The sequence below is a fragment of the Acyrthosiphon pisum genome, chromosome A1 (genome assembly GCF_005508785.2).
Source record: "Acyrthosiphon pisum isolate AL4f chromosome A1, pea_aphid_22Mar2018_4r6ur, whole genome shotgun sequence".
NCBI lineage: Eukaryota > Metazoa > Arthropoda > Insecta > Hemiptera > Aphididae > Acyrthosiphon > Acyrthosiphon pisum.
The window spans coordinates 90610836-90679409 of record NC_042494.1 but is presented as its reverse complement, the minus strand read 5'-3'; the positions used below and the strand labels follow the sequence as shown (position 1 = coordinate 90679409).

The 68574-nt window shown below is 30.5% G+C and overlaps 1 protein-coding gene across 1 annotated transcript; it reads left to right on the top strand.

The window, feature by feature from the left end:
• Positions 1 to 19384: 19384 nt before the first annotated feature.
• LOC100572452 (dopamine N-acetyltransferase-like) lies at positions 19385 to 40283 on the top strand (the record flags this gene model as incomplete). The annotated part of the gene is given in 7 exon segments (NM_001326676.1): positions 19385 to 19630; positions 20922 to 21196; positions 24732 to 24743; positions 31015 to 31029; positions 31031 to 31033; positions 33655 to 33665; positions 40272 to 40283. Coding segments are annotated over 7 exon segments (521 nt in total), but the record flags the coding sequence as incomplete, so codon positions are not given.
• Positions 40284 to 68574: the final 28291 nt, after the last annotated feature.

Genomic DNA, 68574 nt, shown 5'->3' with positions numbered 1-68574 from the left:
CATATATATACTCGCGGTGGCGGTGGCGATGTCGCGAGATCATACTTTTTTCCTCACTCGCAAATTCTTTCTTATACGGGGTGCCCAACGTGCCTAAAGAAGTTTTCACTTCAAAAAAAAAAATGTCTTTAAAAAGTCAAAATAAACTAAATAAATAAGTAGCGATTTTATTATTTTGTTGTAATTCAAAAACGAATAATGGTACACACTTAAGATTATTATATCATATGTTTAATTTATCAATTCCTATACTTGATAAAATTTTCAAAATATTTCGACTTGTTTTAAGCTGTTTACGGACAATTTATTTAGTTAATTAATTAATTTAAATTTTATTAATTGGGCGTCAAAATTTAATACAAGACTCCTGATATATTGCTTAAATATAGTAGTTGAAAAATATTAAAAATACATTAGCAAATATTTTTTTATAAGCATTTAAAGTTCGATTTTTGACAACATTTAGCAAATTTAAAATTTAAAAACAATTTTGTTGGTATCTAGTTAAAAATTTATAAAATGTTTTACTTTTACAGCTAAGGATTGAAAACTTACAAGGTTCCACGTAAGTAGATTATTCTAAAACCAAAAAATCTTAAAAAGATAAAAACATAGTTTTTTTTTTAGTTATTTCGTGTTTAAATTTGGAGGGAATTATATACCTACTAAATAACCAAGAATAACAATTTTAGTTATTTTATTGTAATTTTATAATATTAATTCAACTTACCGGCAACTGTATTAATAATAAGTAAGTACCTAATAACAATATAAAAATATAAAATATCCACACTGACAAACCGTCACCGCTCTGCAGAATCGTTTTTCGTATACAATGATATTATTATAAATCATTGAAAACAAATTTAATACCAACCATTATACAGTGACCCACTGTAACCTACTGTACAGCAGAGTGACATCCACAAACCCACATTTTTTATATTATATCAATAGGCTATAGGTAATACCTATGGGACTCAGACAGTCAGACCAGTAAACTTGGTAATTTTTTTAGTGCATTTTCGCTATTTTTAGAGCATTTTTGGATAGTTTTTAGGGCATTTAAATCCAGACCCTTGGTATAAACACATAGACATTAAATACTAATACAAAGTTTTATTTAATATATCGAAGCATTCCAAAATAATTTTCTGCTTTAGAATACGAAAAAATTTGTTTCAACTTGAAAATATGTATTTAAAAAAAATGGCTGTAGGCTGTAGCAAATGACCCGATGCAATCATCATTAAGATCGGTCACTTCAAGTATACAACTTTCAACTAAATTAATAGCTACAAATAAGTTAACTATGAGTTACTCACCTATGCAATTAATTATTCCTTAAATTATTGTGTTTCGTGTAAATTAAAATGATCCATCTATCTACTACATTTATACTCCAAATTTATCTATGATTTATGATTTTTTTTATTTATTTAAACTTACAATGTGTCAACATATTACATGTTATTACAAGATATTATTTATATAATAATGATACGGTTAACAGAAAATAATAGTGATGTTGTTGTGGAATGAAAACAATGGGAGATAAGATATTATATAAATATAAATTATTAATTTTAATTTTAATGTGAATTGTCTGGTTGATAAGATTGTGGGATGCTATTAGCTGTAAGACATTTAAGACTGATGAAAGAAGGGAGATAAGGGGACTAATTAGTAAGTTTAAATTTGAAATAAAACTTGAGAGAGTGTCGGTGATTTTGAGTTCCGTCTGTAAATTTTTATGATTTTTGGTGGCTTCAGCGTAAGATTTGGTTTTTTGATAGGTGTTGGAATCAGAGCCTTTACCTGGATGGATGGTTTTTTTGAAGGCAGCTTTGTAGACTGGGCATCCTTCGAAGTTAGCGGTATGTTCCTTAGTGCAAAGTGCACATTTGGCGGGACCATGTCGGTCTTTAGATTTTAGAACATTCTTTTGTAAGGTGGTTCTTAACGCATTTAGGTTCATGACAGCAGTTATTTCGCGTGTGTCCGTAGGATTGAAAGCTGTGGCATTGTGGTGGGCCACGTCTCTTTTTGTGTGGTTTCCCAATCAATACTTTAGTATTGAGTAGAAACTTGATGTCTAGGATGTCTTTGTTATTGTCTTGTGTTAAGATATCCACAAAGAATAAAGGTAGGGAACATTTGTTTTTATTTTTTACGTTCTATATGTATTTGACTGAGTGTTCCGATTTATGACTTACAGTACAATAAAAATAACAAACAAATTAATATTACTTCTAATACATTTTAATTTTAAAACATTCATCACCTGTTGATTATGGTGATTGGTAAGTAGGTAACTAGGTGTCCGGGTTGTAATATAAAATCTAGAGAGCTTAGATAATAATATAGAGGCTATATATATATAATACATAGTCTTTATACATAAAGGCTCTCTAATAGTATCTACCTATATAGAGCTGATTTTTTTAAAAATTAAATTTTAAAACAGTGGACAACATACTAAATGGAAAGTAAAATTTATTAGTGAAAAATCAATTGAACCTTCACTTTCAACTTGAACACAAAGACACAAAAGACCAAACAATAACATAAGTCTCAAACGCCCGTTACTTAGGCCATGCTCAGTATAGTTGGGTTTCGTTAGGTTTAGTGAGGTTTAATTTAACCTAACGCCGCTAACGGCATTGACCGGTATAATATTATATAGATTGCATTAGATTCAATAACGGCAGCGCCATCTAGTTCCGTCAAATCATTAACTCTAACGACGATGTGAAGAACTGTTCTTCACGGTTGCATAATTTTTTAGCTATAAAGCGCTGTCGTATACGATTTACAACACGGGCTGTAAGGAACCTCATCCTAACCTACTGTTCTGTGTCCTAACAGAAGTTAATAAAATATAATCATGATAACGAAAACCTATCGAAAAGTCTGTTAGAAAAACAAAAACCGTGCGTCCGGTCGAAAAACATTAAAAATATAAGTCACAATAATATTTTAATCACATTATAGAAGGCAAAAGCTTATTTAGATTTAAAAATTATAAACAATAAACAATATTACCTATTCAACTGTTTTTTGTCTAAGGTTTTAAATTTTGTGCACAAGGAAGTTTCAACAAAAATAACGCTTTTTTGGCTTTTTAATACGTATTAAATCTTTTTGAATTTAGATAGATGATTGTTTAAACCTGTTCACACTTCATGCTGTGTAGTATAACTATTGATAGCCATTTTTAATAATTGAATAAAAAAATTTTTAAATAGAGGCAATTTAAATTAAAAACTCCAAAATCTTTATATAGTTTAATAGTGGAGTCTAATCTGTCATTTTTATTAAAAATTTACCGTTACTTCTAAATTGTATAGGTAAGTAAGATGTATAAGCCTCGTTCACTCATTCGTTCACCCCGTTACCCATACCTACAACAATTCCATAAGATAATATGATGAACTGTGTTAATGTATGATAGGTAGGTACACCGTAAACAGTTTTTAAAGTATTAATATTTGAATATATTTTAAAGATTTAAATTAAAAAACAAATCCCTTATAATTTATAAGGGAAGAAATGTAATCATATTGATTATTCCGTGATCATCAGTCATCAGTCATCACTAAGAACACTAAAAATATTAAACTAGAGGTCTTAAGAAATAACATACAGTTTTTATGCTTTATTACCTATAGGGTTACAACATTCATTAGTAATTAGTATAGATTATGTTTATTTCGTCTTTACTAGCATTTTTATTTATACTATAAGAAATAAATTTAGATTTTTGTAAATTCAGCATTAAATCAGAACTATCTATAACCATAGTTTAACTTTTTAACACATATCAATAACATGCCTATAAACATAAAACAACAATTATATTATGCCCATCAACTGAAAATGTCATCAGGCTTAATAAATCACCAGGTAATAAAGCATTGAGAACTCAATTCATCCCAGCTTAATTTATCATAACACATAAATTAGTAATTACAGAATTTATATTATCATAGAAATATTACTACCAACATTTGCGAAAAAATCATTAAGAACTTCCGGAACATTAAGATGTATGATATGCACTTTTACACATGGGTATGGTGTATCGATTTATATATGCGTGGATCACAATGAAACGCTTCCAAAAGCACAGGCATCATATTCAGTCTACATCGTTACCGTAGAATGTAGAATGTAGATACTCCCAATCCACTAAGAAATTTGATAGTGAAAACATAACATCTTATGATATAATATTATCTTAGCCGAAAGTGTCAAATACCTCGGCGTAACGTTAGACAAAAGACTGGCTGGAAATCCGTAAATTGACTTAAGTAAAAACGACAAACTCAGATTCTTAAGAGTTAAATTATACATTTACGTAACTATAAATAGCACGGCCGCGAGGGGTCCAGGGTCTACCGCAGCACAGGTAGATTGCCTACCAGATAAAATATACTGCTGCGAATTTCACGGACAACGCCGGTCGAGAGATGGCTATTAATATATTAAAATATAATATCATTTACACTTAAAAATAGATTACTTCCACAGTGTGTTACACCCAAAAGGAGTTGAACAATCAGAATTTTTTTTCCGGGCAACGCCGGTAATTTAGCTAGTATAATAATGTACTTGCTTAAAAAGTTTCAAGTATAGGTACCCACGAAAAATTAAAGTAACAAAATGGAATTTTTACACAAAATCTGTTTTTGAAAAAATCGATTTTGGTTTTTGGTGCAACTCTTAAACAAATGACCGTAGATACATACAATTTTGGCTGAATGTTTATATTAGCATTTTCTATACACCATAACATTTTTACCTACTTATTTTGAGCTCTTTACAGACATTTTTAGTTTCTATTTTTTTTTTAGTTTCTTTTCTAAAAATACCAATAAAATGTTATTTGTTGGTTAAAAAAGCTTGAAAATTTAATAGAAGGCTCCTAGTATATTGTTTCAGAGGCAGATGAAAAATATTAAAAATCCTTAGTCACAGTTTTTTTTACAAGCATTTAAAGTCCAAAAATTTACAAAATATGGAAAAATCACAAAAATTATCAAATTATTTTGAGTTAAGAATTAGTAAAAAAATTTTTTTTTTAAATCTTAAATTTTAAAATGTAATACAAGATTACTTATAAGATTATCTACCTTTATCAAAACAAAAAAATGTGTATAAGAAAGTCAAATTAAATTTTTATGAGCGTTTGAAATTCAAATTTTTACAACATTGGATATTCACTCGATTTCTCATGTAGCGATTTCCTTATTTTGTTGTAGGTAATTCAAAAACGAATAACTGTAGATACATTAACTAGTTAATACTCTATGAACAAATAACCACAAGTAAGGTATATTTATTTTATGTGACAATAATTGTAATTCTATAGATAATATAAAATTAGTCCTTTTTAATATAATAATGTTGTTATTAACGAACTTTGCAGAAATACAGGTATAACATGTATTTCCATACAATTATACAATATACATAATAACTATGTTTCATATTAAACGCATTTTATATTCTATGATAATAATATTGTACTAAGTAGTAAATATAGTAGGCGTGTATAAATGTCCCATCACAAGCCACACATAAAAAGTCGTTAGAAAGCTAAATTTGTCGTTAGGCTTTCTCGTAAGTTGAATTCGTTTTTGAATATCGTATATTTCGATTGGTCTATAAATAAACAAAGTATACAAGTAGGTTAAATTTAATAGACTTGTCCGTATAGTTGGACTCAAAACATAGTTGGACACGAAAAGCTCGCCGACTAGATAACGTGCAAATCAAACGTAGCGGTAAACGCTCAAACGCCGCAACAGAACATGCGACGGACGATTCGCTTCGTCCGTTCCCAAAGTGTGGTGCGCTTTTTAGATTTGGCCGCGGGGTCGTCCACAGCAGCCACCGCCCGGCTTGCGTCGCCGTCACCGGGGCCGCTGTCGCCGGTATCCGGTTCCAGTTCTGCCCGCCCGTAACGCGCCGCGGGAACGGTTGGCAGTTCTGGCACGGTCTCGTCTGGTCTTGTCCGGTCATCTGACGGCGGCGGGACTTCCGGAGCCTCGACAATGTTGCCCGGGATGAGCACGAGCGGACGGTCGACGGACACTGACGGGCCAGCGCGGTGTGGTGCCAGCAGGACTTTCCGGTAAATAGGGGCGGCCGGCTGTAGGCCAACCAGACCGAGGCCCATCGACTCGGCGTCACGGCTGCTATCTGCCTGCGGCTGTTCCACCGTGGCGGTGTCGTCTGCATATTTTGGTTCTCGGCAAAGCACGGCGACGTTTGCAGGCGTGGACTGCAGGGGGCTAATCGCGGGCGGTCCGGTCACGTTTGGCTCGGACTGGTGTCGGCGGCTAATCGCGACTGGTCCGGTGACGTTTTCCAATGACCGGTATCGGCAGCTAATCGAAGACGGTCCGGTGACGTACCGACTAAACTGCAGCAGCGTCCGTTCAGGTCCCCTGGACCGTGGAACGTGGAAACTTGCCGCACGCAATTCGGCAAATACGCTTTGCATCACTTCCGTCTCGGTCGAGTGCAAGTTAACGGATTGTTTTTCTGCACAATTCATCACGATCGTACGAGAATATAATATAATATTTAGCTATAATAGTCAAACACGACAACTGGTATTATAATATAACACGATACGCACGATGTATTGATTTGGTTCGCTGATAAAGAAGTATTGAACTGACAGACAATAAAACATTATTATAGTACAGTAGGTACTATTACAATCTATAGCAACAAGCTTTTTGTTGATTTTTAATAGGCTTGAATAAAATATATTATAAGATACCTACTCTATTCCATATTATTAAATGCATGAATTTGAAATTTTTGGAAATGCATGAAAATTAAAGTTATAAAATTACGAAATTATATAATACGTTGTAGATAGGTATTATGAATATTCCTTATTCTAGCCCCAATAAAACTGGTAATTGCTAATTGTGTAAGGAATCCAACTTACCATAGGTATTAAAGTATAATATATATGAGCTCAAAATAATTAAAAACTACTGATTCTTTTAAAACGATGAAACATTTTGATGGCCTATGCCTAATAATATTATATTATAATACTGTGTACCTGTGTACCCATTTAGCCATGTAGATATACTAAATAATAGTAATGTAGTTAGGAGAGAAAAATCCGGACCCGGGAGTAATACCTTGGGGTCCCCACTGTTTTGACCTCATATCATTAATTTTGTCAGGTAACTGTCAGAAGTTATTTTTGTTCCACTATGTTTGTCAAATTCTTATTTTTAATTATTGCTTTAGTTATACTCAATTATACTACAATTGATGCCTGATGGTTTGCTTAGTCAGTGACACGGTCGGCGGGAATAGCTATTTTATGAGTCAGCGACCATGTATACCATACACTTGATAAAAATAAGAAGGTTTATAAATAAATGTAGCATCACAAAATATGTGTCATGTGTGGATTATAATTGCACAAAAAGTTAATATATATTATGTACCTATTTGTGTATTAATATAATATTAAGTATTATTGTGCAAATGTGAAAGCGTTCAGCAATAATTAGTAAATTTTCCGTCAGCGAGTTAACGTGTGCCGCAGTGGTTATAAATTATACAAATTTGAAATTGGTTATAACCATAGATATTAAAAGAATATTTTCTTGGTTATAACCACAATTGCTGTAGACAAATTGCTATGGTTATCGTTTTAGATTATAGATGGAATGACAGATAAAATAATTTTACCGTCGAGCAGCGCTACAGCTGCGTGCTGAACCACCGTATAAATCTGTTATCATTTCATTTTTATAAAATAAATTAAATATTTTGTTCACTGTGACCGTGGTAAATAACTCAATTTTAATATTGAGTGCCGAATACTTTCTTTTCATTATTGCATTTTACATATTTTTTAAATTGTCACCACATAAAAAAGAGAACTTTACTTGTGAAATATAATTTTTATTTTTTCAATATCGGAACTATAGAAAAAGTTATTGAAGTTTGAAAAAAAAAAAAAATAATGGATTTTGAAATAACAAGAACTTTTTTTCGTATAAGTCATACCAAAAAAAATAATGATATTCCACATATAATAATGTTCTGAACTATATTGTTTATCAATTTGGAGTCTTTATTTTCACTACAGCCTGAGTAGTAGTTCTATCCCGCGCAAAACAGTTTTTTCTGTGTTGTATACATATTTTATAAGACACATGTGCAGGGTGGTAGAGTCCTTTTAATATTTGAGCTTATTATAACATATTAACTAGGTACCTATATTATTAGCTTCTAAATTAATGGAATTGTCATTAATATATAGATTAGATGATCCGGACAAGATGATGTTGGCCTAGTGCAATGCCACGATTTATGGCGTATCCATTGAAATTATTGGTGACTTTTTCACACTGGGTAGGTAATCGGATAAACGGCGACGTGATCGTTACTTCGCCGCCATCATGGGGTGAACCAAAATATACAAAAATGTCGGTCATAAGGCTGTCGGCTGTATTTGTGGATAAAGTCCTGGAAGTGGGAATGACAATAGCCCCTAAAATGCTATTACATCTAAACCGTAATAAAAACAAGAAATAATTTTTAAAAATGCAACGGAATTGGCCTACAAATCTGAATGTGTTTTCATGAACAAATAGCTTCTCAAAGTAATATGATCGGTCCAATAATAACATTCCGTACATCACCACGATATGCGACCGCTGCTCACAACCGTATATCGACATCCATCAGATATAACTTCGGTAAGTTTGCAAACTTTACCGCTCATCCTCGCGGAATGCTAAAGAAAATGAATTTATTGGATAAATATTATACTATAATAATTTTTAAATATAGACGTTTTCAACTTACAGTTATGCAGATGGATGTCGATTAGATTGGGAGCGACGTCTTTTACGGCATTGTTCTATTGAATTCAAACATAAATAATACATTATTATAATATTGTTATGTATAGGTACAAGTTAGGTATATTAAATTAATTCAGTAGGTACTATATTAATATAGTCTATTAATTATTTTTTTACCATGCTTTTATTGTATTAAATACACAATGACTTATAATTTACATTATTGGATCGGACATATTATAGCAACGTCGAGTTGAGCTATACCTGTCCATAAACACATTTTCTATAGCATAATAAAACACCATCATTGCCACCAACTCACCAATCACCATTTACATGTGGTAGATCGCGGACCCCATGCTGTTTGTACGTAAGTGTATGATTTAACTCTAAAGTATCAAAGTTTTACCAAGTTTGTCGTATTCCATCTATAGTGGATTGATATAATCAATTAGTACAAAATCCTAACTTAACCTAACCGTACTAAAATCCGATGAGTAAAAAAACCAAATTTAACCCTTTTTAAATTAGCTTATCTTCTTCCCAGTGGTCTAATCTACACACAAACATTCAAAAAATAATAATACAAATCAACAAACATGCCCGATTAACCAATAGCAACCAATATATAATACACTGTTAGGCTACTGTTGTATTTTTTACATCTAGATTTCCTACTTTTCCAGTGGATTTTTAAAAATTTTTTTTTCGTAAAAACCTTCTCTTGGTAATTTCGAACATCTTAAAAAAAAATTAGAGCCAAATCGGACCAGCCGTTCTAGATTGATTAGGTAACGTACATTTTTCACACGCCATTTTTATATTTATAGATATATAATATGAAACGAACTCCAACCATTTAGATCGACAAAACAAAAATTTCTTTTTTCGTATGCTATGCTAAAAAAAATCATGTGTGACCTACCCTTTGTCTATTTACAGTCTATATGAGTTGAAAAATCAAGCCGAATACACCCTCCAATTTTCATTTGCTATATTTCTCCTATAATCAATTGCAACCATATTTACATACAAAAATGTCTATCGTAAATTTCAAAATACCCGTTTGAGCACCTCTCCGGGATGAACCAACTGGGTCTAATTGTAAATCTAAACCATTCAGATAAACAATTTCAGGAAAATTATTATACATTAAAACCTTCCCCGTGACTTGACCGAAAAAAAACACATCAAAATCCGTTGCGTAGTTTTAAAGATCTAAGCATACAGAGAGAAAAGGGGACTTTGTTTTATAATATGTTAAGATGAGACATAATATATATAATATATATTATATACATAAATAGTATATGCGCTTAGATTTTATTTCTGGTACCTACGGTAATTTTTGATTTATTGAGACGGTAAAATCCCAATATTCCGTGTGGTTTTTAAATAAAAATTAAGACGAGGAACCTGAATTGCCGTAAGTGTGATGGTGTTGGTGGCGAAAGGTTGTAAAAATGTAAAATTGACGCAACCCCACTGCAGGCCACTATATATTATATATAATTATAATAATAATCTACTTTGCGGTTCGTCTGTCCATCATGTATTATACTATATATATATATATATATATATATGCAACACTCATATGCTATACAGATCTCGCGGTTTATCTCCTACATCAGGCTACAGTGCTACACATTTATTATATAATCTGTATATATACATTATACTTAACAAATTGTACGTAGAGCAGTGCCATACGTATTAAAATATATATATATATAGATGTAATATAGTAATTACACAAAGTTACCCTCCACGCGCACCGCACTCGTCATTATATAATATCGTACGCATTAGATATAGAGATTTAGGATAGAGCTTTGGCGGAGAGGTGTCATATTATATACACACAGAGACCGCACATGTGTGTGTGGTTAGAGAGGGAAAAGGTTTTTTTCTCCCGATAAGATATACCACAACGTCCACAACATTGACAGTTCGGTTGTCAGAGGGTTCCAGTTCAATTACTGGGCCCATCAATATATATATACACGCGGTGTAGTTATAGAGCTCGTAGTTGCTCGTAGTGTGTACACACATATACACAACCTACCCCGAGGGTATACGGCGTGGATTCTGTGTGAAGTTTCGACATTTTACCCCACCGTCGTAAATACATAAACATAATATACAATAATAAATATTATTATCACGGGCTTCGCGTACGTGCAGCGATCGACTGCCAACGCTACACGACGAAACGGGAAGAATCTTAATAAAATATAATAACATGAAAAAAAAAAATGTAAAAATGCATAGTATTTCTCGTGTTGAACAAAAAAAAAAAAACAATTTCGAAAAAATCTAATTCGAAATGAGAACAACGTTTAAATTGACGTATAGAAATAAATAAAACATAAAAATGTATATTAGATTTAAATCATTAATACTGCTGTACCGCCGCGCCGCACTGAATATATTATTATATTGTATAGATCATTGACAATTGATAAAAACAAAATGTGTCAACACAATATCATTATACTAATAAAATATTAACTGGTTTTGGGATTTAGGGTAGGCATTGGAAAAAAAACAAGAAAATATTAACATAAATCTGTTTCAAAAAAAAACAAGTTTTTATAAAGTTATAGGTTGCAATAATAGAAATCAAATGAGAAATTAAGAAAGATACTAAAAAAATATCAATGAAAACCATTTTAAAAATATAAAATAGACACTGAGTATAGGTGTCTACAGATAATTATGATACGTTTATTCAAGTTACAGTGTTGTAGTATGTAGATATAAATGTATTGGGCGTAACACTTGACAAATCTTTTATGTCAAATGTATTTGTTTGAGAATGGCGTTTTCACCTTACGTGAATTTCGTCAAATTTATACTTAGCCATAAAATATAGAGAAATAAAAATAATTTAATGATATGTAAATATTTGATAAATTATAGTTGACACTCGACATCAATTGTAAATTGGAATTTGTTTAGAATTTAAAAATCAAATGTATGGACATTTTGATACTAATACAGAAACGATTGTGTAACTATTGTGAATAGTTATGATATAATAATTGCAAAGCTATAATATGTAACTACCATCTACATAGATTTTAGTACCTTGCATATCTTCATCTGAGATACTTAGATAGTTGTATACAAATAATATGCATAATGAAAAAAATAAACAGAATACATTCAAGTGCATTTCAAGAATATGTCAGTTGTATAAATAAAAAAATGTAAATTTTCCAGGCACATCAAATGACGTTACACTAACGACTGTTTGCTTTTAACAGTTGTATCGATATCTAAATCCATTGCATAGGGTGCAATTTGGAAAGAGGGGGTGCTTAGCTCTCCACCACAGGCATTAAGGTAATAAGCATTAAGTAAAAAAAGTCTGTTATGAAAAATGTACACCTACATGAAGATTGAAGAAACTTATATATTATATTCTGCAGTATATATTCTGTATCGAGATACTTGTTACTTGTTTAAACTTCAAAGTATTTTATTACGACACTGAAATATTGTATAACAGTTTTATTCAAATTCATTGTCGTGACATATATTTAATCTTGATAAAAATAATCGTTGCTTTGTGGCATGGCGTTCTTCGTTCGTGTTTCGTGCATACTTCATTCTAGTAAGATAATATTATGGGTACACGAATTATAATTATTAATTTAACAGGCACGACGAGGTCAGTAAGTTATACTAATAATTTGGTGGTAATGACGGCAGTGTAGTATTGCGGGGTAACTCACCTGGCCCGACGTCGTGCCCGAGAAGTCGACCATCTTACGTTGTCCTCCCGAATTCATATTTGGTGATTCCCCTTAGTAAGTCATTCGTAAGTATTTGTAAGCACAAAATCAGAATTTGTAAGTACACTCCACTTTGACAATCCACAAAACATTAAACCCAGGCCAACTTAGCTCTTTCTCTATCTGTCTAGTCGGCAGAATCCTATAATTTGTATGGCGGCGGAATGACCGCGGGAGCGTATATACCGATCAATCGTACAAGTGCGAAGTCTATATTATACGTATTTTATTTTTCGGAACTTATTATTATGTAATGTATCATATAGACGGTGGAAAAACTCGACGATAAAAATCGCATCCGAACGATAAAAACACAACTCATCTATAAGCTGTAATATACATGCATATAATAATATATGGGTAGGTATACATTCACAAAGGACCAATTTCCAATGTCAACTGAGCTTTAACTAAACACCGTATTACACAGAGCACGTGACTAACGGCGGCGTTTGTTTGAAGTATAAGTAAGTGTATGTACATACATATATATACATGAACCTATATATATATAAGAGTACTATAAGACATACTATATAGAGTGCGTGTTTTATATATCATATAGACATTTACTCACATATATATAATATTATATATGTGTGGATAATGGATGCCTTTGAACCGAAGTAGATTCGTTTCGATATAGATATTATACACTATATATATATTATATATGCGATGCAAATACAAATCGACCATCGCGTGGCGTGTGCCGATTTCGAGTGGCGGTGGCGACCTCGCGACATAAAACGGTGTCTCGTTCGCCACGCTGCCGACGATTTTCCAAACACAACATTTTCATCATATTATAATACATCGAGCGCGTGCGCCGTGCCAATATATTAACACGTCATGCAGAAACGACCGATAAGATCTATATAATAATAATAATAATAATAATAATAGTAATAATGATAATAATAATAATGTACAGCGGCTCACCCACCCCGTCCGACCAACTCCTCACCCCTTTTATTATTGCGTCCAGGGGTCCGACGGTTCTGCAGTTATATATATTATTGCTGCATCGGTTTAGAAGACACGGACGACACGTGACCACCGCGTACTTAAATATAGCACGCGAGTGTGTGTCCAATACTCGTACATAGTTGTTTTTTAACCCTCGCCGCCGTTATAATATCGTTATTTTTTTTTGGTTCCCGTCATCACGATTTCACGGATACGATATTATTATTATTAAAAAAAAAATGCACATCATCGCGAGAAACTGTTGATCGGAGTGGGCGCGTGCTCGTAGCGATTCCACGACGAGCACCGTGAATAATATAATATATAATATCTAATATAAGTATATTAGACGCCTGTAGTCATCATCGTATTGTTATTGTATACAACATAATAATGTCATATAATATATATTCTTATCCGCACGAGGATCGAAAACTCAAAGTTAAAACGTATTATTATTATGTATTGCTGCTGCTCGTTCGCTTGTATACGCCGTGTATAGGCGCAGGTATACTGTATACCAAGACACGAGTTCTATAATATAATATGCATATATTATAAAAAATACGTATATAATATGTACCTACATATTACATGCGTATTTTCAGATATTGTCGTTATTCGTTTTTACATCATATATTAATATAATAACGCGTCATTCCGCATTCGTCACCCTCATACGGACTCAACACCGCGTCTACACACACTATAATATTATAATATAATTATGTGTTAAACGACGTCTGTTGCTCCTGCTGCTGAAGTAGTTACCCATCGTAATAATATTATACAATTATTATATACAATAACTTTTTGCAGTATATAACAGACAACGGTGCATATAATGGGTAGGTATGCACTATATGTACTATGCAGGTGTACCTTTGTATTTTCTCCACTATACATATTTCTTTTAATGCTTTCACCTAACCTCCAGCACATATCGCATCCTGCAAGTTTTAAATACAACCGTTATATGTATATAGGTACATATTATTTTATGTAATATGTATAGTGTTATACGCTTATAACATTTTTACGTGACAATAAAACGGCTTCAGTTGTCTTTTAAATCTCTCTCTATACAAGTATTATATACGATGTACAGATAGACGATTGTTAAGGTAGGTGCAGTAGACAGAGGTCGACTACGGAAAATTGGAAACTGCTTACTGCGCTGCTATGCGTAGTTCGATACGTCCGGAGGTGGTACATAATATATATTGTACGCAGTATTTTCTTCTCTTTGATTTAGAATTATTTTTTCGTCAAACGTAATAAAACACTTGACTGAAAACACATAATATAATATTATTATAGAGGTACCTATGTATAAAGAGAGGGATGTTGAATTTAAAATAAAATGGGAGAATCCCAATTTTTAAATTATACATTGTAATGTTTTCACAGCGTTAAAAAAGTATATGAACAGAGAAAAGTATTTTTTGGAAAATCTTCGACGATTATTTATTTTTTTTTTTCGTCGCTTCCGAACAAAAAACCGACCGGAAGACGGGGAACGAAAAAAAAAATTGTATTTGCACGATTGTTCGGCCCTTTCTTTGCTGATAATAATAATAATAATAATAATAATAATAATACGATAAAAAAAAATTCAGAGCTAATACGAAATTATAAAGTCCCCTTTTCGCGCGCCGCCCGCGACGTGTGTGCTCACTGGACCATTATTTCCGTGTGTAATCCGCCGTGAAAACAGACACGGCGCTTTCCTTCCTGCTGCCACCTACCACCCCCATACACCCTTACCACTTGTCCGTCCGCCATCCGTCGTTCGGCCATACGAAATATTATAATACACACACATAATGCTATATTATATTATTATATCCTCTAAGGTGCCTATATAATAATATTCCTCGTCGGTGTACCTACACTGCAACAGCGTCGTATACACTGCCTGTTCGGTAAGGGTGCCGGGTGTGGTGGTGGTGGGGGAGGGCAGTCGCATGTATATCATTATTTTATAATATTATATATAGATGTATAATTCTGCAGCGCGAGCTGAACATAAGGGAAAGTAAAAAAAAAAAAAAAAGAAACAAGAAAAGAAAAGAAAAAAGGTCTGTTTACCGGTTCCGGAGCGTCGCGCGATGAGGTACAAATGAAATCTGTTTCGGCATTAAAATATTATATTATTCATTGTGCCGTAGACTCTAACGAACGGTAAATATCGCAGCCAAATCAAATTAGGCTGTATATACGTGGTGACGGAGCGAGGGAATGGAAATGTACATCGTATATGGAAATCATATTTGTATTTTACAGCGTCTCGTGTACATATATACATAATATTATATACTACCTACCTATGTTCATGCACATAGCACATATGTATATATATATATATATGTATTTACTCACCGCAACCACGACGATAACACCTGCTCACAAATTACACCGAGTAGTCATCCGAAAAACATCGCTTGTACTGCTGCAGCGTAAAGATCCAATATCCGCTGAAATAAATTATATAGGTCTCCAACGCGAAAAAATGTATTTAAGTGTGAACATAATATTGTGTATGATAAACGAGTATCTGCAATAAACCACTTATAATTTATTCGGAATCTAAATTTTCTTCATACCTTTATGTATATATAGAATACTGCGCAGTGCTGTTTTCAGAATTATAGAGGCAATAGAGAATATTTACATTGCAATAGGTAGGTGCATGCTTTTGAGAAATTTAAAATTTGTTGCGCTTTTGTCTTGGCACTAAGAAAATACCAAAACTTTTTTAAAATGTATCAAAAATCGACACCAATTTTTAATTATCTATTTTATCGAGTTTTGGATAATGGTATGCATATAATCTATCTTCTACACCTATATATTATACAAGCCAAATACCACCCACTGCCTCACTCATTCATCGCTACATCTCAAAAACTCTAAAACGTACGAACATGAAATTTGTAATAGCGGTTCTTTTAATAATCTAGATGCGCAATAAGAAAGGATTTTCCGATATTCATATTATAAAGAAGTGGTCAAGCAGAGATCTTGAGATTTACTGTGGACATTTAAACTTTTTTTGTTGTACACAAATGGTTGCAAATCGTTACTACGACTGCATCAAATTATCGCGCTTATGGCTTCGTATAAAGAAACTACATAACCGATGTGATGTTTCAATAATCCTATTTATTTTCAATGTTCTAATATACCTACGGCCGGTCCACCCCGGTACATTTTGTTTCAATAACACGATTATATCTGTATCAATTATCCGTGTTCCTATAATACGCGGCTTCCGCTGTAGGATATCTTAAAACCAAATGTATGTGTGTAGCTTACATGGGTACTCAAAGACTATTAAATTGAATTTGATAAAAATCTCAGAGATTGTTTTTAGAAATCTCCACTTTAAGAGAGTAAATAGTTTAAGCCACGTTAAAACATATGTACCAATAGTGCTAAATCCAATCCGCTACTTATGGTTGCCCATCTAGGTCGAATTATTTATAAGACTAGGTACACTGAGGCCGATTTGTCCGTGAACTGAGGTACACTGGCGTACACTAAGATAAAACTGAGATACACGCTCTAACCGAGATACACCTATATAGCGTATATTATACTATAGTAGTATAATCTATAATATAGGATTTGCCACAAAAAAAACTGTACATGGACGAAGTCAGGATATTCAGTTTTTTTTTTTACAAACGTTGAGCAGACTACATTTTCAATTTTTATTACGTGTTTTAATTTTATTTATTTCAGCGTAATTCAATTATAATACAATAATAACTATAATATTATTAAGAGCTGATGATACGTATACGGTACTTATACAAACTTAGCTAAGCTTGTATCTGGTATATGGAAAATATTGTCCCCAATGCGGGCAAATAGTTTCCAACTTTGATGCCCGTAAATCGTAATCCAAGTTTATGGGAATTTTAAATTGTGAAGTTATCAACGATTATGTACATTACTTTAAAATTTTACACATAAATCCCGATACCCGAATCGTACTCGGACTCAATTATTTAAAGTCACTATAGCCGTAGATATTTAGTGTAAACTTTTAGCTTTGGATACACCGCGTATGCCGAATACCGATACCATAATGTAATATCTGCTGTATAAACAATAAAGTTAGTCTTGATATTATAAAGTATAAACGCTTTCAAACTAAATATTATTATATTAGGAAATAAAATATTATCGATTAACCTCAATAACTAAACAATATGTTATAATATGTTTGGGTTGTCTGAAAAGTCTTGAGTGACTTTACCAGGTTAATTTCAAAACTCCTTGATTTCAGCGACGTTCTCGTTATGACAATAGGCGTACTATCCCTTCTGTATACCAGTTTGTAGTTTGTACGACAAACTACTTCGGTAACCGACCAATTTATAGGATGACGCGTATATTGCCACCAAGGATCCAACTTTTATTTATTAATTCAGTACCTATTTCATTCGTTTTATATAGGTGCCTATTTCTATTGTATTAATTCTTGTTAGTTGTTGGTATATTAAATTTGTAAACTGTTATCTGTACATTTGACTATCTTAAACTGAAGTACCTATTACCAATAATATATTGTTACCTGTTGTTAATTTGAATTTGTTATAATTTCTTATTAATAATTCTTTGCTCCCGGGTTTTTTTCACAAAAAAATTTTTCCCGCAGATGTAAAGCTTGATTTTTGCTGATTTTTTTGGTACATTTGGCATAAGCCAGTGACGAATATTACTCATATAATTGAAGAAATAAATAGGGCATATCTAAACATAACCATTTCTACGTTTGGTAGAAAAGGCATATGATGACTTATGCCTGGCCCAAAAGACATAAGTCAAAATAAGTGAAATCAAAAGGGCATAAGTCGTGGATAAAAACGGCATAAGTCAGAACAAGTGAAATCAAAAGGGCATAACTACAGTTCTCTCGTTAAATATTCATAGTAACAAGAATTTTAATGGTTACATGCATTAAGAATGTAATACATATAATACAAAAATACCTTAAATATGTATGAATATAATTAGGGCTCGGAAGTTGTAAGAATTGCATATTTTTCTGTATGATCACAATTTATAGCAGACCTAGCTAGAAATTTGAAGTAGGTATACAATTGCGAGTTGAAAAATTGAAAATTGAAAATGCATATTTTGCATATATATTTACCAATTTTAGCTAAAAAAGTGCATATTTCATTGATTTTATATGCATATTATGCTTATTTTATATTTTTCTAAAAAAATTGATTTTTTTCTTTCTTAACCTGTATATTTCAACTAATATTGAATATAAAACTTAAAATTATCAACGAAGGTATTTATTGTCATCGCCATAGTCAATGACGGAGTTAATAACAGTGATATTGTGACACGCATTTAGTCTATCATGCTAGTATGCCGAAATACTTATTATTTGTAGGGCTCGGAAGTTGTAGGAATTGCATATTGTTCTGTATGATCTCAATTTATAGCAGACCTAGCTAATTAGATAAAAATAGAAATTTGAAGTAGGTATACAATTGCGAGTTAAAACAATTGAAAATGCATATTTCACAAATTTTAGCTAAAAAAGTTCATATTTCATTGATTTTATACGCATATTTAACATTTTTAATGCATATTTTGCAATTTTTCGTGCATATTTGCGTGCATATTTTACATTTTTTAGCTCCTACAACTTCCGAGCCCTACTTATAAGCTACTAATCCTAAATTCGATGTTTATGTATCGAAATATGAATTTTAAAAGTGGTTCGTATCTATACATTGTAAACCAAATATTATTTTTTTCAGATATTGAAAAATAATATGAATGATATCAAAAACAACAAAGTTTCTTTTAACATAGTCCCCATTACAGATAATGATAAACAAATTATGCGGAATTCGTTAAGGCAGTATTTTTTCCGCGATGAACCTTTATGTGCAAGCTTAGGATTAATAAAAGAAAAAGAATCATTAATACAATTTGAACATTTTTGCACTGATTTAATAAAATATGGTGAGTTAATAGATATTAATTAATATCTAATGGCTAATATACATGTATTTATTTTTTATTTTATTATAGCTTTTAAAGGAAAGTTATTATTTTTATAAAATATATATATTATTATCCACTTTGTAGTAAGTTTACCTTAGTGTGAATGTATGATATTAATATGAGCGGGTCCATTTTATTCATCTAAAAATGAGATACCATTTTCTCCAATTAGGAATTAAGAATAAAAATTATGTTTATTTTTACAAATATAATAGTTATTAAAATAGTTATAAGTTTTAACAAATGAACATTTAAAAAAAAATTTACCTTTGAATTATTAATAATTATTATGTACCTATATTTTTTTTATAATTTTACAATATTTCGGCAACGCCTGTTTAAAGAAAAAAAATTTAATATTAGACGGATGAATTATTTTAATTTTGTGTTACTTAGAGATTTCTTCGTTTTCAAATTTAATAATTACATTATAAATTTATATTGATTGATCGTCATTTGTTTTCTCGATACCTATAATATAGTCTTTACATTTTTTTGGAATATGAATACTTCTTATTTTACAATAAATATTTGTTTGAATTTGTTTAACAATATTGAGCCACATATTTTAATATTTAGAGGAAAATGGACATAATTTTAGTACAAAAAATTTTTTTTAGGAAAACTGTGTCTCATTTTTGGAGGAAAATGGACACGCCCACGTTAATGGCTATGGCCATTATTGTATGTACCTATACTTAGTTATACACTTATACCTACAATAGTCAATAATATAATGTCATTGTCATATAATGTGTTAAAGTGTTTTGGTGTTGGGAGATGAAAAATTTAAATAAATGAAAATAGTTCGTCATATAATTATAAATTATAATGTCGGTTTTATACGAGTTATTATGTACCAAATTCGGAATTATGTTCCTCGTTTTATTTCCCAAAGACCGATGGATTTTTTTGGATTACCTATACAACGCTTATGTAACCCAAAAATATGATCACAGAAAAAAATACTTTGTAACAAAAATATATAAACATTATAAACACAGATATATTTAAAGACAATTTAAGTAAAAATTTGGATGGAATTAAATAATATTTTAGATTTTAGTTATTTTTATTGTAATTTAAAAGTGATATCAAAATTCAAAGATGTTTTGAATTTGGCGCAAATAATATGAATACAGTTAGGTAAAAAGTAGCCGAATAATAAGAATTGTGTGTCTATTTTAAATTGAAGTTGATATCATTCATAAGCAATAATACGATTTTTTCTATTTATATATTTATATAGGAGTATCGTTTATGGCAATATCTGCAGAGACAGGTGAAATGATGGGTGCCGCGTTGAATAGCACAGTGTGCAGGAGTAACGAAATAAAACAATACGGTGACGAGAACAAAAGTTCGAAATATAATGATATTATGGTTATCTTAGACAAAGCTGGACGAGAAACTGATGTTTTTGGGCAGTATCCAAACATAGATCGTATGATGGAGTTAAAGATTATTATAGTTAATGAGGAATATAGAGGACTTGGGATTTGCAAAGCCCTCATCAATAAGTCTAAGTACATCAAAAATAATTTGTTCATATAAACATAATAATAATAATTGCAGGACAATATTGATAAACGATTTTAGACATCAATAATATTATTGTTGACTATAAGTACCAATTTTTCATCTATAGATACTTCTCTTTCGCAATGTTTTATTTGTGTTAGTTAAAATTGTTAGTATTATTAATACAATAGTATAAAAACATCATTATGTTATATATTATGTATTCTCAGAGTGCAGTTTAAGTTAGATTATGTATAGGCGATAACTCGTCATTACTTTCAAACTTTTGACAATTAATAAATATCAGTAGGTAGGTAGGTACTCAATAGCTCTTGTCTAGATGAGCAAAGTCTGACAAATTTTTTTAAGCCCCAGTCACCATTATCTTGTTAGTGCCGTTATGATTTCTATCGATTTTAGTTATCAATGTTTCAAAACCCTAAAAATTTTTCACTCAAAATTTTTAGACTCTGAGTGGAACGATGAATGTATTGATTTTACAATGATGTGTGTCTTTTTTTTTTTTTATTTATTTTTTTTTTTTTTTTTTTTTGTGTCTGTGTACACGATAAGTAGTCGAAATAATGCTTCGATTTTCAACTTCAGTATCTTGTTCGATTGGAAAGTGAATATCGTTAGTGCATTGAGGGAGGTCAAATTTAAAATTCTCAGTAATTTTCAAAGCGCTAAGAAAACCCAAGAAAATTAATGAAAACGGGAATTTTACGCAAATCGATTTTTCACAAAATTGAATTTGGTTTTTGGTGTAACTTTAAAAAAAATGACCGTAGATACATGAAATTTTGACTGAATGTTTATATTAGCATTTTCTATACACCATAACATTTTCAAAATATTTTGATTTATTTTGAGCTCTTTACGGACATTGTAATTTTTTTTTAGTTTTTTTTCTAAAAATATCAATAAAATTTTATTTGTTGGATAAAAAAGCTTGAAAATTTAATAAAAGGCTCCTAGTATATTGTTTCAAAAGCAGATGAAAAATATTAAAAATCCTTAATCACAGTTTTTTTTTATAAGCATTTAAAGTTCAAAAATTGACAAAATATGGAAATATCACGAAAGTTAGCAAATTATTTTGAGTATTTAATGGGCTGTATATAGGCATATAGCTATTGTAAATTATAATTTTTAATTTATATATTGGTCATGAATCATGATTAATAATAGCCCCGGCCTTCCAGCAAAAAAAAATATATATTTGACTGTGTATGTGCCCACAATAAGCTACAAGTGTTAAGTGCCGAAGAAAAACACTAAAACATTAGTTTCTAATTATTTATTTAAAAAAATACATACAATTTATATAATGTATTGTCTATACGACCATACCATATTAAAAACAACAATTATCTTACATAACCTCGAAATCGAATTTTTGCACATATCATGTTTTGGCTCTCAACCACAGATTAATAATATTAGGTAAATCATACCCAATTTTCATAAATCGCTGATGTTTGACTTAAGCCATAAGGTATAGTATACATTAGTATATATATATTATAGTGTTATATTGAATTATAACATTGGTATATAACTCTCTCAAACAGGATTTAATGATGCATTTTAATTCATTTTAATTTTAATTTTAACTCGATTAAAAATCCAGGCTGATATGATGCCGTGATGGTAAATGTTATACACATACAATTATATGAATTAAAAAATCTAATAAAAAATACGTATATTCGATATACCTATGGTTATATGGTCAGTACCTACCTATATTATAAATACCTATTCCTTTCATAGCGTGTTTCCATCGTACAACTTTTTTAGAATGTCAATTTATTATATTTGTGTCGAGTGTTACTTCTGGGTAGCTACTCCACTCACGCTATCAAAGCCAATTGTATTCCATCCCATATGCTCATTGTAAATATTATTACAGATCGTATATATTCAAATAAATGTTTAAAAAAAAAAAAAATTATATTTGTATTAATGACCAATTATGAATTGTTAGCGAATCGGTAAAAAACGATATTTTTGTATCATTTACATAATAGGTATATAATATTACATAATAAATACCAAACGAATTTTTTACAATCACGTTACTTATATTATTAAAAATTTAAATATATACCTATTTACCAACATAATACCTATAGTATAATTATATTTAGTTACGAGTATCGTTGTTCTTTTTTACACGAGAATAGAATTTATCGTCTCTGAGATTAATTATGTGAATTTAAAACACTGCAAATATACGCGCGACGGGTATCGACGCAACTCGCACGTGTATATTTTATAATAATAATTCATATTAAGTATCAACAATAATCGGCTAATCATAAAAGCGTGTACACCGAAATCACGACAGTTTGCATATTATATATATATTATATAAGCACACACACACACACTCACACACACACTCATACATATAAATATAGACATATTATAGCGTAGAGTTTTAATCACATTTGCCAAATTCGAATAACAAGTGCGACGTGGGCGCGTGTGTGTGCAACTGACACGCACACACACTCTCACACACACATATTATTTATAGGACATGTGTGTGTGTGTGTGTGTGTGTGTGTGTGTGTAAATAATACGCGTGCGCTTATATTATATGTTAAGGGTGCAGTATAGTATAATTGTGTGTCAAGAGATGAGGAACTATACCGCCACCGCCTCGCCGCCGTGGGTACAACGTCAAAACGTTAAGACTCCCTCGCGCTTCCGCTCGGCCGATCGGAAAACATTAAGCCAATAATATGTGCTCTTTCCGTCACTCTAAACTTATAACACACACACACACACACATCTAAAATATAGACGACAAGTGTGTGCTTGCGCGTTTTGTTTTGCCGTTTTCGTTCGTATATATAAATATATATAGAGACAGACTCACTATATATGTATAATATACACTAATATAAGTATATACCGGTACACATATAATATATTATTGTGTAGTATTCCACGTGTCGAAATAATTATCGCACCGAGGTGCGCTCTTTCGTATGTAAACGAATCGGCTTTAAGAAAACACGTATATCGTATATATCGTCGCGCACTTCACCCACACACACTGCAGAAAAGCACGCATGCAGTGTTTCTAAGAATTAGTCGCGATTTCCTCATATAACATCAGGCTCCTCGAGTCGCTGCAAAGACTTCGGGAGTTTATTTTCTCGCTTGGAGAAACGCACATGGTTTCCCGGAGAATTACATATTATACAATATACCTATACTACAACGGTGTATTATTACACACACAGACACACACATGATACATGTACGTTTCTGTCGTATGTCAGTCGTATTTTATGCCGAGTTCCTAAGTAGGTACATTATGTAATATATATATATAGTCTTAAATCTCTGGCCAACTATAGTAGAATTATACAAAATTTATCATATACGTACGCCGTACACACATAACTGTATTAACTAAATATTGCTACGACGTATTAAGACATATATATTTGAGCTCAACACATATGCTGCTGCAGAGTTTACACAGTTTTAAATAAAACGAGCTTGTGCTCAAAAATATTTTTCTGCAAAACGACCCCTGCAAGTCCCCAATTACATAGTTGTAAATAATTATTATTCGTAATCAATAATATAAATACACGAACATGTTCAGTGGGACCCATTATCTTCTTGAAGAATAAATAAATATAAAAATAATTATTTGTATTATACGTATATATTATATGCGATATGTTGTATGTTTGTGAGACGACCAGAAAACACCAGATGTCATCATCTTAATATCCTATAAGTTACTATATATAAAATTATGAATGTGGATTTTAATAGAAAACAATAAATTCAATTTTCTGAGTGTAATTTAAATTTATAGTACCTAGATAATTACCAAAACGCGAATAGACATGACGTGAAGAAGTGTCTTGGTGATGCGGGGTCAAAACCCCTTCGTTTTGTTCATACACAAAACATAAAAAAATTAGGGCGATATTTAGTATAGGTCCTATAGGGAACAAATATTTTAATCCGACACTGAGTAAGATAATACCAATACGTTTTATCGCATAAAAATATTTTTAAAGTATTAGCTTACAAAAAAAATAAATAAATATTACAAAAAGGTGTACAATGTACATATTATAATAGTTTTATACTTAGGGTCCCGGTGCCAATTTAAAATTTTCCACAGTTCTCTAAAATTTGAAAATTAAATTTTATATTTTAGTTGCCACCTCAATTATAATTTATAAGATTTTTTCACTAATCTACTACCCGATACCTATTTAGGGGGGGAGGTTGATAGGGTGTATTATATCGAAAAAAAATGACTTTACGGGAATAACTCTCAAGCTTTGTAGAATTGTCAGATTTTGATGACTATTTTTTTATCTGAAAGAAGAAGACTTTCTACAGCCCACATCGATCTCTGATTTTGTATTTTATTTCAAATAATAAATTGTATTAAAAAAATTGAAAAAAATGCTTTATCTTGTAATTTTTAGACATATTATACAGTTTGAGAATAAAATATTGAAAAACAGAAATCGACGCGGGCTGTAGAATATTTCTCCCCAGCAATTGAAAAAAAAAATATGAAATTTGGTTGATTCGACAAGGCGGTATCGTTATTCTCACAGAGTGTATTTTTGAGGACAAAATGGCATCGGCATCGGGTGCCTCAATCTAATTTGTATAATAAATAATAATATAAACCAAAATGTATTTTAACTAAAATTTAAAAGTAAGTTAAAATTTCACGTTTTGTCAATAAAAATAAAAAAATATAATATTTCATATAAGTATACGTGATATAGATAGTAATATATTATAGTTTAATAGTATTGACTGCAGTCAACAAAATATTAAAACTAATAGCGTATTATTTTTTTCAAATTTAAGTGAAAACATGTTAATAATAAAATTAATAATAAATAACAGAAGCTACCTATAGGTAGTAATTTTAAAAACTTCGTTGATTAGTATATTATTTGTATGTTCTGCAATCACATACTAGACAAATTCTGATAAAATAAAAATATAGTAAAACGATTTTACGTTTTAAAATGATACTATCTTTTGACAGTCAGCTCTGATGGTGAGTTCGTCAGGGTTAAACGTATTTTATAAATGTATAATATATACAGTACACAGCATACAGTGTGTTCAGCATCCCCTCGTTGCTATACATCAGATATAATTGCATTTGTACACACTTTAATAAACGGCGAAGGAACATAATATATTATATAGTCGAGGGAGAATATTAAGCCGAATACAATTCAAATATAACCAGAGTTAATACAATATAAAGATTTATGTTTACGATTAAAAAAATAAAAATCTAGCACAATTTAGATACATTTACATTAAACAGTTAAATTATATTTTTTTATCAAAAATCTATAAATATAATTAAAATATATTTGAAATTATTTTTTAAACGTTTAGATTTAATTATATCAAATTGTAATTTATTAAATTTTTTTGTAGCAAGCAATAATATAAAATTCATTTCATTTATTCATATTTTTTCTGTTTGAATTTTGTAGTTTAAATTATAAACAAATATAGCAAATAATATGTACCTATATAATAGATTTTAATCGAAGCCCGAAAGCCATCTAAGCATAATTATGACAATCGGTGGACAAGGTCAAAAGTATTCTAAGACAATTTAGTCGAGATCTGATTAGATAGGTAGGTACTGAAAAGCATTTTCGCATGTAGACATGTAAGTAAGCTACTCGATCGTGTTGATTCCTCCATTACGAGTCTAATGCGACTGAGATCATCTGGCTAGCTCCTATTGAGAGTTGCAACTATACTACTTTATACGATAATTTATGTTAAGTACCTATACTTTATTAATTATGTTGGGAACGAAATCCATATTTACATATTGTATTCTTACTATTAAATTAACCTAAGACTTTAAAATGTTTATAAACTCATATCACTTGAATTATCATTGTTTGAAAGTTATAAATTGAATTAACCATTTTAGAATTTAACCATGCAGATTAAATGCGATTGCTTCATAATACCTATATATATATATATGCACATAATATCACAAGTGCAGCAGATTTGTACTATACAATATACATATACCTATCTACATATTAACATTTCGTTGTAATTTAATTAGACTCATTTGTCATTAATCATGAATTACATTTAAAATAAACCATTACTTAGTAACGTATACATCCGTATAATATAGGTATACAATACGTCAATATACTGCTTAGTTTATACTAAGGATTTCCCTACTGACTTATCAAACGCATAGACCTATATGCATTTCAGGTAGATATATGTCATATTTATAGACTTATAGTAAATCAATTTGGTAACTATGAATTAAATCTACAACTTACTAAAATTATTTGTTTGGCTTCAATTACATGGCCAGATTAATTTGTAATTACCATAAACACAACATAATGCACATAAACGACAAACAAACTACAACACATTTAATTAAATTAGAAGATCTAATATAATTTTAGAATTAATTTATAGTTTTGACTTTTTTGAGTGAGTCCCTAATATTATGTTGTTGTTTTCTCCTTTTAGTCTTTAGAGTTAAGAGCTTAATTGATCGTTTAGTATGGATCGGTATATTTTGACTGAAAAGTCATTGCGTCTGATTATAAATGAGAGAGTAAAGTTGGTCGAATAAAATATTCTGCTCGGTGAAGTATCAATGACAATATCATGAATATAGTTCTTGCCATGCTCACTTTCCAAGACGTCTTTTGACATTTTTCAGAATGTGCCATTTTAGGTTCTGAGCGTAGCATAGTTAAAATGGTCTGATTTTCGACATCAACATCTTTTCTGATAGAAAAGTGAATCTAGTTGGTGCATTCGGGACGTTTAAAATTCCCAGTAGGTTTTAAAAGCTTCAGGGGGGAGGATGAAGGAATAATGGATATTTTTACTCAAAACAGTCAAAACCAATTTTGAAAAAATCGATTTAATTTTTTTAGTACAACTCGAAAATTAATAACCCTGGACAATTTCCATTTTTACCAATTGTTTATATTATCATTTTCCATGTAACGTAACATTTTATAGCCATGAGAAATTATCAAATTTTGTAAAAAAAAACGTTTTATTTAATGTCGATCAATAATGATTCACTGTGTGAATTGCTTGTAAATGTAATGCAAAGTTTTTGCTAAGTTTATTTGATATTAGTTCAGAAATATTAAAGATACATATTATATATATAGGCATGATTATTTTTTAAATAGATTATAAGTTCAAAATTAATCAAAATCCCAAAAAATATTTTTATAGATAACATTAGGAATTTGAATAGAAGATTCCCAACAAGTTTTTCTACCTTTATAAAAAAAAAATAGTTTACCGAGAAGTATCATGAATTTTTTTTTTGAGTGTTTGATTTACAATTTTTTTCAATATTTGATATTCAGCGATCTTTAATTATTACATTTGATTATTTATACATGTATGATAAAATGATACACCGTCTCCGCTCAGAATCGTTTTTCGTATGTAATGATTTATCATTGAATTCAATCTAACACATCCATTAAAATGAGTAATGATATACTCGACAACTACTGTACAACGGAGTGGTACCCACTTGTCCACCTTTAAACTTTTTTTTTACCCTTTTAAGTTTATTTGTGAAAGAGATAATAAATTTCAATAATTTTGCCATATTGTTGCCATTATTGGCATGCAGTGGTGCGTTGAACTCATTTTTGGTGAGAAGCAAAAATGGATACAAGGTACCCACCAACCTTGATGCTTATAATGGCAATTCAAACTCAGCAAAAAGTTTAAATTAAAAAATTACAAAATATGCGTACATTTGTAACGATTTGTATAATCGGATATGATATTTCTACGATATATCTAGTCACTTAGGTGGCTAGGTATTTTGTGACAGGGGGACCATCCACCAACCAACAATTTTGAAGGAGCAATTGCTCCAAAATAATACCTTTGACACACTTCTGATTGGCATTATAATTTTTGACACCTACTTTATTTATCGGTATGGTGATAATTTTTGGATTAGGGGTAGTTCTTGTCACGAAATATTCTGCATATATCTAATATTATTTCGTACATTTTCTCTATAATGTAATCTGTATACTCTATATCTCAATATTTGTAGACCTATTCATCGCGTCGAACAGTGTTTAATGTTATACTGACATATTTCTGTTGTCAACATATTGAATAGTTACGGTAATACAGAAACCAACATATTTAATGATTATTAGGTACCTACTATTATTGGTATTAATGTGTTTATATATATATAATTTATTTTGAACTCAAATCGAATAACATTTACGTCTATACATAATACATTTATACACTCACTCTTATATAATATAATATACTTATGTTGACCGTTCCCGATATACATTTGTCAGCTCCCCTTCTATTGTTCTGACTATATGCACTGATTTAAACAATCGCGGTCCGATACCGTTTATATGGGGTCCTTATATTATATGCTATGAGAATATCTATAACGAAAATACCAATAAATACATATTTTATTGATTGACAGCTATAGTTAGAGGTCACCTGTGGTGGCATTCAAAATACCCACAATTGTGTGAAATATATGAAAACGTAAAACCGCATATCAAATGGTAATAACAGTATGATATTTTGAATCCGACATGCAATGTATTTACATAATTCAATTAGAAAACACTTAATAGATTTAATTTAAAACCTATATTCGAACAATGGTTAAGAAAATAAACGGTAATCATATTCATTAGTAATCCTGGGGCTCGGATTTATATGGATTAAACACATCAGAATACCTATGTAAGTACCTATTTATCAAATGAACTGATCTAAATAGTTTACTGATGATAAAATTTAAAAAATACAAAGTATATTACATTTAACTAGGATTTAATTAGGTATATAAGTATCAGTTATAAATATTTGTTTATTTATAAATGAGAAAAAATTTGAATTTTTTTAAATAGTACCTACTTAAATGATATGTTTAGTGTTCATATTGGTTGCAATAAGATAATATCTTATAATTAATTAATATTATTTATTAATATTATTGTATTATATAAATATATAAATTTTAAAAGTTGAATGATCTATGATAAAAATAAATAAAAATAAAATAAAATAAAAATAGATCTGACTAAAGAACGCTCGGCTTCAATGGATGTGATTAGTGCATATTTTATAATGTCTGAAGGTGTTAGTTCAATTTATGCCTTAGGCCTTTATAGTTTTAAAATCAAGAAATATTAATAGGTTCATTAGTATAACCGAGCAGTTGCAAATCCTTAAAAATGTTGAACTATTCTTCACAAATCAAAATATATTACAATAAAATTGAAATGTATATAAACTTTAATGGAAACAAAATATTTACATTAAACAAACTCGAGGATTTGTAATACATTATTGTATATAGTATTGTATTGTATTTAAATTTTACTCATCACACATTGCTGTTAAAAAAATGTGTGCATCTCTAATACAATAGGTACTGTTTGAAAATATCCTATATTATAATTTTTAATAGGGAGGTTAATTTGTATTTTTTACATAATATATGAATATCTTTATAATATTCCCTAGTAATTTCAATAAAAATTAAATTTCTTGCACTTTTATTAGTAGGTTGTAGGTACCTATAGGTGGTATACGGCACATGAACCTCGCAGGCGCAAAATATAACCTAAGATATAATATACATGTATATTAGCAAATAACACATATTATATATAATATGTATTACTATTAGAGTATTACATAATATATGTATTGGAAGTGTGCGAACATAACTATATATATTTCATTTTAGAAGAATTGGATTGCTATATATAATACCTACATACATAATACAGTTATATTGAACTATTGTATCATGGTTGGGCTCACTTAAGGTTTTATATTTTGTACCAATTTTTATTTCTATAAATAAAAAATTTAATTTTCAACACAGACTCGAATATGCCATGCGTATAAGTATACAAGACTCAGTAAAGGATCTCATTTTATTCATGCACCGGTGCAATTCTTCACAACAGCTTAACAACTATATAACAAGTATCCGTCTATATGCCTTTTTACACAACACTAACAATACACACTCACTGTATAACAATATCGTGATACACGTACTTAAAAGCAGTTTTTCAAAAACACACGGTTTTTAAATATTCTTGGCGAAAAAAAATGTACCCGCCTACGCAAGAGATCAGGTGGAATATACCACGTCACTATATGTACACGTATTACGTAGGCTATACGACAAATGAACATTTTTTTTTCTCAAATAATCCGCTTAAATATTTTCGACAAATATATTTTTTGCAACACGATGTAGGTAAAGATAAAAAGGGCACCGTTCGTTTTATACATTTCAGAACATTTTTATTGTATTAGGTAACTGCAATTCAACATAACATAGTACATAATACTAAAATACTTTAAACCTTATAAGATTATAAAATATTTATTTTCTAATAAATCACAATAAAGCATACCTACCTACTTATGTGTTTGCTTACATAATATGCCTAATATATTTTTAAATAACACAAATGTTAACAGAATAAATTTCAGTATTTAATATAATATTAGGTGTGCCTGTGATAGATGGATTGACACTTGGCTAGATACAAGTGTACACTGTACAGTGTTGTTATTGTAGATAATATAATAGTTACAGCTCACCACAAACAATAAAAAACATTTAATGTATAAGATAATTTGAATTAAATTGTAAAACCTACTTACAATACCTATGGTTTTCTTATGAAATATTAAAACCAAATATGACTTAGACAACAACGCTCAACGTGGTACATAATGAAAAACATTGAAGTTATAGTGCAGTCGCGCATTTAACTATATATTATATACCAATAGTATATCAGTATAACATATAAATTTTAATTAAATTTCTGTACATTCTATACGTATAATGTGCCAGATAATTTGACATTTTATCGTTAGTCATAAATATTTTAACAATTATTATTGTACATATAAATATATAATACCAACCTATATTCAAAATAAAAATTGGACTTTATTCCTATAGAATAAAGATGTTGATAATATATCTGCCATACAGAAATAATATATCCCTTCTGTACTAACGGTTTTGCCTATTGGTATTACAAATAATTAGTCCAAATCAGCTGCTATACAAATAAAATAAACTTCCTGGTATCATCTGTACCTACGTACGCGCGTATGCCAATATAGCAAACGAATAATATTTCAGATTCAATTTAAAAACAACAATATAGATAGGTATTTGGCATGTATATTTATCATTTATATTAACTGAAATTCCACGACAAGGAAAAAATTACAATAGAATAACTGCAAGACGTCTGTAGGTTATTTAGACGAGAGGCGTTGACCCTCGTGAAACTTTTGAATGAATAATGTTTCGAAATTCATTTTTCACAAACGTTTATATTATACATTATATTTAAAAAAAAAAAAAAAAAACATAATACCTATATATAAGTGTCTCCCGAACATAATTATTGTTTGAGCACGGGTGCGCCCAGAATACAGAAGATTTTACGAAGACATGTGTTTTTTTTATGTTCCTATATACGTCTTATACCTATACGTATATATTTTTTTGGTCATAAACTCGCGACGAATAACAACTCAAGAGGCGTAAAAAAAAACAGAACAGATATCAAATGAATAGAATTCTTTAAGACTGCGCGCGTATTACCGGCGCAAAAGAGCTGAGGAGGGGAAAATAATATATATTTTTATTCGACGTCCTGCAGTGCGACATTCGCGCATTGTCCGCTGTACGAGGGTGCAGACAATTTGTCCCTATATATACTTACTTATACGCATAATATATACCATTGATACGAACATTATTTGAGTGTTCGCGCGGGGGAGGTTCATAAAAATCGTAAAATAGGTGTCAACTACAAAAAGAAATTGTCGGGTATTCGGGCGAGACCGAGAGTGATTTATGGAAACTATATTTTAACGTTTTTCGATACGATCATTTGGTTACCAAAAATGTGCGCAAGTCCGTTTTTGACAATTTAAAATAAAAATGTGATGGGTACAAAAATGTTTCAATGCTTAGATACCTACAGCGGCTACAGGTTGCAAATTTTCAAATTTAATAACCGCAGTCTTGCAATTTTCTCTGTTTCAGACATTGCCAATCATATAATATTATATTATTATACTAGCTATTTAGTAGCTCTTATTTAGAATAAAAATTTTATAAATATATAAAAACAAAAATCATTTATATAAATAATTATTATAATAATTTTAAAGTTTTAAACCCTAATATTTTGCAGCCACTTTCATCTTATTATCCGTGGGTTTCGTTCATGCGACGGAAGCATAATTTCCTTTAATTTGGTTCAAATAAATTTAATACATAATCACAAGACACAATGTTTGTATACTGTCTGATATTGAATTTACTTATAAGTACTTACGTGGCCACGTGGGGTACGTCCGCGATTCACAATATAATACGACAATACGTATACACTATGGATATTATAATACATAAGTATGTTATAGATAAAAATAATAATGTTTCTTATACTCTAATATAACTTACATTAGTATATTTATAAATGAATTATACATTACTACTCTAGGTACCTATTTATATTAAGTTGAATATACAATCCGGCGATTGTATTCATAAATCGTACAGTATACCGGGGGAATATTTTAAGGGTAAACGCCAATATAAATAATTAAAACTTTTTAGCAACATTTTTTTACATAATTTATGGTCACTAAAAAACAAAAATGTTTACATTTTTCTAGTTATGATTTTTTAATTGATTTACTTATTTGAATGATATAACATACATTTTTAATTTCATATTCTTGAGCAAAATCGGATTCCAAACGAGTTGTTAATTAATTATAACTTTTAAGTTTTTAAATTTCAAAGTCTAGATGAACGGAGTAGTGGACACTGTATACTTACACAGAGTTCTCCTGTGCCACCTCACTGATTTAAACTTTAAATACATAAACCAAAAACGATAAAACTTTTTGAGAAAATGAGTGTTTACCTTTAAAATAATCATACCTGCAAGTAAATAATACTATTATATGTTTTATGTTTATACCTAGGTATATTATCAAATTAGTACAGTGTTATTCGATTAACTATCTAATAACTATCTATAAACGTATGTCAAATAATAGAAATATGGGCATATCGCATTGTATGGCCGGAAGTTATATGCACTGCAAAAAGAACAAGCCTGCAGGAGTTTGAGGCGTCCTCTTGAGATATCCGTTATACGCGGATATAAAACAAATTAAAAAACCATTTCGAGTGTATATTATATACAAATACAATAAATCATCCCCTAATACAATACATATATAAAACATATAGTTCAAAACTATTAACAGAGTACAAGCCGCGGCCATTAGGTGCATTACGTACCCACGTCATATTATTATATTGTTATCAATACGTACGAAAACGCCACTGGGGAGAACAAAAAGAAAGAAAAAAAAAGTCTTTAAGTCAATTGTTTATTACCGCGCACCTCCAAACAATTGTCGTAAATCGTATTTGGACGTGAGAAGTCAGACGAACATGCAATTATTGTAACCGAAGCCAGAATTAGGTAGGCGAAAAAAAACATTCAGACAATAATAGTAATCGGTACTAAAAAAATATTATTATATATATATATAAACATAAAAAAAAATCGCGAATCTGTCATGCTGATGTGAACTGATGGAATGAACCGCCTGTAGACAAGGCGCACAAAGGCCTCTTTCATTTATCGGCAAACTCCCGCAGTCAAATGCCATGCGGACAATAGGACCTATAGTGCGCTTTGTCGAAATCAACGAAGACGCGTACGGCACCGTATGCAGCGTTGAAGTGCGTATAATATATTTTCCGCGCAAACCGTTCTCGTAATGACATAATAATACCGGAACTAAATTATTATTATTACAGGCACCTACTCAAATGCGATATGATCATTAAAGAATATATTATTTTAATGGAAAAATCAAAAAAATTAATTTTCCGATCAACTTTCTGAGCCAACACCGCAGCGGTCTCTTAAAAAATTATTCAGTGACCCGTGATGGTTACATTCATTTTTAGTGAACCAATTAAGATTATTATTTTTTTGATTCAGCCCGACATTGATAATGATTTAAATTATGTCAAAAACAAATATCAAATCGCCAAACGAGATAATTTTGAAATATATTTGATGCAAATAATAACGAAAAGCTATATTTCTTTTAAATATTTTTAAAAATACCTAATGGTCTAATTATAAAAAATTAAATTAAATTAAAAACATATTTTCTGAAAAACATGTAAGACACCTAAATAGATAATTATAATGGTACATGTACTTGTTTTAGTAAATTATATTATGTACTATATTAAGTATATTTTAAGTATATATATTATATTACATTCTTAATACTATTGTATTTAAATGTGTTTTTGGTTACAAAAGCGTTAAGTTAATTATATTGTTCCATTAAAGTTTTCAAAAAAAAAAAAATAATTAACATAAATGTAATTATATTCTTTAGTCTCTTATCTCTATGAAAAATAATTTTAATTTAAAGAGTAGTTTTTAAAATATGTATTTGCATTTTGGGCGTTATTTTAAGCTTTTTCATTTTTGAAAGATGTTAGCTATAATATCATATACCTATATTATACAAAGCGGTTTTTTCTTTTACTGTTCAACGTTTTATTATTTTTCTTCTTAGAACATTATTTATTTATTATATTTTTTTTCTTCCTATTCATTCATATCACTTAAATGTTCAGAAACGTTATGACAAAAAATACATAAATAAAAAAGATTCATACTTTGTACAAATTTAATCTTCTGTCGTCGGTGCGCGGCTAGGAAACTTTTATTACAAACACGTTTGTATATAATATGCATATACACACACAAAATGCATTTTCACTTTTTTTTTCTCTCTTATTTTTTTCGTTTTAAATTGAATTCCCGGCTCTTATCATCGAGGTAACGAAACTTCCGACTTAATTGAAAAAGTTATCCGCGAAATATAATTCACGGCGGTATACACGTATTATACGTATATATATATATATATAAGTACAATGTACATGTAATATATAATTTACACTATTTACGTAAACTGTAAAGGATGCAATATTTAGGTGGCAGGTGCTATTATATATATTATACACACATATATATATATTATATATACACGTATACAATGTATTATTATAATATTCCGTTTTGCATTCGGTTGGCACGGTCGTCGTCGCGGTATACCGCGCGTTATATGATATATATTTGGGTACATACCTACAGAGTGTTATCTATACGACGAACGGTCGTCGCGTTGGCCGCAGAAGCGTTTATGAACATAATATATTATTGCAGTTATGCACACGACAATATCATAATAATTTATTTACGAACACAAAATACAAACCAACACGCCATTACATATTATACTATATAAGTAGGTACATATTGTATAATATTCTATTTCAAATTAAGTCCTTAGCCTCGAGCCTAAAACCCGCGATGTCGTATACACGCACTTCTTCGCGGCCGGCGGACATGATAATATTTTATACTCGTCATATAGCTGAGTACATCGAGTATAATATAGCCAAGTACAATAGCTCAGTATAGCGAGTATATCTCAGTATAGCTCAGTTTAGCGAAAGTGTCTAAGCTGAGTATAACAGTATAGGGCTCGGGACGTAATGCACATGAGAATTACTAAATAATGCGAGTACGTATGCGCTTATAATATCTACAAAATATATGCTTTCAAAAATATACGTACTTATTTTTTTTACTCACAATTTTCATAAATACAAATATTTTTATATTTTATTGTTTGAACTATATATTTATTAATAAAAATGGGAAATTATATTCAACTAGGGATTTGAAGACACGATGATACAATACTATACCAAGTGAAAACTTCCAAAATAAATATACATTTTATAAAGAATTATTTTTTTCTTACTGTCAAATTTACAAATTTTGTTATAAACATACCATTATCATGCTCCAAAAAAATGCACTATAGACTATGTTTTTGCGTAGTGTCGTGGAATTAATTTCAAGCTCACTTAAGAATAATTAATCTTATAGCCCAAAAAAAAAAAAAAAAACACGCAATCGCAACAACTTCCAAGCCTAATAATAGCTCAGTATAGAGAGTATTATATAGCTACCGTAGCTATAACATATGTACATATATATGTATTTAGATACCTATACGCATGTATAACATAATATTATTTAGAAATATCTAAGCGTGGCGACAGTAGTATATGCGTTGTTTAAGCCGTTTACCGCACCGGCGACGCCCAGTAATGCCCACCGATTCCGGAACCCTTAATTAAACCCTGCACGGACCCCGGCCGGGTATTCCCATGGACCCCGTTGCATTGTGTCAGGTATATATTATTATTACACGCATTTCCCTACCCCCAACCCTCGCAACACACAAGCACGTTGCTGCGCGCGACCGATAATGGCACACAACACACACGCATGTACGGCTAAATACACCCCCCGTACACACACGCCAGTATTATTGTGCACGTTTATTATATATGTATAATCGCCGCAGATAACATCAAACTCGGTATCGACACGACCCCTTTGACTTGGCGCGGACGCAGCTTGATACAAACCATTATCTTTGTTTGCGCCGTGTGTACGTATAATATATAATATTGTGTATAATAATGACCCCGGGAACGAGCGGTTCTTTCTTTATTTCGGTATATTATATTTTGATTTTTTTCTTCCGCAGAGTCTGAGAAACATATGTAGATCACCCATATATATATATATAATATACGGCTATATATGTGTATAGGTATAGGTACACTTCAATAATATTTTATATACACACGACACACCTATACCTATATATAGGTGCATACTATACATAATATTATATTGTATTATTGTTTGCACAAGATCTAAAATATACAAGCTGCAGCAGCTGTTTGTTGTAACGAGACGACAAATAATGATGGATATATGCAAGCCGTACATGCATATTTTGCTGAGCGAGATGACGACTTTTTTCTGTGAGAAATACGATATAATAATATAGGTATGTATAGGTAATATAGGTACATCAACGAGCTGGTGTATGTCGCATACGATTCTATACCGTTGACTGCATGTCGTATATCAGTATAATATGGTAATATAATAGTTAGGTTAATGTGCAGGTATTATATTGTGGGCTGACCTGGCTGAGGAGAGATCGAACCCCGAAAAGTCGACATTAAATATAAATGGAGTTTTAAAATACAACATAATATCGACTTCTAATTTTAATTCCACGGATTATTTTTTTTTCAAATTGACCAGAAAACCCAATTTATGATAATTATAATAACTAACTTTTGGTATTTTAGTCACCTCAGCTATTGTCAAAAACTAATTTATCTATTGGCTATTGGCTATTTTTTATTTTTATTTTTATTTATTTTATAAATGCCTATATAATGGATAGAGAGGCCAATAGTTCTATAGTATAGGTACAGCAATAAGTAAGTATAAGCTTACGTGATATAGATTAAATAAAACACATTTATAATTTAGGACATAGAAAATTAAAATAATAAAGCTTACACAAATAAACTTCTGACATCACATATAAAACAATATAAGATAATTCAATAACTTTACACTATTAAAACTCCCTAAAATGTGTAAGGTGTTCGTTACCCCGACGCATCACGCACAGCCAATCGGTTGGTTTCTACAACAGTTGTTGGCAATGTAATAATGTATTACATTTAATGCAAATAGTATACATTTTCAGTACCTATAACATTTTAATAGTATTATTATATCTATGAACATATTCTGATAAATATTTGAATATGTACGTATAATAATATATATTATATAATAGGTACATAAAGAATTTATTTGCCTTTTCTTTTTAGTTTTTAGCATCATATGTACTTATGTAAATCACTTATGTATAATGACGTATATATTAATGATAAACACTAATATGAATAATTTGTATTAATTATTAATATTTATAAAAAAATAAATGGCAATATAATAGTAAACATTTTATATTCATATATTTTTGTTATAAACCATTTGGCATACGTTTTAACTCGTTAATTTAAATGTGTAAAAAGGGTTTACACAACGCATTTTATGTCTACACACGTTCTATACTTAAACTCATATATACTCATATTATACTCGTATCCGTATGATGAATTCATATAGTACGTATTATAATTTATAATAAACTAAATTATCTTAACTAAATAAATATATTATACGAACGGTTATCTACGGGTACACGAGTGTGTGGGGTACCTGTGTCGTTATATATATATGCGTGTAAAGATAATAATAAATAAATAATAGGTGAGAAACAGCGAGTAGGTGGTTTGGGGAGAAGATGTATGGGCTTTTAATAATGATTCGTGCTTATCGAGGTGTGCGTTTATGTAATGGACCATGAGTGCCGCAGTAGTTACACGTATTTATACACGATGAAAAGCGCGTCGCATATAACCTGGACCGTATTTATGCAAAATAAAACAATAACTTTCCGGTTGAAAAAGCATTTGAACCGGTCAAAGGGTTGTTGTTGCGTTTTTTTGCCCATCCCGTTTCCAGTCTCACTCGCTCCTCGTTGCTCTCCCCCCCCCCCCCGGCCATCTCTTTTTACGTACAATATATAATATCTCTCTCCGTCCCTCTCTCGGTCGTATACGAGTATGTATGTATGTATGCATGTATAAAATATACGCGTATATACATATATTACATGATTATCAACGGTTACCCCTTTCATTCAAAACACATGAGCTAAACGGTTGTTGTTTTTCATCATTTTATATACGCGCACATACATATTATAATAATAATGTAACGTGCGGCCCTGTGTATATACGCGCAATGAAAGGGACGTAGGTACCCGGTTTATCTGCTGGAATGGAAAAGTCATTCGACGAAATTTATTAATATTCAGGGACGCATAAAAGAGGCTGTTTGTATACGGTGTTTCGTCAAAATGACACGTGGAGGCAGGGAGAAGTTTGTTCTTCGGTGAAAAAAAAATATATATAAATATATATGTTTATATTTATCTCATACACAGATTTCATCTGCAGCGAACATATAAAAATCGGTTTATCTTGCTGCTACATGCTAAATGAATTTCATAAAATGTCAACTGAAAAAATAAACCAAACGACAACACTGATTACATCTGCAAGCACCTACGCACATTATAATGTGTATAAATATTTACATAATATTTTGAAAGCTTAAAAATAATTTTATTATTTTGCGAAATAATTTGTTTTGCAGAAATACAAATTGTCGGTAATTTAATATTTGAATTGAGATAATAATAATAATAATAATAATAACATGTTATTATGTTAATATACAGCATCGATTTTATGGGTACGTCTATATTTATTGTCTTATATATACATATATGCGCTGTGGATAAATTCTCGTGATTGTTCCAACGAAAATAATAGAACAAAATAAATTAACCAAAAAAAAAATTATATAAAATTATAACAATAATACCTAAATTCTAATTTTTTTTTTTTTGAATTTGGTGACTTATTGTTCATATACATATGCATATTACGTTGATAGTACAAAAAAATATTTTTGCTCCCGTATAATTTTATCTCATTATAGCATATTATTATTTGTATAGCTTAATACGATTATCCAACTATATTGTTCCCTATACCTGCATATATCGCTATATTTTATTCTGTTTTGCAATATTAATTTGCACTGAAGAATATCGAATATTAGTACCTATACCTATATATTACTATTATTTAACAACTATATATATTCACGTAACAGAGACTACGATGTGTGAAAGAACACACCCTCTCGAGTACCATTACCCGTGTGGTGCTAATTTTGGTAAACTGACGGATGTAAAGATAATTATTAAAATCTCCGCACTCCCAAAACGGATCCCTCTTTGTATTATTATCGTCCTTCCCCCGGGTGACATAAGCGGTTACGAACAGTTCACTAGTTCCCACCCCAACCGAATAATAAAAGCTTTGGGACAAGGAAAAATCGATTATTATTATTTGCAGACACGTAGTTAGTTTAGGTTATGATTTTCTGCACACCATACTTTTTCCATAACAATAATATTATTCCATAAAATCACACGCATAACATTTTCATTTGTAATATATCTGCCATGCTACGTGTGTATAATGACCCAATAAAATATCTATGTCATTACGTACACACGGTACTATTGTGCATGTTAAATTTAGTCATAAGGTTGTTATAGTATACAGTGGATTTTATTCATTTTTATAACTTTAATGATGCTTTACTTTTAAATAACAAATAAAACTATCAATAAAATATGAATATAAATGCATTAATTAATTACAATAAGAATTAGTTCAGTGATATATGTAATAATAGTTATAACTTATAATTAATAAAAAAATTAACTAAAAAAATATATAAGCATAATATGGTATAAAATATAATATTATTACATAATTTTATTTATCGAACGATTATACAAATAAAAAAATACTGACACAAATGATTATTATTTTTTTTTTTTTTTTGATATAAAGAAAAATTATTAAATTATTCCAAGTTTTTTAGTATTAGAAACCATTACTCGTCATAATAGTGAATGCGGCGGCGGTAATTCAATAATATTGATTAACGAAAAACCGATACAAAACAAATAACCCACCTGTTGCTTTAGAACACTGTTGCCGTCGTACATATATCAGGTGATTAAACGAACATTTGATCCGCTTCAGCTTAATATGATACCCACTAACAATTTTTTTTAAACCTCATGTAATAGAAATGTTTACTTATCGTAAAATAATTCTAAAAACAAAATCATGAACATATTAGAATTTTAAAATTGAAATTATAGAAAACTAGAGATCCCGCGCACATCGTTGCCCATAAAAAATTACGACTTTTAAACATTGTGATGTTCGACTCCTTTTGGGTGCTGTAGGTCGGATCGCGGACAGTGTGCGACAGTATATCAAGTAGGCAATGTGTGAAAATTTAATATGATGCATGCTTGCACCTGATCTGCCCGAAAAACCAATGGCAACCATATAATATAATATAAATACTAATTTCCACTTATTATTTCTTCTATGACCAATAGAAACCATTAATAAAAAAAAATTTCCGCCGTAAATCTCAAAATTCTCGTTTGAGCGCCTCTCCTGGTTGGTGGTAGAAAGGTGAAAAATACTATACGACCTATTCTCATACCTACCAAATAAACAAATGAAATGTCATTAAAATCGGTCGAGATTTTCAAGATTACAATATTTAAATACATATATTTATCCAAATCCAATGAATAAATATAAAATAACATTGATAAAAATATACAAGTATAACAACTTAGTATTGCATTACCAAATAAAGTTTAAGAGTTTTACTTTAATAAAACTAAATATAATATGGAATTAAATTCATAAATAACAATATTTATATTATATAAATTTAAAAATCAAGAATCTAAATGATCACGTGATTTATAGGTACCTAGAATATACCAATACTTATTAGTTATATAAGGGATTGAGATAGGAAATAATAATTAATAATAGCATTAGCCCACCTATATATGCATTAAAAAAGATTTTTCCTGCAATTGTATTGTTATAAAGGTTGATAAAAAGCGACTGAAGGTAACCGAAGGAAAATATTTGGTACATTGATGTAGCTGGTTCTCTAAGTATTTCAAATATTTTCCTCACAAAAATAGTTTTGACAAATGTTGTTGTATCTATAGGTGTTATTGCTTCTTTGAATATATAATATCATGAAATATTATTATAAAGAAATACGATTGTCATACTGCGTTAACTGCGTAACATTGCTTTCTATATACACATATAGTAAGTTATACTTATAAGTTATAACATAATAATAAATAAATATTAATGTTTTGATACACTTACCTCAATAACCATTACTGCAGTATATTACTGTGGGCCAATTTTTTTTAGATAGGGATAGAAATAGATAATGCAATTTAAGAAAGATAGGTACATAAGAATTATTTTTTTTTTTATTATTTTTTTAACTACAATAATTTCAAAACTAATGTATACCTATAGGTACTTTCTAAATACCAGTTAGTTTGACGGGCCGTGAACCTAACCCTGGTATACATCATAAATTCATAACTTTTATTTTGTAATTTATAATATTATTATATCTATGATTAAATGATTGAACAGACTTCAGCGGTGGTAGGTCAGAGACGCGATAAGGCAAGTACTTACAGTAATTTATGGGTGGTACTTACCTTCTACGTAATATATATAAAAATGAAAAATATAGATTATAATACATAATATATATATAGTGCCATATACCGAATCAATCTCCGAGATCGCAGTTGTATAGCCTACCTGATTTACACATAAATGATAAATAAAACCTATATGTACGCAAAAGTACCTATATATACGTAATATATATATGTAGGTATATAATATATGTATTATGTATTTATGAGTATACCTAAATAAATTATATAATATATATATATATACCTACCTAGGTGGTGACTTTAAAATATATACACTTATACCATGTATTTTACACATATATTATGTACGTGGATAATATAACAAGCGCTGCGCAGTAATATATCATTTACCCGAAACCCACGGTGGCTGTTAAAAAGGCAATATCATATTATTATAAAGTGTCGACAAGGACGCGTGTCGGATTTATGAACGATCGCTGGCCAATAGCTAATTCGCCACATCCACTCGATATATATACGAATAATGCTTGCGTGTACGGTATAAGTATACATAATATATATATATATATATATATATATATATACCCCCTCATGGAACACACATCGCTTTACTCATCATTAATGGTGGGGTCCGCCCTCGAACGATCTCCGAGACTAATTCCCGTATTCGTATGTATATAATAATAATATATTATATAGAGTATATATTATTATTATCGCGAGCAATTGGAGACGCGCGGTGATGATGAATTACGCCTCTAATAAACACGTTATGTGCTGTATACAGAATGGATGACGGGGGATTAGGTATACGCGCGACAAACGGATAAATACATTGTATTATATCATATAGATAGGTATTGTAGGTACCTACCGCAGCAGTCGTCTTTATTTAAAAAACATTTTTTTATCGAATTAAGTATATGCGTTGAATGGAAAATTGAAAGTGTGCTGAAAAAATAAAAAAAAATGGTTAGCAAAATTAGATGCAAAAATAAGCATTTGTTCCAAGTACCGATTCTACGTCAACTCACTGGAAATAATGCGGTCAATGGTTCGTTTATTTCATTTTTAAAATATTATCTCGAGTACATAAAAAAAAATACATTTCTATCTGCAATTGTCAGTAGTGCGCGAGAATACTAAATGAATTTATACAGTTGATAATAAGAATTAAAATAGTGTTCAAATAATAAATCTGATAGAGAAACGCTTTGAAATGCAATTACTACACCTATATTAACTATACCTATAATCTACTGTTTTACATTATTTCTGAAAACAAATAATGTCTTATTATTATTAAAAAAATTGTTTTTAATTATAATTATTTTAAAAGTTAAAAATGATCACATAAATATGCATTATATTGTAATTAAATTTGATTGAATAGCTACTGAGACGAATGTTGTTATAATCTCCCGAAGTCGAGATTCGCTCACCGTCCGCCGTATCATTCGCGATTAACCTAGTTTTCGACGAGCTAAGAACTGGCCCAACCTGCAAAATCGTGATGACGAGTCGCGGTGATGTCGTCGGTCGGGTGACCAGGCACGATGCAGCTCAATGTCGAACATCGCGGTGCAGACCGTGGCTTCTGCGGGTGATCCATCCGATGTCGGGTCACCGACTGCAGAAACCTGTACCGATCGATCTACCGGCTAATAATGACGCCGCCCGTTGCCACCGAATTCAAGATTGAGACGCCACTGCAGATTCGGCCGGCTAAAGCGGACGTGCAGCAGTCAAGCCACGATCCTGCGGATCCACAAATAAGCCGTTCTAGTCCGATGCCGAACATCGCGATGCTGTTTACTTCGGCAGGTTAGCCTTTGGTTGAGTGCTGGCGCGAGTTTCGACCGAGACGTCCGAGTTTCAAACCGGTGATATTGAATTGAGTCCATGCTACTTTTATGTGTTTGAATTGAGTCCAGGGTATTATCTTAATATCTTTAAATTGAGTCCGTATAGATAAAATGTCATAACTATCTGATAAGCCGGTGACCTTGAAGGGGGATTCACACCTCGTCGTTTCGTGTGAAATTATCACGGTTACCACAGTTACCAGACGATACCACATAGTTGAATATATTATTTATATATTCAACTATGTGGTACATAGGCGTGCGCAGGATTTTGTATCGGGTGCAGCATACATTTTGAGCCGGCCCTAAAGAGAATAAGCAGCCCACTTATTTTCTTTATATTGCCCCTCCCCCTTAATTCTGTTTAGCCCCGTTGTGTAAAAATGTAATATTTTTTACATTCATATAATCACTTGTGTGTCCGAATCATTATTATAGGGTATAACCCCCCCCCCCCCCATATAAATTCATCACTCTACGACCATGCCTATAGCCTATTAAGGTTATAAGAAATATAGTAAATTGTAAATAAAAAATAATAATATTTTTACGTATTATAATATATTACTTTATACTTTTATAATTATATTAAACATCACATAGGTAATAATATAACACTTATATAAGCATATTATATAGTACCTAATTAATAATAAGTATTTATACATTATTAGTTATAATTAGCAACATAGTGATTGAGTCGCTGCCCACCACCGCATCACGTCCTTTGAGTGAAACGACTACTTGAGGACGTCCATAACTTTTTTGCTCAAAGGCTCATCCATCACGGCCAGATTTTACGATCGACGCGACGTGGAATCGTATTCGCGTCCCGCGAAACGCGTCGGTCATATAGCCACGGTCGTTACAGTCTCCGTGAAAATGTGACAGCTTCCGGCACGAAAACGACCCCGTTGGATGGTACTACTACTATGGTCGTCGTTGTCGTTAGCAGCAGCACCGGAAGTGAGAAGTTGAAGACCGCTTCGGTGGCCGCTGATGTCCGGTACTGCAACGACGACCGCGGTTATTCCACTTCGACCGCAAGTCTGGATCAAAAGACCTAGCCTAACCAGTATTGATTTTTTTTTAGCATGTTCTCAAGATAATATTTTAAATAATGCGACAAATAGCACTTGAAAAAAAATAATTGTCTTTAAAAAAATGAAACGAAATGTTATTTTAATATGTGATATAAACTTTTCACCCTTCAATTGTTTTATAAGTCGATTCGTGAACAACAATGTACGATATTTTAGCGCAGGTATAAACAAAAATTGTGCAAACAATAATCGGCTAATGAAGCGCAAACGATGAACGATATTTTGGCACGGGCAAACAGACGATGACCGGTGGTCTCCGTTGCCCCCCTATAGATCAATATAACCTCCTAAGTGGTACTCCAGTATGACCTTACCACATTATTCATGAGTGCTTACATTTTTCTTTTATATTTTAATGAAAACTAATATGGCTATAATGATTAGTATACCTAATCATTGATTATATTTAATGACCTAAAACAATTAATATTTAAAATTTTAATGTACTATAAACCATTACTATGTACTATAAATGTATGCACCATAACTCTACTTTTTACTAAGTAATAAATATTTACAAATGTCTGTACCTGTTACATAATTATTATTTTTATGTGACTAAATAGTTCAATAGAGATGTACATTGTTTCATCGCCACATCGGTTATAAATCGAACAATAGACATAGTGTCTATACAAATTATTAATTAATATTATGTCACGTCAATCATATACCACATATACCATGGTGTGAAGAAAATGTTTCGTATATCATATTATCAAACTACTTTATATGTTATATTATATATTATTTTCAATTGTAATTAAACTATTTAATATTACGACGTTTATTATAATGTGCCTTGTAAAATTGTGAACGATATAACATAATAATAGCCTATATAAGCGGTTTACCCTCATAGTCTATTACTCTATTATTATTTCCGGACTCCATCATGATATTATATTATTATGAACGTTATACACACGTTTTTTTCACTTCCTCTCAAACACGCGTCGGATTTTGCAATAACTGAAACGTCACAACTTCCGGTTTCCGTCCCGGCGTTGGCGACAGCAGCAGCAGTAGCGGTCCATTGACTTAGCCACCCAGCAGGTGACCCATTCAGGTCGCGTTTTCACCTGATTAGGTGCTCATCATTACGTAAAAACTGCACAGGACTTTTTTCGTCCCCTTCGCGCCTGGACGTCCTACCGTTTATTTGTCTCGCGTCGAAAAAATATCCTTTTCGGTTTTCCTTTCTATAAACGGACCGCATTTATACATATTATATTCGCGGGACCCAGTGCACGAGGTGTTTTTTGACTTCTCCGACACAGTAGGCCTCTCCCTTCGGCCCAAAGCTTTATCTTGGACGGAATATCCGACATTAACGGACTGTCCAACAGACCAGAAACAATTCGACAATAATAGAGCGCCGGGGATTATCTATTCATCAAGCGTACCCAGTGTGAACGTTTTGTCGAATTTAATATTGGAAAAAATTAATATTGAATAAAATAATACGCCTCCTGGCATTTTTTTCGTGCATAAGAGAACCGTACTGCAAACGTTTCCTAAGCGGAGGACAAAATATATTACTTGCCAAAAATGTATTTATAAATATTAACCATACTGCGCAGATAAATATTTTAATATTATGTTTAAATCACGCATATTTCCTTACAATACAATGTATTAGAAATAGTTTGTCTCGTTTCTAAAAGTTTGATTAAATATAATTAATTAAATAAATAATGCTAATTATTTTATTATTGAATTCATATCATATTCATTAATTATTAATAATATAATTATTGACATTTAAGTCAATTAACAATCTGCTATTAACTATTAAGTCTGCAGCAGTAAGTTGCTTGAATATGAAAAAGAGGTAGTACATTTACTGTACATTTACATTTCTGAAGGCTATACGATACACTTATATGTATACAAATGAGTGACACTCACCCCCCCCCTCCTCGAAGTCAAACACTTATCATATAATATAGTATTATGTAAATACAAATAAAAACAATTCGTTGCGGGTGTCTTTTGTTTTTATTTTTATCGCGTACATAAATACTAGGTATATAATAATTTTATAATATATCTTTAAATAATTGTATTGAAGATGTTAACATTATATAATCATATTATCATATAATGTGTATATTATGTTTGAATTTAAATTTTTAAGATATATATCAAGTATACCTTTATACCGATTGTTGATTAATAATGACTTTAATAGCTATACGCACTACACATAGGTAATAATATACTATTATAATATCTATATGTGTAATCGTTATTCAGGTGCACTTGAAAATGCGTTTACTATATTTCGTGTTTGGTAATGGTGCAATATCATATTGTATAGGTACTTAACGGGTTACAGTGGTGAAATCGTACACCTCGTCCGGACACGGGGGAAGTTGACTGTTTGAGGTACGTGCACCGTCGTCGTCGGTGCGGCGGGGATGATGTGCGTAGCCGAACAACCGGAACGATCGTCCATTATTTTTTCTTCGACTCGCCATCTGTTGAACGGCGATAAGAAGAAAATATGAAGCACAGAGAAAAAATTAATAATATCGCGTGCGTATGTATATATATATTATTATATTTTATTTTTTATATACATTTTATTTTTTTTCACAATGTTTTCTTCTACATGAAAAACAACCGTATCGAATAATATAGGGGGTAAGTAATATATATATATATATATGTGTATCCGTATGTATAGTAACCTCCCTCTTCCCCGGATGTGTTATATACACGCGGCGATTCAGTCTTGCAAACGTCCGATAAACTTTGTTACGCCCCTGAGGAGTGTATCGTTTATTACAACCCTTTCCGAACGAGCCCGGCGCGCTGTGGCTCGTCGATATATATTACTTATAGGTAGTATATACTATATACACAGTACACACTATTAAACCCTTGTTCCAGCTATACGTAACAATAACAACGCACAATGGATATATCGTTTTATTTTTCTAATTTTCAACGCATATAATTATATTATGTATTATAATAATGAACTAATAATAGTATATGAAACCTTACAGAAGAGTTACTACGTCTAATAAACTCTAATAAGATAGTTATTTAAAACTGTAAGTGTAACATTTATAAATCGTAATAATATATTTGTGTATATTTCAAGAAAATATTAAATATATCTGCAGACAATTATATTGTAAATGATTTAATTTAATAATAATTTGAGTATATCATCAATATAGACATAAAGTTATGACTTATGAGTATACACCTGTATATATTATTAATAACTATTGTCTATAATTACTATCTATAAATGAAATATTGATAATTCACGATGGAATTATAGTTATCATCATGGAGGGAGTTATAACTTATAATTAACAATGGAAGATTCGGTGTTTTGAAAAATACTTTTTGAAGATTGAAACAACTTAAACGATCAAAAGTATTCACACAGTATCTCTTTACAGTTTAAACATTTAATAACTTATATGAGATATTACTTAGAGAGATAATTTCTCAGTAGTTTTCGAGCCAATTATAATTATAGGTATATATAAGAATTACCACAAAAAAAGTTTGAAAGCAGTTTTTTCTATGGTAAGCAATAAATAATACTTATATTAATATACGAGCTTTACTCAGAATGGGTTTTCGATTATAAAACGATATTGGACATGATCATTGATCATCAGATATCTGATGTACACGTTATATAAATATATATTATAAGGAAAATATAGTTTTGTGACTTTTAAACTAGTATAATGAATTATTCGTATAATATAGTGATCGTTGTAACAAAAATACATAAATAATATATAAACTATAATAATATATAACACTGTGACACAAGGCCGTATCTAGGGGGGGGGGGGGGTCCAGGGTGTCTGGATATACCAGTATATATTTCTGGCCACAACATTTTGGCGCTCGGGACGCCTAAATGCGGCCCCGACCACTGTACCCTGTTTTCGTGGACACACGGAATATGCGAGCAGTATACATAATATACTTTAGAATGGTTACTGAATTAATCTTTACACAAATTTTACCGAAAATGTCATTACGAATTGCGTACAGTTTAACACTATATAGGTAACCTATATAATATATAATATTTATTGGCTTATTACATCGCTTCATAAGTTTTAACGGTTATAATAATATTATAACGCCAACAAGTACTTCCATGCGCCAATAATAACTACATTTTTCTAATAATCGGCTCTTATTAATTCGGAACGATCAATGGAGTATGGACAATTAATTAATTAATAGCATAATATATATTATATACTCTATTATTGTCCCAATATTACACCGTACACACATCGCATATGTATAGGTATTTTCAAACAATATATAATAATATAATAGAGTGTACCGTGTACATTATATATACATATATGTTGAGTAGAATGTTAATAACGGTCTGTTAGCAAAACCGTTTAACCTTCCCCAAAACAAAACAATGGCTGCAATACGCTTCACATCGAACACATACTTAAGTGCCAACAATGGGTAGGAGTTTCGTTAAATATAAAACGGGGAAAGAAAAAAAAATAAAACCTATAAAGTATTGCTGCCGAGGAGAGAAATGCACAAAAGGTGATATCTGTAAAACATTATTGACGTTTAACAATGAATACACACGCACACACACACACACCACTCCACACGCACGTACCTACTACATACCGTACACACATATATTTGTCCAGCAAAAGTGTTCAAAAGACTTGTGAGTGGTGTATGCGTGTGGATGTTTTTTTTTCACTTCACTCTCCTTATATAACACGACGATGACTACGACGACTACTACGGCGGCTACGACGAGTGTACGTCGGATAGAGGGTCCTATTGTCGCGTTATATATATTATTATTATTATTATTATATATATGTCGGCGCAATATAGGCACTCTCAACTCCCCGGCCGTACTGCTAAAAGTCAAGAAGGTCATATACGCGTCCTAGGTATATAGCAGAACATCCCCTTCCCGGCCCACAATGACTCCTTGAAAATAATAATAATAATAATAGAAAAAATATAAAAATATGTTTTCAAAGACAAAATTATTATTATTATAATAATGTATACACGTACATTATATATACCCTCATATTATTATCGTCTGCGCTCTTTCTTCGCCGAACACTCGCCGCCCAGCAGATATTTGAGTAATAGTCAATATATTATAATCGCGGGAATCGCTGCGCACCGCACTGCCGAAAACAGATGTCCCCGCGTGTGTTGTAGAGTAGACTGTACGACGCGACATCACACACACACGTAAATAACAATAATATATAATAATGCGAGTCGTCCACGCAATAAATGGAAACGACTGCGTATAGTAATATAAATGAGTTTTTTTTTTCATAAACGATAAACACCGCCCCGCGCGCTGGCATGTCAGCTGGTCAAGAGAACACGAGATATTATTCCATATATAGATACTATATATTATAAGAATCTCGTATAATATACGATACCCATACCTATATAATACCTACCTACCCTCTATGTGTATGTGCGCAGAGTACATACCGAACGATATTCGATTTCGCGACTTATTGCTATTATAAGGGTGTCGGTCGTTTGGAATTCGCGGCACATCAAAAGAGATGTCTGGGAAATAAAAATAAAAACGTATTCGAGGTACAAACAAGACGTATAGTCGACGCGCGACAGCGATCCGCGTCGAATCGCGTGAACGACCGAACTACATAATATACGTATTATATTATTATATCGCAGTTAATATAATATAGAGGTATACTTATGGATCTGTCGAGTGTTCGACGTCATTTCCAAAGACGATTTAAACACTCGTTTCGTATTATTTCGTTCGATATTTTGAATATTAATATTTTATTCTTAGGGATGATTATACTTTTAATACTCAACGTATTTCACTAATTCGAAAGCACTGGTGTTTGATGATATTTTTTATTTGTCATTAAAAAACAATACTTTTGAAAAATGAAATTATATAAGTATTTGATCGTTATCATATTTAAATTTTTTAACATTTTGGATGGCTATACGAATTGACAACATACATACATTTTTAATTTTGTATACCGAAGCAAAATATCTTTATAAGAATGATCTGGATATTTGAAAATAGAATTTCGATCTTAAATATCTGCTTATTGGTTTTAACTTATAAGTACCCCACGTAGGAATTTCTAATGTGAAACTCCTACTCATTGTCTTTTTCTCACTGCCTCATTTTATATTCTTTCATTCACATTTACTTATTGTACCATTTTTGTATAGATTGTAAATTTTCACAAATAAACGACATTTTAAAAAAAAAAAAAAAAACTTATAAGTACGTTATACATTTTTTAAGTTAGCTGAATGTTATAGCTGCTAAATCTGAATAATTATTTTTTTTCAGATTAAAAATCCAATTAGAAAATTAGAAACTGTACGACCATCCTTTTTATTAAATATAATTAAAACATATTCAAAGCTTGTTTAAAATAAAAAATGTAAGTGCACTGTAAAGTCGCATTATTTTAAATGTTTGGGGCATAAAGGCATTTTTTTAGGGAATTACATTCCCATCCTGTTTTAAAATGACTATATTATTGCTATTTTTATTTGCTATTATATTTTATATAATTATATGTATCTATACCCATACTTAAATTTTAAATGTTGTAGTTAATAATTTTCCAGATGATGAATGCTTATACTGTTAAAAGAATCACTCAGTTTATACAAATCTACATTATAACTCATCGACCTTTACGGCTCTACCGTACTCTTATAGAAATCAGGGGCGCAAGCAAAGGGAGCTGTGGGTGTCATTGCACCTTGCTATTGAGGTTCAAAAACAAAAAGTACCTATTATAGTTTGTATATAGGTACAACAAATGTAACGAAAATACTTTTTTCCCTACTTTTCTTTTGAATAAAAATAAAAATCACCTGACCGTAAAATGATTCAGTTGAAAGAACTTTCAGGTAATAATTTTTATATATTTGATAATAACTATTTTTGATATAAATTCAGTTATACCATATTGCTCATTTTTAAAATTTTTTTCTCAGGGGTAGTTTCTACTTTCTAGTACCAAATTTAATATAGTTGGTACTTATATAGGAAGGCCAAGAGTAACAAATTCCTGGTACTATTTAAAATTATCGGGAAGAATAATATAGGCAAGTATAGGAGTATAATGGATGTGCTAAATTTGAATTCAATGGTAAATTATTACACACGAAAAACGTATATTAATAATATATAGTATATACTATTGCAAAGTTTATTTTATTATGTTATTTATATTTTGCTATTATAGAAATGTATTAATTACGGCAGATTGAATATATTTTTGCAAAAAACATCACATTTATTATATCATTATTCATTAGTATATATTTAAATCATCATTATTGTGATTGACTTTTGAGTCAATATACCAACTTAACATAGAACGGTGTGAAAATTGTTGCATTGTGGTATAAAATAGGCTATACCAATATAGGTATCTAAATACTTTGAAAATTCCATTTTGCGTATAAGTATAAAATATAATAATCAGGTATTCGAATATTAGCGGGCGCGAATCATTTAGCTAATGAACCTAGATCATCTAGGCTAGGTGGTCAAATTGCGTGCGTGATTTACTCGCGACAGAACTGATTTGGTTAACATACGATGAGCAGTAGGTATATACATATTTAATATTCAGTAAAAATGATCAGATTTGTACCTACATAGCAAACCATTTTAAATTTAAAAAAATACAAGTATAGATTTATAAATTATCGCAAGTATTAGGTAGGTATATAGGTTAATATAGGTATTTTATAAAAAAAATGCTGTTCAGAGTTTGTCAAAATCAAATTTAAGATGAAAAAATAAAATTAAATTAAAATAGATACCTATATACAAATAATTGTGTTTCCATTTTATATTTGTCGTATAATTTATTTGGTAGGTACTTATATAATTATATAATAATAATATGTATTATTTTATATCAATACTATTGTTGATCCCTCGCACTTCGTTGCCCGTTAAATATCGTATAATAATATAGTATTATAATATAGTCTGATAAGTGATAATATTATGACAATTACAAGTAGGTACCTATCTTTACAACTCGACCATTCAAAACCACCTCTGTATGATTACAACGTGGTTTCGCTGAAATTAGAACTAATTAATTACTATATAATGCAATAGAAAAAAAATAATAATCACACAAAATTCAAATATTTTGATCTTATATAGACATCATATATCAAGATTCTTGATAGGTACTTGATAGACTCTTAGGGTCAGTTGCACCGTCTACGATTAAACTTCGATTAAGCATAATCGGAGTTTAATCACAGACTGTACAACTGGCCCTTAGGAGCCACACTAAATTGCAAAACGTAAAACACTTGATAGTCAATTTCACATGATATATGCTACGTCCTTATTTATTATATATTCGAATCCTACCCCACAAACGTTAAATTCATACAAAATCAATATATATATATTATATATAGGTATCATATAAATCTATATTGTAAGACCAATTTTGACATATATACCTATGCCCTACGGTGTATAATGTGATATACAAATCTGGAAAAGTGCCAACCATCTTAAACCTCTATACGTACCACCCTTATCCTGCAGTCATCCCTATAATCCATTACTTTCCGTCTTCCGACTATTATTGTTTCCTATTGGTTTCCCCTTGGTATATATATGAATTTATATATTGCGCTATTATATACATGCTATTTACATATACAGTCATATATTATATATATATATAAAGAGTGGAGACCTTCGGACCTACAAATTAAAACTGTTGACCGACCAACAACAAACTATATTATATAATATATATATTATGTAATATTATAACTAAAGAAAATGTTAGTGCCTATATTATAGGCTATACATCAATATTTTAATAATTTATAATGTTGCTATATATTATTATATACTATATGCTATATTACTATAGTGTATTGTGTATAATACTATATACATGTATACCATTTTTAACTTTAGTATATTAGATAATTCTCCCCTGCTGTCTCAAAACACGTTATAATTTCACAACTTTCGTTAATACCTACTTAACTTGAATTGAAATAAATTAATCCGTTTTTCGTTTTAATTGTAAACCTATCTAAAATACAATAACATAATATAGGTATAATATATAATATCTACTTTTCTATACTATTAGGTTTAGCTATGTAAAATACGATTCACCCGTTTAATGTTAATAAAATAAATATTGATTGCAAACATTCTTTTAAATAAAACAAAATATATATTATTATCGTTAAATCTTATTTTATTAATATATGATTTGTTCGTGCGGCATGCGTTATATTCTTAACAAAATAATATATATACACAGAATGATTCACCAAGTAAGATCAGAGATCACTCCACTTTTATATCTTTTATAATAATATACATTCATTCGAATTCTGATCAATATAATATGTTTAGGGCAACATAAAATAAGATCAATAATTCTGATTTTTAGAATTATCATTCCTATACTTATAAATACCATATTTTTAAGTACCTACTTAGATTATATTATATTGTATCCTGTTGCGATACAATGTGTCCTTTTTTCAAGTGAGAACTATAACTTTTACAAATTGTTATTTGGATAATTTTTTTGAAAAAAAAAGCCCTTATTATCATATTATATTATAATGGTTTTAGGTCAATGGAAATCGAACATTTTTATTTTGATTATAAATTGTTGTCATTGGTTACATATTGTTTAATAGTAATAATAGAAAATAGTAGAAATTGGTATTTTTTTTAATACAAATCGTTTTAACAACAGATAATACTAATTACTAAATAATTATATGGTAATTATAGTTATTTGATAATAAAACGTATACTAAAATGGAGTAATTTAAATAAATAAAGTGCAATGAATATTTAAATAATCAATAAAAAAATAATATATATATATCGTGTTGGTTCGTGTTAGAGGTGATAAGTTCGTCGAATAGATCAGGAATTTTCGTTTAAAATCTGTCGTGTCGTAAGTCGTAACCAATTTGTTGCTAGCAGTAATACACAAATATGTGGTTGAGGACGTCACACCCGCATGTGTTGTCTCCGTCTTATACACGCATATGACATAGACAAAACTCGTTTATGCAGTCTGAGCAAAACTCACTGAATTTTGGTTTTAAAGTTAAAATCCTGTTAAAAAATTGAAATGTGACAATTTTTCTGAGGGCAAGTCGTTGCATTTTTTCCATTATACCCAATATAACGTTAATGAACGTTAGATATAAACGTAAAATATCGTTTAGAAATATCCAAAATTTCAACATTTTTAAAATACCTTTCAACATTTAAGTTTTTTTTCTAAAACGCAACGACTTGCCCTCAGAAATATTGTCATAATTCAATTTTATAATAAGTATTTTTACTCTAGAACCAAAATTCAGTGAGTTCTACTCAGACTGCGTAAACACGTTTTGTTTATGTTGTACGTGTGTAAGACGGAGATAACTGCACATGCGGGTGTCATTAAGTCTTTTCATCTTTCTATATTTTTAAGTTTTGAACACCATTATGTACATGCAGAATATTAAATAACGATTTAACCAAAGCTTAAATCATACAAGAGTTGCCATTTGTTACGAGCAACAAAGTGCACAGGGTCAGCTTTAGTTATTAGTTATATATAAATATATAGTGTTTAAAAAGAAACAAATTAAGTTTTATCTATTATAATTAGGTACCTACAAACAAAACGATATCTATAAACGAAAATGTCCCCGGGAGACTGCAGGGGTCCACCACGGCCCCGCACTTCCTAATGCCTTTGACAAGAATACTCTACTAAACATAAAAATTAAAAATTATTCACATCTTATATTATATACGTAATACATATTGTATGAACAAATAATATATTTAGATCAAAAATAATGTTTTCTAAAGTGTAGTATATATAAAAAGTCATGAAGTATACCTAACCTACATAATATAATATATTATTATCCATATAATATCTTCTTATATTAAAATCATGCATACGAGTTTACGTGCAATGGACTACAAACTACTCAACCGATTTGGTCCAACTTAAAATATAGGATACCTATAGTTACTTGTTATCTCAATAAGTTTCCCTCAATTTTTCTTATTGAATATTTAAGAAATGATATTGAGTTTACGATCAAAATTTTTATTTTTATAAAATATGGTTGGTATTGGTTATAGCTTACTGTCTTATCATAATGAATTGTTTTAAAATATATAATGTAATAATTACTGAAAAAAAAAAGATTATTAAAATTAATTTTTAAAAGTGTATAGAGTTGGCATCTTTAACGGGAAACGAATGCACGGAGTCATCTAGTACATACATATAAATTATTATATAGTAGTCAATGAATTTTAAGTAGGTATAGGTATGTATATTTTATAGCACTATTTTTGCTACTACGCATGAAAATATTATATAATAACTATTTTTGCAGAATTGTAAATATAAAGTAGTTTTCTTTACCAATATACAAAGTGGTGGTACCTAATACTTTTTTTATTATTATTAAAACCTTTTCCACTGCTCTATAAGGGGCATATTACGGGATATTATACGTTTTATACATATTATACACTATACAGTAAGTAAAATTTTTGATATAAATTTATGAGCAGGTAAGTATGTTTAAAATAATATACCTACGTCCTACACAAGTCTGAGATGGTTTGTTCTGAAATCCAGAATTAATCCAGTGATGGTAGTGTTGTACTATAGTCTATAATATAAAGCGGTATAAAAGTATAATACATTAAATAATTAAATTTTGTATTTGTGTATTAATATATATTTGTAGTTTATACTAAAAACCAATATTTGAGATACTAATGTAATTTATAATTTAAATTTGCATCCACCTATTTATGTAAAGTGGATATTGATGGTGTGTTTACTACCAAATATAAATTTTAAAAAATCCAAACACTTCTTTTTAATTTTAAACTGCATACCTAAGTACACAAATTTCAAAAATACCCTCACGACTGATTTCCAACCCCTTAAAATATCAATAGCGACAAATTCAACGAACCAAACACAAATCCAATAAACAGACAACTGTTGTATAAATACGGTTAAATGGTTATTGTTATGTTCAGTCCCTTTCCAATCGTATAAGTATATAGCTGTAATAGCTGTATATATAATATTATAGTATAAAGTTAATATATATATTATATAATATTATATACTATCGCTATACAGGTATATTTTTTGTTAGCCAAAGTTTTATTTTGAATTCTTAGCTTATTATTATATATCTTATATATTATATATCCAAAACATAATTTCAAAGAACTGAATATGACGATGAGTTAATTTAGTTATTAGACTTACATACATATATGCAATTATTGTAACTTAAAATCAAAATTGTATGTTTATACCTCAAGTAGGCAGGTTTATTTTAAATGCTTTAAACAATATAACTTAATATATAACCATATTATATGTGTATTATTGAATGACTATTATGTTATATATATGGGTCTAGGACAAATGACAATTCATCGTGGCCGTATCACCCTGCAGAAAGACGCATTTGGCCGTGGCCATTATTAAAATATATAATATTTCTTAATTTAACGATAATAATGCTAATAATGCAACAATATTTTAAAATAAAACTGCAAAGTCAGAAGTTCAGAATTATTGAGATATACTGAGAAATAAAATGTAATTCACCGAGTTGTTTATTAATACTCTTCGAAAATACAATAAGCACCTTGTAAATATTTCAACATTAAGGAAATGTGCAATTTATATATCGATTTTATTCAAAATCACACAAAAAATAACCGGCCGGGATTAACTTTGGCCCTTAAATGTTTATAAGCATTAAAAACATTTTATGGTAAGTGTTATTTAATTGTTATTATCGAGTAATAAAGTATTAACCAGTGGAAAGACACATTGCAGGGATCATTAACCCCTGGCCCGCCTTGACGTTATTTAAGGCCCATGAACACTGCAGTTTAAGCATATTATATAGAAGCATATGACTATCATTGTATTTTTAAATAAGTACGTTTTTAATCATTTAATACCTACATTAAACCAGTAGGTAAGTCATGTTGTTATTACGAATGAGACCAGTGACTTTTAAAAAAAATATAATAGGTGACCCACTGCCTATAAAAGGGTTTAAGACCCTTGGGCCTTGATCTATATATTCGACAAATATAATATTACACAGTAATTAATAATATACTAAACATAAAAGGCGATACTTTAAATGTACTGCAGTCTATATAATATATCTACCATATTTTAGAGTTCTGTATACACTATGTAGCTTAGGTATATAATATCAAGGTTTTGGAACGACTAAAAACATTTATTCTGTCAGGAATTTGGACTCCGGTGTCAGACCACTAACTAAATATTATATGCCTAATTAATACCTATATATATTACATTATTGCAGTGGTGACATTTCAGTTTTATTAGACTAGGGCAACTTTTCACTGCTTTTCCGACTCAAGCTTTCTCTTTTTTCACTCAGATCTCATATCATAGCACCATCGTGGTTTAAGAGTGGGAGGGAGGGTGTGGTAAATGTGCTGACTTAAGGTAGATGTAAATACTAGACAGGGGCAAATGCCCCAGCCCCCCCCCAAATGACGCCATTGCATTATTGTCTTGCAAAAATAGTTGTTCGTCGTACTGCAGCATCTGTTTCAATTTATTATACACTTCCGAACCGTGAGTATCGTCGATGGAATTTTTATTATAGTTAAATACAGTGTCATTATATAGGTGGGTACCTATTTAATATATATAACACAAATGAATTCACGCTTTGTAAATACGTTTATTACAACAACTCCAAAATCGTATTGTGTAACTACGTATACCGCGGTATATACCATGTGTCCGCAAAAACCGGGTACACTGTATAATTAAAGTAGGTACACATATTACTCAGTACCTACTCTATACATATTTTTGAATTCTGTTTGCGGTACATGAAACTAAACTGTTGGATCATCAATATCCCGCAGACTGAATTCTAAATGTGTATAAGTATAGCTGATGGTACTGAGTAATGAATGTATAAGGTGGTATAAGTTGTATAACTGAGTTATAGAGTGTATAACCAGTTTTCGCGGACATAGTATATATAATTATATATTGTATAATACTATAATGTATATGCGATAATATTAGTGCTGCGTCTGCTGCATGATTGTTATTTTATTTTTTTGTTATAATATGGTATACTGGTAATTGGTATATCATGTGAAGTATAGCTGATATAATGGTATACCTGCATTAACCACATTGTATTAAATATAATCTAATCTATATAAGTAGGTATACCAGCTCCCTGCTATTTTTTTTCTGGAAACAATTTCTATGTAAGAATTTATGTGACTATAATATATATATATATAATATATATATTATATTATACATAATATATATAATATTTGTATATGTATATATTATATGAACACAATTTATTATACTGTATAAATATAATTATTGGACAAACTTCAAATAAGGAGACAATACATCATGTAAACATTTGTTCGGTGTAAAATGCTGTGCATACATCTGACAAACTTCATAAGTAGGTAAAGGTATAACCGCTAGACAGTATATTTGTTATTCTGTAGAAATCATAGTCTGGGCCTATTATATTATCATATATAATATTATACAAATATATAGTTATTACGGAAATATGCATTTCGACAGTTAATCGAGCCAGCTCTTTCAGCTCAGTAAGTTCACAGGACTTATAAAATAAATGCATCGAGCCGACGAGTACCTACATATAATAATATATAGTATGGAATATTATAAAGGTATATATCATATACCTGACAAATCGCTGAATTCCTATTATATTATACTACATTGGTATAAGCGTATAGTATGGTAAGTATATAAATGTTTAGTATATATTATATATATATAACTATTTAAGTATTAAGTATTATATTATGAAATAACCGCATCATATATTAATACATCTCCTATACACGCGTGCAAATCATAGTGAAATGAACACGCGGATGCAGAATGGCAACGTTCCACACTATATAATATACAAATAGGTAGGTAGCTATTATATAATTTGTATAATTGGCGTATAAACATCGTAATATAATATATATATATACCTATATGTAGTATATACTATATAATATATTAAATACAGGTAGGTATAATATACATCATAATATGTATAGGTATGCATATATACGAATAATGTATATAATGTATATATAATATATATATATATAAATCTACGCGCGTAATATGTACACAAATAGACATTGAGATGAGCTGCGGCGGGTAACGCGCGCGTGACATTGTTTATATGCCTTCGCTCGTGCAGTATATACGCACCTATATATAATATGTAAGCGTGTTAACGGTTTGCAGCGTCGGTGGGAAAGGGGAGCCGAGGGTGTAGTGGGGCTGGTGGGTGGGCGGGTGGTCGGTGGTAAACGAGAGAGGTGAGAGAAAAAAAATAACAATAAATACATACGTATACGCGAAACCGCAAACAAACGGACGTTACGGCAGAGCGGAATATAACTTCGTCGGAGCTGCGGAGTGATGGTCGGCGGGTAAGGGTGGGTGTACACAAATATATGTATGTGTGTGTGTGTGTGTGTGTGTATGTGTGTGTGCGGCGGGTTGGGTGTCGCTATACATCCGACCGGGTGGCGGGGTGATAAAAAGCGGCGGCATTATCGGGAAGAGGGTTGGAGGGGGTGTCGTGGAGTTAAAAATGATTATTATTATTATTATTATTATAATGCCATCGTCGCGGGGTACGACTGGCGGCGACGGTGGCGACGGCTGTGGCGATGATGGGACGGACGAGTGGCGAGGCGGCGAGGCGCTCGAGCGCGCGCGCGCGCTTGTGTGTCGCGCCTGGCGGATGGAACATATCTTCCGGACGAATGAGCGCGGCGTTCTATATCGATCTGGGCGCCGGCACGCGATTGGCGGACGGGCGGCGCTCCGGTCCCACCCTCCACCGCGATCTGACCGACCCCGAAAAATATTTTACACACGCACCGCCGCCGAATCCCGCGGTGGTGCCCGCCGTACGCTAATCCCTCGTTTCTCCTCCCCCCCCTTCATAGCACCACCACCACCACTACCGACGCCGCAGCGGCAATCGCCACCCGTCGCCGCCGCGCCACCACCGCGCGCGCGGATACCAGGCGGCGGAACACACGGCGGCTTCGTCGGTCGCGGCGCACACGTTACCGAACCGCGCGGCCACTCGAAACGCATCACACGCTGCACGCGGCTCCCGTCCGACAGTACGACGCGACGACGTAGTTATAATTTATTGTACGCGCGACCGCCGCGATATTGAATATAATATACCTAATTTAGGTTTTGTTTTTCTTAAAATTTTTCATCATCGTTATTATTTACGCGCGCGAAGATCGAATAGTTTTCTCGCATCGAGTAAAATATAATACACGTATCTGTTTCGTTTTTCCGGTTTCGTTTTTTTACGCGTATAAAATATATATATATTATTATAATATATATATTTTACTGCAGTGATGATCAAATCGGATTGATCGTGATCGCCACACGTGAAAATTCAATAAATATAATATATAATATACTTATATATTATATGCGTTACATTGGATTATAACGTCGTTCAGTGCGCGGATTCGTTTTTTTTTTTAACTTCAACACGTGAGTAACCAATATACCACATAATGTTATCAATCTAATTGCACTTATACATAGATCTAGTACCTTTCTATATATACCTATACCTACACCTATCAGCTGTATTTCATAACGAATCATTATAAATCGTCAGTTGCCACTGTGATAAATACTGTTTATATTTTTTACGTCTATACTTTAACTCTTCTTTGCTAATATCGGCGCAGTGTACCTTTATAGGTACGATAATGTTGTATATATTTTAGTTTGTATAATAATAGAAGTGTAGATGTATATCTATTATGTATATGTATACAAACTGTTTTGCTGCACGCGATTTAAAAAAAAAACAATACCTATAGGTACTTATAGGTATACTTGCATACTTTTGCAACATCACTATAGCTGACTGCGTATTCAGATGAACTCCCTACTAATTTATTCTTTCTATAGTGATGCATAATATACTCTATACCTACGTCATATTATATTGTCATAAACCGGTATATTATATACCTATGCACATTTTACGCAATTAATCAGATGAATATAATATGCTGTTATAAGTATTAATTCGTAAGCGGTCTTATGAGGTATTTGTGAGGTGGGAGCTGTAACTTGAATTGCGAATTCACATACGTTTTAAAATTAGGTACCTATAATAAATAATATATATTAGAATTACGTTTTTATTTGTCTTAAATATTCTATATAGTATATATCTACCTACAAAAAAACCAAAACAAATTTGAATTACCTACTATAATAATTATTGCTTCGTTAATATAGTAGATAATATATATATACTTATTAACAACCGATATTACGATATATAGATAGATACCACTATACCAGTATACCACACTACCGCCTATACATGTTTGACGTCTGTACCTATTAAATACACATTCAAAGTATATATATTCTAATATAGTTTCCTCTCTATATACCTATACAAAAAATTTCTGTAATATAATAATATAATATATTGAAGCCTAATTTACATAGGTACCTATGTATTTTATTCCCCAATATACATGTAATCTTCAGTTACATTATAATAATATAATCCTCTATATATAATCGGTGTATCAATTTATAAACAAAAGTTGTAGGTATTTTAAAATCGTATTTGCAAAGTACAACGTATATATTGATATATTGATAAAATGATAATCCTGACTTTAAGTGAAATTTGATTGATACATTTTATATATTTTTCATCCAATAATTCATTTCAAATACTTCCCTTATTTTTGGAAATTTTAACTACATTAATACAATATCATACCAATAAGTATTAGGTATCAAGTTTTTCAATTATACATACACGATTTATTTTATATACCTACTATAACTAGGTAAATCGGTGAGTGGTGACTATTATTTGTAACACTCTTTGTACAATTTTACACATCATTAGTTAATATCCAAATACTACTGAGAGAATTCCAGTACAAGAGCTATAGAAGGAATTCTAACTATTTGATTTTTTTAAGAATATACCAGTATTGGTAATAACAGAGGTTCGCGATACCTTTAGGTAATATATTTAAAAAGACACAATATAAATTATATATTTCAATATTTCATGATAAAATTGAATCCGTAGACAGTTTTTTTGCTAAGTATTTAGTTATTAAAATATAGCTCTTTATATTCGTTCAAATACTGAAATACCTACTTTTATTATTATACATTGTAACGTTTCCATATTCATAGTCAACTTATAAAATAGTTTATACAAATTATGTTGTCTCTGTACATCTGAGAATCACAGTAGGTACCTACCTGTCTAAAAAGTAAAACACAATAGATAATTAGACATAGTTATTTAATTGTATTACGTATTAAATTATAATATTAGCTCTAAATTATAGGTACCTAGGTTGGGTTTTTGTTCAAAATCACTAATTCCTAAAAAACTTAGCCCGTATACAGTTGCTTATAGTTTATTATAATCAATATAATTATAATATTACAGTTATAGCTCTTATATATTTGTATATAATTATTTGAGATAAAATTGAATGGATATTTAGTAAAAAAAAGTTGCGAGATAGCGGGTTTTTCTGAAATTTGTTATTTTCGGTCCGAGAGCTTTTTATATTTTATGCAACATAAACATTTTTTTCGAAATTCTTCAGAATTTTAACCTCTTAATTCATTATGATATATTCCATCTTATGTATACATTATATTTGAAATCACCCACAATTTAAATAAAATGATTACCTATATTTTCAAATTTTGTTTTGGACGATATCCAAAACACCTATACCTACAATAAATCTTTGTTTAGCTAGTGGTTTTAATTTTAATGAATTGAGTAACACTCATTATTCATTAAGTTAACTTCTCCATGGCATGACGCATATAATCATTATTATTATTTATTATATGACGTATTATCGGCAAAAAGTTTAAAAACTACATAGTAATTAAAACTAATAAAGAACTAATTGTTTTCCAAATAAATATTTAAGTGCATAAATATTTAGAATATATATAGCTATAGCTCTTAAATAAAATAAAAATATTAGTTTTATTATATTAGGTATTATATAGGTAAAATGTACATGTCTTACGAAATAAAAGGTAATAATTAAGCCACCATTTATTATTTACATATTATTTTTATTAATCATCAATGTCTAATTGTTTTACTTTTTTAAAGAGTTCTTATAAATATATAAATAGGTAGCTACCTATACCTAACTGTATGTTATAGTAATTAGTAGTTTTGTATGTTATAGTAATTATTTACGTTATATTTTGCAAGTAAAAAAAGTCTTATTATACCTATGTATAAAGGATAAAAAGAGTGAAAAAACATTCATTTTTTTTTATTCATTTTTCAACTGTATAATAACTGTGAGGAAAAGAGAGGCAATTAAAAAAAAAACAGCAATCGCGCAGTGCAATAATAAAAATAAAAATAAATAGTTTAAACAAACAAAAAAAGAAGGTGGTTAAATGGTATATTATATACCTACAGGGTGGAGTCAATTAGAATTAGCGTCATCATCCGCGAGGGTTAAATGTGTATCACTCTTGAAAGCGGGGGTGTGTTTTTATATTATTTCATTAATAGCTGCCCCCATAGCGAGTATCGTGTTACCATTTCGAGAGCGTGTCGTATATATTGTATAGTACCTATAAAATATATAAATCTCTTATAGTATATATATATATATTGAAATGTGAGAAAAATGAGTTGATATAGGTACATAAATATATACTTATACACATCGTTTGTATCGTTTGTACAATATATATTTATATATACATGTAAATAATATGGGTACGATACGCACAGCCCAAGTCCTTTTATGCGCACGCCACTTGTGTAGGTAGGAATATAACGCGACACACGCTAATAATGTTGTACGAATATATACTGTTATTATTATTATTTTCTTTTTCGACCCCGCAGTTGAAGTGTGCTCGAGGGGTTCCGAAGTGGTCGAATTATATCATAAATATATATATATGTGAGTGTGTGTGTGTGTGTGTGTGTGTATAAATGATATCGTAGCAGCAGAAATGGCGGTGCTCAAGTGGCCTTCGCCAATATGTATATTGTTAGTGTTATTATACGTATACATAAATACACCAGAACAAATTAGCTCCGGAAACTAAATATAGGCAATGAAACACCCTATCCATGTGTGTAATAGTGTATACCTACGTATGTATTATATATAAAAGCACCTATGACATTATACAATGTTTTTAAACACTGTAAACCGCACACCATATAAAAACGTATATTATAGGACAATAAGACGTGATAGTGCAGTAGATACGTCATGGAACATCTGTATATATTATATTATGTTAAAGTTTAATCGATGTGATGATTGTTGGGATAAAACGACCGTCAAGAATATCACTTAGATACTTACATAAGTACATATTTATATAATATTATACCAAGACTGGGCAAGTTAACTAATTTTTAACTCGTTTAGGAACTCAAGCAGTTATATATAAGTAAAGTTGTAAGTTAAAAATCGCTCTTTATTTTAACTTGCAATAGTTCCAAGTTATAAAAAAAAATTAACTTTATCTAGTTAAAAATCAGTATCTATATTTGTCTGAAATCTGAATATGTATATTATAATCAATGCCAAAGCACAGTAACCCAATTTAATGAAAGTATAATGCGAGTATAGAGGCACCCAATATAATATACAAAAAAAAAGAGAAATTTTCAAAAAAAAACACACATAAGTGTAATTTTCAGAAATAATAACAGAAAACCATCCAATTATATAATATAATATAGTATCCTTTACCTGCAACTGTTTAGGGTTTAGCTATAAATTATTTAGGTTGACTTGTATTTGTTAACTTTTTAGAGATCATCACGACACCAACGTATTTTTAGACGTCAAACAGGTAGTGTTATTGTTGTGTGATTTGAAATTTTATGTTTGGGTGGGATTGTAATTTTTTATGGAAATTTAGATAGTTGTGTTTAGGTATATTTTTATACATTTTGTTTATATCACTTTTGGATTTTGATTGAATTCTATTTGAATCAAAGTAAATTCAAGAAAGACAAGTAACACAAAGAAAGTGCATTCAACAATTCGACAGCGGTGAGCGGTCTACAATTTAGCATTTATGATAGGTATATGTGCCTATAACACTATAAACAATACATACGAGTATTAGCGATCATTCAAATTATTTCTATATACATATTATAAACAATAATTTGTACAAAATAAAATGTGTTTTAAACCTATGGAGCTTACATATTATATTATCAGGAAAAATATTAATTTCACACGATTATAAAATTAATCATCTGATTAATCATACATATCATAGAAAAAATGTAATTCATTAAGTTAGAACTTAGAAGTTTATAGTTTATAGTTATTTGTTTATATAATTGTATGTGCATATATAAATCTAATATAGGTAGTTTCGAAATTTCATTTTTTTTTTTTAATACCTATATATTTTTCACTTAATTATTTAACGTAGTATATTCAGTTTCTAACGATTTGTGCAAAGCTGAAATAATTAAATTTTTCGTCTGTAATAAAACTTTTTTTATGTTATTGTTGTTATGGCCTGACGGTATTTATACGCCACAAAGACGGGTACCAATATTATATAACTAATTTTCCGCCTCGTTGTTTCATCAACATTTTAGTTATTTTTAATAATGACAATAAAATTATATAATATATAGGTTATACACCGATATAATATTATTGTGTAAGTTGCCTGTACCTTAATTTTTTGAATTTCAATTAATTTTCTTTATCATATCTTTGATTTTGTATATCACCTATCTTCGTGCATACTTGCATTCCCATTTTCTTGATTTTAGTTCCTGTAACTTCCGAGTCATATCATTATACGACGCG